At 52.6% G+C, this 71,873-nt stretch overlaps 2 long non-coding RNA genes, 1 other non-coding gene and 1 pseudogene across 6 annotated transcripts in view; 2 read left to right on the plus strand and 2 right to left on the minus strand.

Moving 5' to 3' along the window:
- Positions 1-2,617, minus strand: part of LOC138827378 (uncharacterized) — a 6,250-nt gene extending 3,633 nt beyond the window's left edge. Inside the window, exon 1 of one of the 2 annotated variants that reach the window (XR_011372065.1) lies at positions 2,519-2,617. This is a non-coding gene — a long non-coding RNA (uncharacterized lncRNA). Of the gene's footprint in view, positions 1-2,411 lie in introns of both variants that reach the window. The other variant, XR_011372064.1, reaches the window with a different exon arrangement.
- A 31,982-nt stretch (positions 2,618-34,599) lies between these two features.
- Positions 34,600-43,592, plus strand: LOC138827383 (arylsulfatase L-like; annotated as a pseudogene).
- Positions 43,593-46,295: 2,703 nt separating this feature from the next.
- On the minus strand, positions 46,296-50,912 carry LOC138827382 (uncharacterized). 3 transcript variants are annotated; one of them, XR_011372069.1, is made up of 8 exons: positions 50,512-50,912; positions 49,370-49,410; positions 49,145-49,168; positions 48,222-48,251; positions 47,822-47,862; positions 47,604-47,716; positions 46,511-46,654; positions 46,296-46,403 (listed from the first exon to the last, which is right to left on the minus strand). It is a non-coding gene; the product is annotated as an uncharacterized lncRNA (long non-coding RNA). The 3 variants fall into 3 exon arrangements; XR_011372068.1 differs by having other exon boundaries at positions 47,604-47,862; XR_011372070.1 differs by lacking the exon at positions 46,511-46,654 and having other exon boundaries at positions 47,604-47,862.
- A 15,316-nt stretch (positions 50,913-66,228) lies between these two features.
- LOC138827405 (U6 spliceosomal RNA) lies at positions 66,229-66,335 on the plus strand. The gene has a single exon (XR_011372081.1). It is a non-coding gene; the product is annotated as a U6 spliceosomal RNA (small nuclear RNA).
- The last annotated feature ends 5,538 nt before the right edge of the window (positions 66,336-71,873 follow it).

Raw genomic sequence — 71,873 nt, forward strand, 5'->3', positions numbered from 1 at the left:
TGGATAGATGGATAATAGATGGATAGATGGATGGATGGACAGACAGACAGACTGACAGATGGACAGATGGATGGATAGACAGATGGACAGAAGGATGGACAGACAGGCTGGTAGGTGGATAGACAGACAGACGGATGTATAGATGATAGATAGATACACAGATAAGATACATGAATAGATGGATAGATGGATGGATGGTTGGACAGACAGAGAGATGTATAGATAGACACACAGACAGACAGATAGGTGGATAGATATAGTAGATAGATAGACAGATAGACATGTGGATAGACAGATGGATGGATGGATCCATGAATGGACAGACAGACAGAGAGTAGATAGACAGACACCTGGATAGACAGAGGGATGGATGCATAGATGGACAGACAGACAGATAGACGGATGGGTGGATGGGTGGATAGAAGGGTGGATGGATGGATGGGGGATGGGTGGGTGGATGGATGGATGGATGGGTGGGTGGATGGATGTTGATTGAATATGGATGGGATTAACATTTACACACTTGAGTGACTTGGACCCAAGTCCTGATACAATATGGGTGGGATTAACGTTTGCACACTTCAGTGAGTTGGACCCAAGTCCTCATCTGGATGGAGGAGAGATGGAAGGGATTAACATTTGCACAATTGAGTGACGGACCCAACTCATCTCCATGGAGGAAGGAGGGAAGGGATTAACATTTGCACACTTGAATGAGTTGGACCCAAGTCCTGCTGTTGATGGAATATGGAAGGGATTAACATTTGCACAGTTGAGTGACTTGGACCCAAGTGTTCATCTCAATGGAGGATGGATGGATGGGTGGATGGATGGATGGATGGGTGGGTGGATGGATGAGTGGATGGATGGGAGGGTGGATGGATGGATGGATGGGTGGATGGATGGATGGGTGGATAGATGGGTGGATGGGTGGATGGATGGATGGATGGATAGATGGGTGGATGGGTGGATGGATGGATGGGTGGATAGATGGATGGGTGGATGGATGGATAGGTGGACGGATGGGTGGATGGATGGATGGGTGGATCAGAGGGTGGATGGGTGGATGGATGGATGGATGGATGGATGGGTGAATAGATGGGTGGATGGATAGGTGGATGGGTGGGTGGATGGATGGGTGGATGGATGTTGATTAAATATGGGTGGGATTAACATTTTCACACTTGAGTGACTTGGAACCAAGTCCTGACCTCAATGGAGTAGGTCAAGCTCTGTCTCTGTCTCTGTCTGTCTGTCTGTCTGTGTCTTCTTCTGTCTGTCTCTGTCTTTGTCTGTCTCCTCTGTCAGTCTGTCTGTTGGTCTGCGTGTCTCTACCTGTCCATGTCTGTGTCTGTCTGTCTTTGTCTCTCTGTCTCTGTCTGTCTCCTCTGTCAGTCTGTCTGTGTCTCGTTCTCTCTTTCTTTGTCTGTCTGTCTGTGTCTGTCAGTCTACTTCTGTCTCTGTCTTTCTGTCTGTCTGTCTCGTCTGTGTCTGCCTGTTGGTCTGCCTGTCCATGTCTGTCTCACTGTCTGTCTGTCTCTGTCTCATTCTGTCTTTGTCTGTCTCGGTCTGTCTGTCTGTCATCAGTGTACTTCTGACTTCTGTGTCTGTCTGTCTCTTTGTCTCTCTGTTTCTGTCTCCTGTGTTTGTCTGGGTCTCGTTCTGTCTTTCTTTGTCTGCCTGTGTCAGTATCTGTCTGTCTGTGTGTCTGTCTGTCTGTGTCTCTCTGTCATTCTCTGTCTGTCTTTCGTGTCTGTCTGTCATTCTCTGTGTCTGTCTGTCTTTCTCTGTGTCTGTGTCTGTCTCTGCCTATGTCTGTCCATCTGTCTGTGTCTCTCTCTGTGTCCATCTGTGTGTCTGTCTCTGTCTGTCTTTGTCCCAGTGTCTGTCTGTCTTGCTCTATGTCTGTCCGTCTCTGTCTGTCGGCCTGTGTCTGTCTCTCTCTGTCATTCCCTGTCTGTCTGGCTCTGCCTCTGTCTGTCTGTCTCTCTGTCTGTCATTCTGTGTCTGTCTGTCTATGCCTGCCCATGTCTCTGTCTTCTCTGTGTCTGTCTGTGTCCATCTATCTGTCTGTGTCTCTCTGTGTCCATCTGTGTGTCTGTCTCTGTCCCAGTGTCTGTCTGACTCTGTTTCACTGTCCCTGTGTCTGTCAGTCTGTCTCTGGGAACCGCGCATGCTTGTTGCAGGGCAGCGCAGCCCAATCCCGCGCATGCGCAGATCCGTACCTCACAGAGCCCGGGGAGCACACGCATGCGTGTTCCTGCTCGGCGGGGGGGGGGGGCGGGGGGGGGGAGGGACGGGGCGTGCTGGCTCATGCATGCGCGGTACAGCGCGGAGGACCTCCCCCCCCAGGTGGCACGCATGCGCAGTACCAACCAGACCAACCGAGGGAATCCCACGCATGCACGCACCACACGCTCGGCCCAGACGGTGCGGGACGACTCAACCAGTGCGCATGCGCAATGCGGACGGAACCTCGATCCTCCGGAGTCCCCTAGGCACCTCCCGGCGGACTCACGCTGTGCGCATGCGCAACTCGACCCTCCAGGGTCCGCTCTGCGCCTCCCTGCCGATTCAACCTGTGCGCATGCGCCGTGGGTCCACACGCGGGAGGGCAGTGGGAACAAGCAGCCAAGGGACACGCATGCGCAGCGGCGCTCCGCCGGGAGAGCTAGGCCCCTCCCTGCTGACGAACCCTGTGCGCATGCGCATTGGCGCAGGCTGGCTCAGCCCCTCCCAGCTGCCTAACCCTGTGCGTAAGCGCAATGACGCTCCGCCAGGCCGGCTCAGCCTGTCCCCGCTGAAGAACACTCTGAGCATGCGCAATGGCTCTCCACTGGGAGCGTTCGGCCCCTTCCCCGCTAACCCTATGTGCATGCGCAGTGGCGCTCCGCCGAGAGCGCGAGCATGCGCGCCCGCGTCTTGGCGCCGGCTGATGACATCGATGCGACGGCGCCGGCGGCCGCGCCCGGAAATACAGCCGTGGCGGGGCCGCGGAGCGTCGCCGCCGCCGCCGCCATGGCCACCACTATGCCGTCCGGATCCGGAAGCGGAAGCGGAAGCGCGCAGGAACCCCGAGGACGCCGACCCGGGCGGCCCCCGGGTCACCTTCGGTGCGTGGAGGCCTCCAGGACGAGGCGCCTTTAAGAGGCGGGGACGCTGGAGGGCGTGGCTTTCTGATGGGCGTGGCGTCGCGGTGGGCGTGGCCTGCAGGGCGTGGAGCTGACAGGAGAGTCAGTGGGGGGCGTGGCCTGGAACAGAGGCCATTGGGCCGCTGGGGTTTGGGGGCGTGGCCTGGAAAGACGCCATTGGGCAGCTGGACGTAATGCCATTGGTCGGCTGGGCTGGGGGGCGTGGCTTGGAAGTAAGGCCATTGGGCCGCTGGGCCTAGGGGGCATGGCCTGGCAGGAACTAGGCTATTGAGGGTCCTGGCTTTGGGGGTATGGCTTGGAAGTAAGGCCATTGGGCGGCTGGTCCTGGAGGGGCGTGGCCTGGCAACAGTGATGCTATTGTGTAGTCTGGCTTTGAGGGCGTGGCCTGGGCATGCTGCCATTGGATGGCTGGCCTGGGGGGCGTGGCCTGGCAGGAACCAGGCCGTTGGGTGCCCTGGCTTTGGGGACTTAGCACCCACCACCTCCCCATGGTGACTCAGGGACTGAGCACCCAGCACCTCTCCATGGTGACCCAGGGCAGGGACTGAGCACCCAGCACCTCCCCATGGTGACCCAAAGTGGGGACTCAGCACCCAGCACCTCACCATAGTGACTCAGGATGGGGACTGAGCACCCAGCACCTCCCCATGGTGACCCAGGATGGGCAATAAGCCCCCAGTACCTGCCCATGGTGACCCAGGACCAAGACTAAGCACCCAGCACCTCCCCATGGTGACCTAGGGCCAGGACTAAGCACCCAGCACCTCCCCATGGTAACCCAGGATGGGGGCTAAGCACCCAGCAACTCCCCATGGTGACCCAGGGCCAGGTCTAAGCACCCAGCACCTCCCCATGGTGACCCAGGGCCAGGACTAAGTACCCAGCACCTCCCCATGATGACTCAGGGGAGGGACTGAGCACCCAGCACCTCCCAATGATTACCCAGGGACTGAGCACCCAGCACCTCCCCATGGTGACCCAATGTGGGGACTAAGCACCCAGCACCTTCCCATAGTGACTCAGGATGGGGACTGAGCACCCAGCACCTCCCCATAGTGATTCAGGATGGGGACTGAGCACCTAGCACCTCCCTATGGTGCCCCAGATCCAGGAGTAAGTACCCAGCACTTCCCCATGGTGACCAAGGGCAGGGACTAAGCACCCAGCACCTCCCCATGGTGACCCAGGACCAGGACTAAGCACCCATCACCTCCCCATGGTGACCCAGGGCCAGGACTAAGCACCCAGCATTATCCCATGATGACCCAGGGCTGGGACTAAGCACCTAGCACTATCCCAGGGTGACCCGGGGCCAGGACTAAGCACCCAGCACCTCCCCATGGTGACCCAGAGTGGGGACTAAGCATCCAGCACCTTCCCATAGTGACTCACAATATCCCCCAAGCACCCAGCACCATCCCATAATGACCCAAGACAGGAACTAAGCACCCAGCACCTCCCCAGGATGATCCCCAAGCACCCAGCACCACCCCATAGTAACCCAGGGCTGGGACTAAGCACCCAACACCTCATCATAGTGACCTAGGATGATTCCCAAGCACCCAGCACCATCCCATGACAACCCAGGGCTGGGACTAAGCAACCAGCACCTCCTCAGAGTAACCCAGGACCAGGACTAAGCACCCAGCACCATCCTATGATGACCCAGGGCTGGGACTAAGCACCCAGCACCTCCCCATGGTGACCCAGGGGAGGTACTGAGAACCTAGCACCATCCCATGATGACCCAGGACAGGGACTAAGCAACCAGCACCTCCTCAGAGTAACCCAGAACTGGAACTAAGCACCCAGCACCACCACCTGGGGAACAAGGACTGAGCCTAAGCATTCAGCACCTCTCCATGGAGACCGAGGATAGGAACTAAGCACCCAGCACCTCCCCATGGTGACCCAGGAACGGGACTTCACACCCAGCACCTCCCTACTGTTTACATGAGTCAGGTACCAAGCACCCAGCACCTGCCTATTACTAACTCAGGACAGGTACCAAGCACCCAGCACTTCCCCACAGGGACTCTGGATAATCAGCAAGCACCTAGCACCTCACGTGTGTGTCCTTTCCCTCCCCCTGACCCCATCCCAGGTTCTCCACGTGGCGCGATGACCGCTGGTTGTACAGGATGATGGACTATGTGCCTGGTGGCCAACTCCTCAGCTACCTGTGCGCCCGCCAAGATCCTGTGCGCACTGGCCTACCTGCAGGTGAGCGGACCAGCAATGATGGGGGCCGCCCATCCATCCATCCATCCATCCATCCACCCATCCATCCACCCATCGATCCTCCATCCATCCACCCACCCATCCATCCATCCACTCATCCATCCATCCACCCATCCACCCATCCACTCATCCAGCCACCCATCCACCTATCCATCCATCCACCCATCCATCCACTCATCCACCCATCCACCCATCCATCCATCCATCCATCCACCCACCCATCCATCCACCCATCCATCCACCATCCATCCATCCAGAAAGTTCCAGAAAGTTCTCCCAAGGTTCCAGAAGGTCCCAGAAAGCTCCAGGTTTCAAAATAACTCAGCACATTCCCCAGGCAGGTGATCCCTCCACCCAGACACACCCCAACCCTCCCACCCCCCTTCCTTGGCCCAGGAATGATTTTGGAGGGGAGGGGTGAGGGAAGGAGGGTATTGATGATATTGGTATTGGTGTTGGTATTGATACTGATCCTCTCATGGTCTATTGATGATAGGTTTTCCCAGGGGATCTGTTTGATCTAAGGACTTGAGACGCTTCCAGGACAACCCATGGAAGGTTCTAGAAAGAAGCCAGGGCTGGGGCTGGTTTCTATTTCCTCCCCACCCCCCCATTCTCCCCAACATCTGGGACCCAGTTGCGTTCATCCCTTGGGATTCTCCTCCATGGGAGAAGTTGAGGATGGATGATGACATCACCCCTTCCCATGATCCTTTGCGGTGACTGGTCCAGGGTCCCTTGACTATTCTTGTTGTTGTTGTTGTTGTTGTTGATTTATTATGATGATTAGCTCATGTGCATGGTCTTGTCTTTCCCTTCCCCCCTCCCCAACCAAGCTTCTAGAAGCTTCTGGAACAAATTGCTGATGGATTTCCTGTGTGTGTGTCAGACTCAACCAGAAACCAGCCAATGGCTTCCTCTTCTCAACGCCTGGAAATCTGCCCAACACTTCCTGGAAGGGGGGAGGGGGAGGGGGAATGGAGGAAATGAATAATGAATGAATGAATTCCCTCCTTCCTTCCCTCCTTCCAATCCTTCCTTCCCTCCATCCTTTCTTCCTTCCTTCCCTCCTTCCTTCCTTCCTTCCTTCCTTCCTTCCCTCCTTCCTTCCTTCCTTCCTTCCTTCCTTCCTTCCTTCCTTCCTCCTTCCTTCCTCCTTCCTTCCCTTCTTCCTTCCTTCCTTCCCTCCTTCCTTCCTTCCTTCCTTCCCTCCTTCCTTTCTTCATTCCTTCCCTCCTTCCTTCCTTCCTTCCTTCGTTCCCTCCACTCCTTCCTTCCTTCCTTCCCTCCTTCCTTTATTCCCTCCACTTCTTCCCTCCTTCCTTCCTTCCTTCCCTCCTTCTCTCCTTCCTTCTTATGTCTTTCTGTCTGTCTCTGTGAGTCTCTGTATTTCTGTCTCTGTCTGTCTCTGTGTCTCTTTCTGTTTTGCAGTCTGTTTGTCACTCTGTCTCTGTCCATTTGTCTCTATGTCTCTGTGTGTCTGTCTCTGTATCTGTCTGTCTGTCTCTGTCTGTCTGTCTCTGCCTCTGTTCATCTGTCTGTCTGGCTAGCTATGTCTGTCTCTGTCTCTTTCTGTCTCTGTCTGTCTGTCTGTCTGTCTGTCTCTGACTCCATTTTTCTGTCTGTTTCTGTTTGTGTCTGTTCATCTGTCTCTGTGTGTCTGTCTGTCTGTCTCTGTGTTTCTCTGTATTTTTCTGTGTCTGTCTCTGTCTGTTCGTCTGTCGGTCTCTCTGTGTGTCTGTCTGTCTTCATCTGTCTGTCTCTGTGTGTCTCAATCTCTATCTGTCTCTGTCCGTTTGTCTCTCTGTCTATGTCTCACTCTGTATTTGTCTCTGTCTGTCTGTCCATCCGTCTGTCTGTCTCTGACTCCTTTTTTCTCTTTTACCGTTTCTCTGTCTCTATGGTTCTGTCTGTATGTCTGTCTGTCCCTGTCTGACTCTGTGTCTCTCTGTGTCTGTCCATTTGTCTGTCTCTCTGTCTGCCTCTGTCTGTCCATTTGTCTGTCCATCTGTCTCTGTCTGTTTCTCTGTCTATTTCTCTGTCTGTCTGTCTGTCTGTCTGTCTCTGTTCATCTGTCTCTCTGTGTCTGTCTGTCTGTCTGTCTGTCTATCTCTATTTCTGTCTGTCTCTATTTCTCTTTGTGACTTTCTGTCTGTCTGTTTCTCCGTCAGTCTGTTTATCTCTGTGTCTGTCTGTCTGTCTCTATGTCCATTTGTGTCTTTGTCTGTGTCTGTCTGTCTCTGGTTATCTGTCTGTGTCTGTCTGTCTCTCTGTCCATTTGTCTGTCTCTGTCTGTGTCTGTCTGTCTCTCTCTCTGTCTCTTTCTGGGTCTGTCTGTCTGTCTCTGACTCCATTTTTCTGTGTTTGTGTCTGTGTCTCTGTCTGTTTGTCCCTGTATCTGTGTGTTTGTCTGTCTGTCTCTGTCTTTCTCTATCTGTGTGTCATTCTCTCTCTGTGTCTGACTGTCTCTGTTCATCTGTCTCTCTGTGTTTCTCTCTATATATTTGTCTCTGTCTCTTTGTCTATCTGTCTGTCCCTGTCTGTGTGTCTCTCGGTCTCTATTTGTCTCTTTGTCTATCTCTATGTCCATGTCTGTCTCTGTATGTCTGTCTCTGTTCATCTGTCTCTCTGTGTCTGTCTGTCTGTATCTCTCTGCCTATCGCTCTGTGTCTATTTTTCTGTTTCTGTCTGTGTGTCTGTCCGTGTTCATCTACCTCTCTGTGTGTCTGTCTGTGTCTTGTGTTTCTCTGTATTTGTCTCTGTCTCTCTGTGTCCATCTGTCTGTCTATGTCTGTGAGACTGTCTGTCTGTGTTCATCTGTCTCTCTCTGTCTGTTTGTCTCTGTCTCTGTCTGTCCATCTGTCATTCTCTGTGTCCGTCTGTCTCTGTATCTGTTTGTCTCTATCTGTGTCTGTCTGTCTCTGTGTCTGTCTCTCTGTCCATGTCTGTCTCTGTTCATCTCTCTCTCTCTGTCTCTGTGTCTGTCTGTCTCTCTCTCTGTCTCTGTCTGTCTGTCTCTATATTTATCTGTCTGTATCTCTGTGTGTCTCTGTCTGTCTGTCTCTATATTTGTCTGTATCTCTCTGTCTGTCTGTCTGTGTCTGTCTGTCTATTTTTCTCTCTCTGTCTGTGTCTGTCCCTGTTCATCTGCCTCCCTGTGTGTCTGTCTGTCTCTTGTGTTTCTCTGTATTTGTGTCTGTCTCTCCATCTCTGTCTGTGTGTCTCTCTGTGTCTCTGTCTCTCTCTGTTTATCTGTTTCTGTCTGTGTTTTGTCTCTCTGTCTCTGTCTGTCCATCTGTCATTCTCTCTGTCTGTCTCTGTCTCTCTGAGTCTGTCTGTCTGTTCATCTCTCTCTGTGTCTGTCTGTCTGTCTCTCTGTCTCTGTCTGTCTGTCTATATTTGTATGTCTGTATCTCTCTGTCTGTCTCTCTGTGTCTGTCTATTTTTCCCTCTCTGTCTGTCTGTGTGTCTGTCCCTGTTTATCTGCCTGTCTGTGTGTCTGTCTGTCTCTGTCTCTCTGTCTCTCTCTGTCTATCTGTGTGTCTGTCTGTGTGTCTGTCTCTGACTCCATTCCTCTGTCTTTCTGGCTGCGTTTCCTCTCTGTCTGTCTGTCTGTCTATCCCCCCTCCTCCCCCGCCCCCCCACACCCCCTCTTTCTCAGCTCTGTGCCCCCCAGCCCACAGGTCTGGCCTTTTCCCCTTCCTCTCCCCTCCTCCTCCTCCTCCTCCTCCTCCTCCTCCTCCTCCTCTTCCTCCTCCTCCTCCTCCTCCTCCTCCTCCTCTCTCTTTCCTTCCAGAACTTTCTCTTCGGCCATTTCTCCCTCCCCCTCCCCAGCATCCCCCCCTTCCCCGCCTGGCCTGGTGGGGGGATTCATGGTCTCCCCATCCCCCTCTCATTGACCCCCACCCCCTCTTTTTCTTCCCTGATTCCCCTCCCTCCTTTTCCCACTGACACCCCCCCTCAGCCCAGGCTGTGTGGGGCGGAGCTGAGGCTCAGGCCACAGCGTGGCGGGGTGGGGACATCTGGGCCTGGGCGGATAAAAGAGGAGCCCGCAAGCTGTGCTGTGCTGTCTGGAGATACAGGACAGAGAGACAGACAGACAGACAGACCAGGTGAGGGGGCCTGGACGAGGGGTGGAGGGGGGTGAGGGGATCTTGGGGTACAGGGGATCCTGGGAGGGGGGAAAGGGGGAGGTGTAGGGATTTGGGGGTTCTGGGGGTCAAGGAGGAGAGGTTAGGGGTCAGGGAGATGCAGGGGGAAACATGGTCAATCCTGGGGTTCCCAGGACCCCAAAGTTCATTGGGGGGAAAGCACAAGGATTCCTGGGAAGAGGGGGTCAAAGGCCCAGAGAGCAAAGGTCCTGGGGTGCAGCCAGCAAAGGAGTTCAAAGGTCAAGGAGGGGGGAGACAGGTCAGGGGAGGGCGGACACCTGGGACATGGGCAAGATCAGGGAGCCAAGGTCCTGGGGTGCAAAGTTCAGGGGTGAGGGAGTCAGGAAGAGGGGGAATGGGAAGTTCAGGGGTGCAGGGATCAGAGGTCACCAATCTGGGGGGTGAGGGAGGGCATCTGTCACGGGGGTCCTGGGTCCTAGGTTCCCCCAAGTTCAGAGGGGAAAAGCCCAGGGAGCAAAGGTCCTGGGGTGCAGAGTTCAGGGGGTGCAGGGGTCACAGGTCACAGGAATCTGGGGTACCAGGGTCCCAGGTCCCAGAGGTAATGGAAAACCCACCTTAGGGGTGCAGGGTGTCATGGTCCTCCTCTTCCTCCTCCTCCTCTTTCTCCTGTCCTCCTCCTCTTTCTCTTCTTCCTTCTCCTCTTCCTCTCTTCCTCCTCCTCTTCCTCCTCCTCCTCTTCCTCCCCATCCATCCATCCATCCACCCATCCATCCATCTACCCATCCATCCACCCATCCATCCATCCACCCATCCTCCCATCCATCCATCCATCCATCCACCCACCCATCCACCCATCCATCCATCCATCCACCCACCCACCCACCCATCCACCCATCCACCCACCCATCCACCCATCCACCCATCCACCCATCCATCCACCCATCCATCCATCCACCACCCATCCATCCATCCATCCATCTGCCCCTCCACCCATCCATCCACCCATCCATCCATCCACCCATCCATCCACCCATCCATCCATCCACCCATTCATCCATCCATGAAGCCACGCCCCCTGTGGCTGGTCCAACCCATTCTCTTCCTCCTCCTTTTCCTCCTCTTCTTCCTCCTCCTCCTCCTTTTCTTCCTCCTCATTGTTATTACTATTATTCTCATCATAGTTATTATTATTACTGTTATTGACATTGTTGTTTTTACTATCATGGTTGTTACTGTTATTGTTAATATGATGGTTATGATCATCATTATTGTCATGGTTATTACTATTATGGGTATTGTGGTTATTATTGTTATTGTTGTCATGATGTTTGGGTTATTGTTATGATTGTTATTGTTGTTATTGTTACTATGGTGATGGTTATTATTATGGTTACTGCTATTGTTGTCATGATGGTTATTATTGTTATTGTTGTTGTCATTGTTATTATTATAGTTATTATTGTTGCCATGGTTATTACTATTATGGGTATTATGGTTATTATTGTTATCGTTGTTATTATTGTCATTGTTATTGATATTATAGTTGTTATTGTTGTCATGGTTATTATTGTCATTGCTATTGTTATTATAGTTATTATTATTGTCACAATGGTTATTGTTATTGTTGTTCTTGTTACTGTGGTGGTGACGGTCATTGGCATATTCTTCGCCAAGCCTTCCTTGTTGCTCAGGAGGCTGAGATCTGGAGGATCGTGGTTCAAAGCCACCTCCACCCCCTCTCCCCACCCCCCCCAGGACCAACCGAGAGACCCGGATCTCCAGTGAACCCCCCAACCTGGAAAGGTAGGTGAGGAGCTCCGGCCCCGCGTTCGCGTCCCGGGGAGGGGGGGCTGATGGAGGTGGGAGGAAGAGGAGGAGGAGGAGGAGGAGGGTGATGGGTGATAGGAAGCCAGGGGGAAATGGGGTGCTGAGTACTTAGTACTTAGTCCTGGGGAGGGGGGAGGGGGGATGGACAATGACAGAAACAGACAGACAGACAGAAGAGACACACAGACAGATGTAGACACACAGACAGACAGACAGACACAGACATGACACAGAGAGAGAGAGAGACACAGACAAACAGACAGACCAAGATGTGCAGACAGACAGGGAGAGACAGAGACAGGACAGACAGACACACAGACAACCATACAGACATACAGAGACACAGAGACTGAGAGAGAGACAGAGACAGAAGAGACAGACAGGCACAGACAGTCAAACTGAGCCAGGACAGATAGACAGAGACACAGAGACAGGAAGAGACAGATGGACACAGGCACAGACAGAGACAGAGACAGAGAGACAGAGATGGACGTGAGAGAAACTGGCACAGACAGACACAGAGAGACAGACAGACAGACAGACAAAGAGACAGAAGAGAGACAGACAGGGAGAGACAGATGCACCGAGACAGATAGACATAGAGACAGACATACAGAGGCACAGAGAGACGGGCAGACAGACACAGACAGACAGACAAATGACAGATGGAGAGAGGCAAAAGAGACAGACAGAGACAGGAAGATAGAGACAGACAGACAGACAGACACAGACAGACTAATATGAGACAGACAGATGTAGACATGGAGACAGGGAGAGACCGACAGAGGTAAATGGACAGACACAAGAGACAGACAGATGTTAACAGAGACAGACAGGAAGACACAGAGACAGAACAGACAGACAGAAGAGACACACAGACAGATGTAGACACAGAGACGGACAGACAGAGAGAGACACACACAGACAGACGAAGATGTGCAGACAGACAGGGAGAGACAGACAGAGACAGGACAGACAGACAGAGACACACAGACAGAGACACAGACAGACAGAGACACAGACAGACAGACAGGGAAAGACAGATGGCAGAAACAGAAGAGACAGACAGGCACAGACAGACAAACTGAGCCAGGACAGATAGACAGAGACACAGAGACAGGAAGAGACAGACAGACACAGGCACAGACAGAGACAGCACAGACAGACAGAGATGGACATGAGAGAAACCGGCACAGACAGACACAGAGAGACAGACAGACAGAAAAGACAGAGAGAAGTGACAGATGGAGAGAGGTAGAAGAGACAGACAGACAGAGACAAGAAACAGACAGACAGCTGTAGACACAGAGACAGGAAGGGAGATGAACAGACATGGAGAGACAGCAATAGACAGAGATAGACACAAGCACAGAGAGACAGACAGAGACAAGAGACAGACACAGAGACGGACACAGACAGAGACAAACAGACAGAGACAGAACAGACTGACAGACAGACAGATGGAGACAGGGAGAGACCGACAGAGGTAGACAGACAGACAGACTGAGACACAGATGTGAACACAGAGACTGACAGGAAGAGACAGAGACAGGACAGACACAAGAGACAGAACAGACACAGACAGACAGACAGACAGACAGAGATAAGAGACAGACAGACTCAGAGACAGACAGAGAGAGACAGATGGACAGACACAGAACAGATAGACACAGGGGCAGACTGACTGACAGAAGAGTCAGACACAGACTGAGACAGACAGACATCAACATACAGACAGACATGAGACAGAGACAGACAGACAGACAGAGACAGAGACAAGTGACAGATGGAGAGAGACAGAAGAGACAGAACCAAGAAGACAGAGACAGACAGACAGAGAGACCAATGGACAGATAACAGACAGAGACAGAGAGGCAGACAGACAGAGACAGACAGAGAGAGACATGGAGACAGGGGGAGACCAACAGAGATAGACGGACAGACAGACAGACAGATAGGGAGAGACAGATGGATAGAGACAGACAGACACAGACAGAGACAGAGAGACAGAGACAGAGAAAAGACAGATGGACAGAGACAGGAAGACAGACACAGACAGAACAGACAGACAGACAGAGGCGGATGTGACAGAAACAGGCACAGACGGATTGAAAGACACAAGAGACAGACATATGAATACAGAGACATACAGGAAGAGATAGAGATAGAACAGACAGACAGACAACAGAAGAGCAGACTGATGTAGTTACAGAGACGGAAAGACAGACACAGACATGAGACAGAGAGAGACACACAGACAAACGAAGATGTACAGACAGACAGAGACACACAGAACACACACACACAGAGACACAGAGACAGACAGATGGACAGAGACAGAAGAGACACAGACAGAGAGACACAGACAGACATGAGCCAGAGACACAGACATGACTGACAGACAGACGGAGACAGTTAGACAGAATCAGAAGAGACAGACAGGCACAGACAGACAAACTGAGCCAGGACAGATAGACAGACATAGACACAGAGACAGGAAGAGACAGACAGACACAGGTACAGACAGACAGAGAGACAGACAAAGAGAAGAGACAAAAGACAGACAGACAGACAAACAGATGTACACAAAGAGACATACAGGGAGAGACAGATGCACCGAGACAGACAGACAAAGAGAACAGACAGACACAGGCACAGAGAGACGGACAGACAGAGAGAGACAAGTGACAGATGGAGAGAGACAGATGAGACAGACAGACAGACAGAGAACACAGACAGATGTAGACACAGAGACAGACAGGAAGAGACAGAGAGACAGAGACAGACATGTAGACACAGAGAGAAGAAACAGACTCAGACAGACAGACAGACAGACAGAGGACACAGATGTAGACACAGAGACAGACAAGAAGAGACAGACAGTCAGAGACAGACATGTAGACACAGAGATAGAGAAGAAACAGACAGACGCAGGCACAGACAGACAGATGGGCAGACACAGAGGAGACAGATGGACAAACAGACACAGATAGAGACAAGTGACAGATGGACAGAGACAAGAGTCACACAGACAGACAGAGACAAAAGACAGACAAGTACAGACAGAAGAGAAAAGAGACAAACAGACACAGACAGGAAGACAGAAGGGGACAGACAGACAGACTGAGACAGAAGAAACCGACACAGGTACAGAAAGACAGACTGAGAAGAGACAGACAGACACAGAGAGACAGAGGCATGAGAGCCAATGGACAGACAAGAGACAGAAGAGACACAGACAGACAGACATATACACAGAGACAAAGACATGAGACAGGCAGACAGATGGAGACACAGAGACAGACGGACAGAGGGAACAGACACAGACTGACAGACATGAGACTGATGGACAGACAAGAGACAGACACAGAGATGAGAGCCAGAGCCAGACGGAGACACAGACACAGACAGGGAGAGATAGATGGACAGACAGAACAGACAGACAGACAGATGGAGACAGGGAGAGACCGACAGAGGTAGACGGACAGACAGACAGACTGAGACAGACAGGAAGAGACAGAGATAGAATAGACAGACAGACACAAGAGACAGACAGAGACAGAACAGAAACAAACAGAGATAAGAGACAGACAGACACAGGCAGACACAGAGACAGAGAGACAGATGGACAGACACAGAACAGATAGACGCAGGGGCAGACAGACCGACAGAGAGAAGAGTCAGATACAGACAGACAGACAGACAGACGTCAACACAGAAACAGACATGAGACAGAGACAGACAGACACAAGTGACAGATGGAGAGAGGCAGAAGAGACAGACAGACGAGCCAGGAAGACAGAAACAGACAGACAGACAGACAGACAGACAGACAGACAGACAGAGGACACAGATGTAGACACAGAGACAGACAGACAGACACAGATTGAGACAGAAGAGACCCAGACAGACAGACAGACAGATGTACACACAGAGACACACAGGAAGAGAAACGGATAGAGACAGACACAGGCATAGACAGACAGACATAGAGACAAGAGACAGATGGACAGAGACAGAAGAGACAAAGAGACAGACAGGCACAGTCACAGACAGACAAACTCAGCCAGGACAGATAGACAGACATAGACACAGAGACAGGAAGAGACGGACGGACACAGGCACAGACAGACAGAGACAGAACAGACAGACAGACAGACAGACAGAGATGGATGTGAGAGAAACTGGCACAGACAGACACAGAGAGACAGACAGACAAAGAGAAGAGACAGAAGAGACAGACAGGGACAGACAGACAGATGTACACACAGAGACAGACAGGGAGAGACAGATGCACAGAGACAGATAGACAAAGACAAGAGACAGACAGACAGACACAGACAAAGACAAGTGACAGATGGAGAGAGACAGACGAGACAGACAGATGGAGCCAGGAAGACAAAGACAGACAGACAGAGGACACAGACAGATGTAGAGACAGTGACAGGAAGAGACAGACGGACACAGGGACAGACAGACAGAGACAGGTACAGACAGACAGATAGAAGAGACAGACATGTAGACACAGAGACAGAGAAGAAACAGACTCAGACAGACAGACGCAGGCACAGACAGACAGATGGGCAGACAGAGGAGACAGATGGACAGACAGACAGACACAGAGACAGGCAGGAAGGGAGATGGACAGACACGGAGAGACAGACAGACAGAGACAGAGACAGACAGGAAGAGACACAGACAGATAGACAGAGACAGGAAGACAGACAGACAGACAGAACAGACCAACAGAGATAGACACAGGCACAGAGAGACAGACAGACAGAGACAAGAGACAGACTGGGACAGACAGACTGAGACAGAAGAGACACCAAGACAGATAGACAGAGACAGACGGACAGACAGAAACAAAAGACACACAGAGACAGACTGAGACAGAAGAGATCCAGACAGACAGATGTACAAACACAGACAGACAGGAAGAGAGTCGGACAGAGACAGAGACAAGAGACAGATGGACAGAGACAGACAGACATGAGACTGGTAGACAGACACAGGGAGAGACAGAGATAACAGACAGACAGACGTCAACACAGACAGACAGAGACAAAAGACAGAGACAAACAGAGATGTGGAGACAGACAGATGTCAACACAGACAGTGATGGAACAGACAGACAGACAAGATCGATGGACAGACAAGAGACAGAGATAGAGAAACCCAGACAGACAGACGGAGATGTACAGACAGATGGAGAAACAGAGATAGACAGGGAAAGACAGAACAGACAGACAGAGTGACATGAGACCAATGGACAGATAACAGACAGAGACAGAGAGACACAGACAGAGACAGACAGACAGACAGAAACACAGAGACAGGGAGAGACTGACAGAGGTAGATGGACAGAGACAGGCAGATGTCAACACAGACAGAACAGACAGACAGAGATAAGAGACAGAGACAGACACAGAGACAGACAGAGACACAGACAGACAGACACAGACAGACAGGGACACAGACAGACAGATACAGACAGACAGAGATAAGAGACAGACAGAGGGAGACAGACATAAGAGACAGACACAGACAGACAGACACAGAGGCAGACAGGGAGTGACAGACCAGACAGACAGACATGAGACCAATGGACAGATAACAGACAGAGACAGAAAGGCAGACAGACAGACAGATAAGAGACAGACAGACAGATGTCAACACAGAGACAGACAGACACAGACAAAGACAGAGAGATAGACATGGAGAGACAGATGGACAGAGACAGACAGACAGAGCAGGTCTTCCCGGTCTCTTTTTCCTTGTGTCTCTCGACTTCCTGATCATATTCCTGTTGGTTGGTGTTTTCCTTCTTCCTCTTCTGTCTCCTCTTCCTATTCCATCTTCTCTTCCATCTCCTCTTCTTCTTCCATTTCCTCTTCCTCTTCCATCTCCTCTTCCGTCTCCTCTTCCATCTCCTCTTCCATCTCCTCTTCCGTCTCCTCTTCCCTCTTCTCTTCCTCTTCCGTCTCCTCTTCCATCTTCTCTTCTGTCTCCTCTTTCTCTTCCATCTCCTCTTCCTCTTCCGTCTCCTCTTCTGTCTCCTCTTCTGTCTCCTCTTCCATCTCCTCTTCCGTCTCCTCTTCCGTCTCCTCTTCCATCTCCTCTTCCATCTCCTCTTCCTCTTCCATCTCCTCTTCCTCTCCTCTTCCATCTCCTCTTCCTCTCCTCTTCCTCTTCCATCTCCTCTTCCTCTCCTCTTCCTCTTCCATCTCCTCTTCGATCTCCTCTTCCTCTTCCATCTCCTCTTCCTCTCCTCTTCCTCTTCCATCTCCTCTTCCATCTCCTCTTCCTCTTCCGTCTCCTCTTCCTCTTCCGTCTCCCCTTCTGTCTCCTCTTCCTCTTCCATCTCCTCTTCCGTTTCCTCTTCCATCTGCCCTTCCGTCTCCTCTTCCTCTTCCATCTCCTCTTCTGTCTCCTCTTCCTCTTCTGTCTCCTCTTCCATCTCCTCTTCCATCTTCTCTTCCATCTCCTCTTCCGTCTCCTCTTCCATCTCCTCTTCCATCTCCTTTTCCTCTTCCATCTCCTCTTCTGTGTCTTCTTCCATGTCCTCTTCCTCTTCCATCTCCTCTTCTATCTCCTCTCCGGTCTCCTCTTCCATCTCCTTTTCCTCTTCCATCTCCTCTTCTTCTTCCATCTCCTCTTCCTCTTCCATCTCCTTTTCCTCTTCCATCTCCTCTTCCTTCTCCTCTTCCATCTCCTCTTCCTCTCCCATCTCCTCTTCCATCTCCTCTTCCATCTCTTCCGTCTCCTCTTCCATCTCCTCTTCCTCTCCTGTCTCCTCTTCCATCTCCTCTTCCGTCTCTTCTTCCGTCTCCTCTTCCGTCTCCTCTTCCATCTCCTCTTCCATCTCCTCTTCCGTCTCCTCTTCCGTCTCCTCTTCCTCTCCCATCTCCTCTTCCATCTCCTCTTCCTCTTCCGTCTCCTCTTCCTTTTCCATCTCCTCTTCCGTCTCCTCTTCCATCTCCTTTTCCTCTTCCATCCCTCTTCTGTCTCCTTTTCCATCTCCTCTTCCTCTTCCATCTCCTCTTTCATCTCCTCTTCCTCTCCCATCTCCTCTTCCTCTTCCCCTTCCTCTTCCTCGTGTCCATGTCCTTCTTCCTCTTCCTGTTCTTCTGATACATCTCCTTCCTCTTCCCATTCTCCTTCCTCTTCCTCCCCATTGTCTCCCTGACCCCCACAGGTCGCCTCACATCCTTGAACCTCCATCCCCGGGCCTCCAACTTCCAGCCTCCATCCCTGGCCTCCATCCTTGGGCCTCCATCCCCTTGGACCTCCATCTCCAGCCTCCACTCCTGGCCTCCATCCCCAGCCTCCACCCCATTTGGCCTACTTTCCTCTATCCACAGGGCCTCCATCCCTAGCCTCCACCCTCCTGGGCCTCCTTCCCTGGGCCTCCAACTTCCAGTCTCCATCCCCAGCCTCCACCCCATTAGGCCTCCATCCCTGGGCCTCCATCCCCAGCCTCCAATACCTCTGGGCCTTCTTCTCTGGCCTCCAACTTCCAGTCCCCATCCTCAGCATCTACCTCTGGCCTCCACCTTCCTGGACCTCCATCCCCAGTCTCCATACCTGGCCTCTAACCCTGAGGCCCCCATCCCTGGACCTCCACTTTCCTTAGGCCTCCATCCCTGGGCCTCCAGCCCCTGGGCCTCCAACTTCCAGTCTCCTTCCTCAGCCTCCACCCCTATCCTCCACCCTGTTGGACCTCCATCCCCAGTCTCCACCCTGGCCTCTAATCCCTAGGCCTCCTTCCCTGGGCCTCCAACTTCCAGCCTCCATTTCCCTGGGCCTCCACCCCTGGGCCTCCATCCCCAGCCTCCCCCCCTCCATCCCAGCCCCAGGATGGGGGGCCCCCGCCCCTGGGCCTCGCTGCTGCTGCTGCTCCTGTGTGGCCCCCACCCAGCCCCTGCCACCCGCTGCCCCAGGACCTGCGCCTGCTACGTCCCCACCGAGCTCTACTGCACTTTCCGCAGCCTCAGGGCCGTGCCCCATGTGCTGGACCCCAAGATAGAGCGCGTGAACCTGGGGTGAGGCCTGGGGGGGGAAGGGGGGAAGGAAGGGAAGGAAGAGGAAGGAAGGAAGGAAGGAAGGAAGGAAGGAAGGAAGGAAGGAAGGAAAGAAGGAGGGAAGGAGGGAAAGAAGGAAGGAGAGAAGGAGGGAAGGAAGGAAGATGGAGGGAAGGAAGGGAGGATAGAAGGAAGGAAGGAAGGAGGGAAGGAAAGAAGGAAGGAGGGAAGGAAGGAGGGAGGGAAGGAAGGAGGGAGGGAGGGAAGGAAGGAAGGAAGGAGGGAAGGATGGAAGGAAGGAAGGAGGGAGAGAAGGAAGGAAGGAAGGAAGGAAGGAAGGAAGGAGGGAAGGAGGGAAGGAAAGAAGGAAGGAAGGAAGGAAGGAGGGAAGGAGGGAGGGAAGGAAGGAAGGAGGGAGGGAAGGAAGGAAGGAAGCGAGGGAGGAAAGGAAGGAAAGAAGGAAGGAAGGAAGATGATGATGAGTAATGATTCATTATTCTTGACCCTGACCCGGAAACAAAAGTCCTGCCCTCCCAGCGCTGGTTTTCAGGCTGGTTTCCTGATTTCCTCTTCCTGTCCTCTCATCTGTTGAATTAGGTTCAACCACATCTGGGTCCTGACGCACGCTTCCTTCTCCGGTCTCGCGAGACTTCAGCTGCTGCTGCTGCACGGAAACGAGATCGCGGACATCACCGAGGGCGCCCTGAGCGACCTGGGTGCACTGCAGGTGCGCAGGGAGCGGGCAGAATTGGAAGGAAGTGGAAGGAAGTTTGGCAGGAAGTGGGGCAGAAATACGCAGTGAAGTGGGACAAAGTAGGGAAGGAAGTGGGGTGGAAGTTTGGGGAAATAGATACGGAAGTGGGAGGAAGTAGGGCTGGAAGTGGGAAGGAAGTTGGAGGAAGAAGGAAGTGGGAAAAGAATAGGGAGGAAGGAGGGGGGAAATGCGGAGGAAGACAGGGAGAAATGGGGATCAAATAGCAAAGGAAGTGGGGAGGAAGTAGGGAATCAATGGAGGAAGTAGAGACGGACATGGAAGGAAGTCGAGGCAGAAGGGAGGCGGAAGTGGGGCAGAAGTGAGACGGAAATGGATAAGGACCTGGGAAGAAGTAGGGCCGGAAGTGTAGCCGGATGTTGAGTGGAAATAGGGAAGGAAGTGGAGCAGAAGTGGGTCGGAAGTAGTGAGGATATGGATCTGGAAGTGGAAGTAGGGCCAGAAGTGGGGTGGAAATCGGGAAGTAGGGAGGAAGTGTGAGGAAGTAGGGACGAAAATAAGCCGGAAGTGGGGAGGAAGTGGGAGGAACTAGGGGTGGAAGTGGGTCGGAAGTGGTTAGGATAGGGTTCCGGAAGTGAGAAGTGGGTTGGAAATAGGGAAGGAAGTGGGGAGGAAGCAGGACGAAGTAGGGGCGGAAGTAAGGCGGAAGTGGGACGGAAGTGGTGAGGATATGGATCCGGAAGTGGAGTGAAAATAGGGAAGGAAGTGGGGAGGAAGTGGGGGCGGAAGTGACCCAGAAGTGGGGAATGATATATAGCCGGAAGAGTGGAAGAAAGTGGAAATAGGACCATGGGTAGGATCGGAAGTGGGGCAGAAATAAGGAAGGAAATGGATAGGAAGTGGGAGGAAGTCGGGGCTGAAGTGAGGCGGAAGTGAGCCAGAAGTGGGGCAGAAGTGGTGAGGATATGGATCCAGAAGTGACAGGAAGTAGGGCCATAACTTGGAGGAAGTAGAGGCGGAAGTCAGCCGGCAGTGGGGAGGAAGTGACCCGGAACTGGGGCGGAAGTAAGTCGGAAGTAGGGAGGAAGTGAGACTGGGGCAGAAGTGGGAATGGAAGAAGTGAGGAAATGTACTCGGAAGTGGGAGGAAGTAGAGGCAGAATTCGGCAGAAGCCGGATGTGGAGCAGAAGTGTGACAGGAAGTGGTACGGAAATAGGGCAGAAGTGAGACCGGAAGGGGGTGAAAGAGACCGGAAGTGGGGCGGAAGTGACCCCGAAGTGGCCCTTCGGATCCCAGAAATGCCCTCTTTGACCCACGCAGGTGCTGAAGCTGAGCTACAACCAGCTTCGAGCACTGCACACGGGCTCCCTGCGGGGCCTGCGGCGCCTGCCCGGCTGTACCTGGACCACAACCGGCTGGAGTCGGTGCACCCATGGGCACTGCTGGGGCTGGCATCGTTGCGGCTGCTGCGTCTGGATGGGAACCGGCTGGCGGCGCTGGCGCCTGAGGGGCTGGCCACGCTGCATGTGCGCAGGGTCCCGGCCTGCACGCTGGGCATGCTGCACCTGGCTGGGAACCGCCTGGCAGCGCTGCCTGCCGGCACCCTGGCCCGCGCACCCGCGCTGCGCGCGCTGCATCTGCAGGATAACCCCTGGGCCTCCGGCTGCCGCGCGCGCTGGATGGAGGGCCTGCAGGGGCGGGGCCGAGGTGAGCAGAGGGGGCGTGGTCATGCGCAGGCCAATGAGAGGGCGGGGCGGGGCTGAGGCGATGCAGAGAGGGAGCGTGACCAAGATACAGTCGTGGCTGGGCGTAAGTGAGTAGCCGAGCTCCCCGAGTCACGTGGGGCAGAGGCGTGGCTGAGGTGCCCAGGGGGGCGTGGCCGAGCTCCAGCCAGTAAAAAACGGCAGCAGTGTGGCTGGGCATGGCTGGGCATTAGTGAGGAGCTGCAGGGGGCGTGGCCAAGGTCTAGCCACTAAGGCGGGGCGGGGACGATGCTGAGGCTCCACAGGGAGGGTGTGGCCCAGCTTCAGCCACTCAGGCAGGGCGAGGGTGTGGCTAAGACTCCATGGGGGCGTGGCTGAGCTCCAGCCAGTCAGGTGAGATGAGGACGTGGCTGAGGTGACACTGGGGCATGGCTGAGCTCCAGCCAGTCAGGCAGGGCAGGGGTGTGGCTGAGGCTCGGCAGGGGGTGTGGCCAATCTCCAGCCAGTCAGGCATGGCGGGGGCGTGGCTGAGAACCCCCAGGAAGGGCGTGGCTGAGCTCCAGCCAGTCAGGCGCGGCGGGAGCGTGGCCGAGGCTCCCCAGGGAGGCGTGTCCCATGTCAGCCCGCCCCTCTCCCGTCCCCCCCTGCAGGCCTGCTGCGCTGTGGGAAGGAACAGGCGTGCGCGGCCTACGCCAGCCCCACTGACCGCCGCGGCCTGGACCTGCGTCGCCTGCCGCCACGCATGCGCTGTCGGTCGCCGCGCATCCTCACTGACCCGGCGGATGGCGAGGAGCCGCCAGAAGCGGAAGTGGAGGCAGAGGAAGAGGAAGTGGAGGACGGGGAGGATGTGGGCGAGGTGCGGCTGAGGCTGACAGACGCCCGTGGCCGCACTGCCCACCTTGCCTGCCGCCTGTGGCGCGCGCCCGTCGTGCGCGACCTCAACGTGCGGCCCGGCCTCGTCCCCGACACCCCTGCGCACGTGCGCCTGATGCTCAGTGCCGCCCTCGTCTGCTATGCCGACCCTGCCCACCTCGCACATGCCCGCCGCCTGGTGGGAGGCGATGACACTGATGACGTCGCGCTGATGCTGCGCTTGGACCCGGAGGCGCCGCGCCATGCCCACCTGGATGGGGACCTGGGAGATGGATCCGGGGAAGGCCACTCCCAACCCTCGGGCAGAGACCCTGATGGGGATGAGCTGTATCAGGACAGGCACCCGGATGTAGGCCACGCCCACCGTCAGGGCGGAAACCCGGATGTGGACCATATGTATCAGGCCACAGACTCAGATGTAGGCCAGGCCCACCATCGAACCAGGAACCCTGATATAGGCCACGTCCACCAGGGAGCCAGAGACCCTGATGTAGGCCCTGCCCACGCTCAGGACAGAGACCCGGTTGTAGGCCACACCCATCTGCAGGACAAATACCCGGATGTAGGCTATATGTATCAAGCCCGAGACCCGGATGTAGGGCCCTCCCGCCAGCAGGACAGACACCCGGATGTAGGCCATGAATATGATCAGGACATAGGCCCCGCCCACCCTCAGGACAGAGACCCTGATGTCAATGACCCGGATGAGGGCCCCGCCCACTCTGAGGACAGAGACCCGGATGTAGGCCCCGGGTATGACCAGGATGGAGGCCACGCCCACCCTGAGGCCAGTTTCCTGGATGTCCATGACCCGGATGTGGGCAAGGCCTACCGCCTGGTTCGCGGCCCTGGTGCGTCGTCATCGTCGCCGATGTCACTTCCGGGCGTGGTGGCCCGGCTGTGGGCGCGGCCTGCCTGACTTCTGCAGCCCGAGCTGACGCTGTGCTGGGCCGGGCTGCGCGGGCCACACATACATCTGACGTGGACGGTGTGCGTGCGTGGCCCCGAGGACCCGGAGGACGCACCCTGGGTGACCCTCGACCCCCGTGATGACCCCGATGACGTGCACGTGGTGACCCCGGGGCAGACTCTGCGGCTGCACTGTGCGGCGCAGGGCTCGGAAACACCATGCGTGGCCTGGACGCGGCCCGACGGCTCCGTCCTGCTGGGCGATGAGGACGGCGGCCATGACGGGGGGACAACGCTGGAGATCCGCGGGGTGCACCAGGCTGATGCTGGATGGTACCGCTGCGAGGCCCGAGTGGGGCGCCGCGGGGAAACCGAGGCATGGCACGTGGCCTACGGCGGGGACGGAGCCACGGGGTCCGGGGCCTACGTGGAGGAGGAAGCCATGGAATCTGAGGCCTATGGTGTGAATGAAGCCATAGGATCCAAGGCCTACGCTGAGGAGAAAGCCACGAGATCTGAGGCCTATGCTGAGGAAAAAGCCACAAGATCCGAGGCCTACCCTGAGGAGAAAGCCATAGGATCCTAGGCCTATGCTGAGGAGATAGCCATCAAATCTAAGGCCTATGACATGAATGAAGCCATAGGATCTGAGGCCTACACTGAGGAGAAAGCCAAAGGATCCAGTGCCTATGGCTCAGATGAAGCCATGAGATCCGAGGCCTACACTGAGGAAAAAGCCACAAAATCTCAGACTTATGGTGAAGAAAAAGCCATAGAGTCCGAGGCTTACGCTGTGAATGAAGCCATAGAATCCGAGGCCTATGGTGCAAATGAAGCCATAGAATTCGAGGCTTTCACTGAGGAAAAAGCCATAGGATCTGAGGCCTACACAGAGGAGAAAGCCATAGGCCCCGCAGCCTACACCGTGTCTGAAGCCACAGGCCATGCAGCCTTTGACACCTCTGAAGCCACAGGCCCCGCAGCCCCGTCTGCAGCCCCAGGCCCCGCCGCCTTTGATGCCTCTGAAGCCACAGCCCCCTCGGCCTACGCTCTGTCTGCAGCCCCAGGCCCCGCAGCCTTTGATGCCTCTGAAGCCACAGCCCCCGCGGCCTATGCCCCATCTGCAGCCCCGGGCCCTGTGGCCTACGGTGGCTTTGAGGCCGCCATGGCAGGCCGGGCGCAGCATGTGTTCGTGGTGGCGTCGCGGGCGCCAGCGGCCACGGCTCTGGCGCTGCCTGTGGGCGCCGCGCTGCAGCTGGGCTGCCGGGCAGAGGCGGAGCCGGCGGCGCGCGTTGGCTGGCTGCTGCCAGGCGGGCGCTGGGCCTGGGCGGGGACAGAGCTGGGGACGGACGGCGTCGGGGATGGGGCGGACGGGACACTGACGCTGCCCGCGCTGGGTCCGCAGCACAGTGGACGCTATGTGTGCGTGGCCGCCAACGCGCTGGGGATGGCGCGCTGGGATGCGGACGTCAGTGTGGGCGGGGCAGCGGGGGACAAGATGGCGGAAGCCAAGATGGCGGAAGCCAAGATGGCGGAATCAAAGATGGAAGAATCCAAGATGACGGAAAGCAAGATGGCCAAAAACAAGATGGCGGAAACAAAGATGAAAGGCAACAAGATGGCGGAAAACAAGATGGAGGGAATTAAGATGGCGGATTCCAAGATGGTGGAAACCAAGATGGCGGAATCGAAAATGGAGGGGAGCAAGATGACCGAAAACATGACAGAATCTAACATGCCCGACGCCAACATGGCGGATTCCAAGATGGCCAAAAACAAGATGGTGGACACCAAGATGGCAGAATCAAACATGGAGAGAAACAAGATGGAGGAATCCAAGATGGAGGGAACCAAGATGGCCGAATCCAACATGGCCGACACGAAGATGGCGGATTCCAAGATGGTGGACGCCAAGATGGCTAAATCCAAAATGGATGGAAACAAGATCGTGGAAAGCAACATGGCGGAATCCAAGATGGAAGGAATCAAGATGGCAGAAAACAAGATGGAAGGAATAAAGATGGCCGAAAACAAGGTGGTGGAATCAAAGATGGAGGGAACCAACATGGCGGAATCCCAGATGGAGGAATCCAAGATGGAGGGAATTAAGATGGCGGATTCCAAGATGGTGGAAGCCAAGATGGCGGATTCAAAAATGGTGGATTCCATGATGGTGGGCGCCGCTGCGGAAGCGGCCGCGGGGGCGTCGCGCGGCGCTGACGTCATTGTTGATGCACCAAGCTCGGGCCCGGGCACCGGGGAAGCACGGCTGTGGCGTCGGCGTCTTGCGGGCGCCCCTGGGCGTGGGCGGCAGCGGCGTCCGACGCCTCCGCCTCCCCCTCCCGCCCCACGCGCCGCCCCCGCCAGCCGCAGGTTCCAGCCCGCCTTACCGCGCCGCCCACGCCCACCAGTGGCTGCCGAGCACATCCGGGCCCCGCCCACCCTGCTTCCGGTCTCCATGGAGACCTCCCCGCTTCCGGCGTCCACACTTCCGGTTTCCACACTTCCGGTTTCGACGCAAATATCCCCACTTCCGGTCTCTGTGTCTTCTGTCGACCCACTTCCAGTCTCTACTCGGACCTCACCACTTCCGGTCTCCACTCAGACCACCCCACTTCCAGTCTCCACACTGCCGGTTTCCACTCGAACATCACCACTTCCTGTCTTCACTACTTCCGCCTACCCACTTCCGCTCTCCCCATGGACCTCCCCACTTCCAGTCTCCACTCGGACCCCTGCACTTCCTGCTTCCACACTTCCAGTTTCCACTTGAAAATTCCTACTTCCGGTCTCCTCTCGGACCACCCCACTTCCGGCTTCCACACTTCCGGTTTTGTCTCGAACATCCCCACTTTTGGGCTCCACTCGCAAATCTACACTTCCGTTCTCCACGCGGAGATCCCCACTTCCGATCTCCATTCGGACCACCCCACTTCCTGTTTCCCCACTTCCGGTTTCCACTCGGAAATCCCCACTTCCGGCCTCCACTACTTCGGCCTACCCACTTCTGTTTTCGACTGAGAGATCCCCACTTCCGGCTTCCACACCTCCGGTTTCCCCACGGACCTCCCCACTTCCGGTCTCCAGTCGGACCACCCGTCTTCCGGTTACCACTCGGAGATCCCCACTTCCGACTTCCACACTTCCGGTCTCCCCACGGACCTCTCCACTTCTGGTTTTGACACTGACATCCCCACTTCCGGCCTCCACCCCTAGAGCATCCGCTGCTCTGACCTCTGCACTCCCGTCCTCCTCACTTCTGTCCTCCTCACTTCCGGCCTCCTTACTTCCGGCCCCCAGGAGTCCTGGCGGCGGCCGCAGGCGGGGACGACAGCACAAAGCCCACCGCGCCTGGCTGGGCCCCACGGCGAACCCCCGTGACCCCGTGGTTACAACCCTGCACGGCCGTGGCCCGGATGCCCTCCCTTCCTGTCCTGCGACTTCCCCTGACAGTGACCCTGGGACCTTTGACCTGCGACCCCTGGCCCCGCCCGCTGTGACCCCGCCTCGTGGCACCTGGAACGAGCTGGACACGGGTGAGCCTCAGTTTACCCATCTGTTTCCTGCAGGCTCTTGGCGTGGGGGCAGGGGACTGAGGGGAGCCAGATAGGAGGTGGAGGTTAGCGGTCACAGGGAGGATACAAGACAGTCAGAGGTCACGGGGAGGTTAGGGGTCATGGGGGGTCAGAGGTCACAGGGAAGTCAGGGGTCACAGTCGGGTCAGTGGTTGCAGAGAGGTCAGAGGTCATGAAGAGGTCACGGGGAGGTGAGAGGCCATGGGCAGGTGAGAAGTGGATGGGAGGTCAAAGGTCATGGGGAACTCAGGGGTCATGGAGAGGTCACGGGGAGGTCTCGGGATGGTCACTGGGAGGTCAGAGGTCATGGGCAAGCCAGGAGTCACAGGAGGTCAGAGGTCACAGAGTACTCAGAGGTCATGGAGAGGTCACAGGGAGGTCAGGGGTCACTGGGAGGGCAGAGGGCATGGACAGGTCAGAGGGCATGGGGCGAAGTCCTTCACTGTCTGTCTGTTGTCTGTGTTCCTGGCCGTGTGCGGCACAGGATGACTGGGGAGACAAACACACACGCACGGACAGACAGGCAGACATAGAGCAGACAGATAGAGGGACGCATGGAATGGATGCGATCAGGTCTCTTCTGCATAGCCCTGATACTCTTGGACCGCACATGCATGGATCTGACACGCGTGTAAATGTCACGCATGAATCTGACACTCACACAATGGTCACACGTGGAAATATCACTCGTGAAAGGGACACGATCACATCCCTTCCACACTCACCTGATACACATGAAGCGCGCATGCGTGGCTCTGACACACGTGGAAATGTCATGCACGCCTCCCCCGCTCCCCCCGTGCTGCGTGAGGCGCCCACGGAGTTGGTGTCGGCCCACGCGGGCCTCACCCTGCACCTGCCCTGCACAGCCCAGGCCTGGCCCCCTGCGGCCCTACACTGGCGTCTGCCTGACGGGACCCACGCGAAACCCGTGCATGTGCACACGAACCCTCGACTCAGCGACATCTACGTCCTCCCCAATGGCACGCTGGTGCTGCGCTGCCTGCAGGCCCCGCGCCATGCTGGTGAGTACGAGTGCGTGGCCGTCAACACGCTGAGCATCGCGAAATGCACTGTGCACGTCGAAGTCACGCCCGCGCACGCGCGTCTCCCTCCCAGCGTCCGACCCCGAGGCCCGCTCGCCACGCTCATGCCCCACGGCGCTGACCTCACGCTGCACTGCCATGCGTGCGGGGACCCCGCCCCACGCGTGTTCTGGAGGCAGCCAGATGGGCGACTGGTGGATGCTGGGAGCAGGTGAGTGTGGGAAGTGGGGGGCATCCATCCATCCACCCGTGCATCTACCCATCCACACATCCATCCATCCACTCATCCATCCACCCATCCATCCACCCATCGATCCATCCATCCACCCACCCATCCATCCATCCACCCATCCATCCATTCATCCATCTACCCATTCATCCATCCACCCATCCACCCTTCTATCCATCCATCCACCCACCCATCCATCCATCCATCTACCCATCCATCCACCCATCCATCTACCCATCTATCCACCCATCCATCCATCCACCCATCCATCCACTCATCCATCCACCCACCCATCCACCCACCCATCCATCCACCCATCCATCCATCCATCTACCCATCCATCCACCCATCCATCCACCCATCCATCCACCCATCCATCTACCCATCCATCCACCCATCCATCCACCCATCCATCCACCCACCTATCCATCCACTCATCCATCCACCCATCCATCTATCCACCCATAGTTGGGATAAAGATGATACCCCTTGATAGATAGTTAATTGATAGAGGATGGATTAGACAGATGACATAGACCCAGTAGACCATAGATAACAAATCGATTATCGATTAAATATTGATAGAGATGAGGTGGGGATGGTAGATCCATTAGCAGTGAATAGGTAATTGATAGGTCCTGGCTTGCTAGATCGCAAGGTAGAACCCTAGTGATCGATCATAGATGATCGATCAGGGATCGATACAAGATGAGTATTGGATGCATATGTCACATGTGCGAATAACTAACATTGGCTTCAAATTTGTCTTCCCTTCCTTATGGTCTTTCCTCCTATTACTTTCTTCCCTCCTTCCTTCCCTCCTTCCCTCCTTCCTTCCCTCCTTCCCTCCTTCCTTCCCTCCTTCCCTCCCTCCTTTCTTCCTTCCCTTCTTCCTTCCTTCCTTCCCTCCTTCCCTTCTTCCTTCCTTCCCTCCGATCCTTCCGTCCTTCCCTCCAATCCTTCCTTCCTTCTCTCCAATCCTTCCTTCCTTCCCTCCAATCCTTCCTTCCTTCCATCCTTCCTTCCCTACATTCCTTCCTTCCTTCCCTCCAATCCTTCTATACTTCCTTCCCTCCAATCCTTCCTTCCTTCCCTCCAATCCTTCCATCCTTCCTTCCCTCCAATCCTTCCTTCCCTCCAATCCTTCCTTCCTTCCTTTCTTCCTTCCCTCCAATCCTTCCTTCCTTCCCTCCAATCCTTCCTTCCTTCCTTCCCTCCAATCCTTCCTTACTTCCCTCCAATCCTTCCATCTTTCCTTCCGTCCAATCCTTCCTTCCTTCCGTCCAATCCTTCCTTCCTTCCCTCCGATCCTTCCATCCTTCCATCCTTCCTACCCTCCAATCCTTCCTTCCAATCCTTCCCTCCAATCCTTCCTTCCCTCCTTCCTTCCCTAAATTCTCTCCTTCCTTCCCTCCAATCCTTCCTTCACCCTTCCCTCCTTCCTTCCTTCCTGCCCTCCCTCCCTCTCCCCTCCCCAGCTCTGACATCCGGGTCCGCGCCTTTCCCAACGGCACGCTCTCCGTGCGTCCGGTGACGTCACGCGACGTGGGGGAGTATGTGTGCGTGGCGCGCAACGCGGCAGGCGACGCGCCTGCACGGCTGCGCGTGGAGTTGGCGGCTGGGTCAGGCGCCTCCTATCTGCAACCCCAGCTTCCCGTGACCCCCGTGACCCCCGTGACCCAGGACGCCGACCCCAGGGAGGACTGCACTGCCCACCACTGCCTCCATGTCCCATCCGGTGTCCTGGGAGACCCGGATGTTCGGGTCGCGAGGCCTGATGGGAGTGTGGGGATCTGGGACCTGGGGCCTGGGTTAGACCTTGGATGTGTGACCACGGATGGGGGGGCGGAGCCTGGGGCGGGTTCTTCCTCTTCCTCTCAGTCACTTCCTTCTTCCTCTTCCTCTTCATTTCCTGTTTCCTCTTCCTTTCCTTCCTCTTCCTCTCAATCACTTCCTTCTTCTTCCTCTTCCTCTCAACATCATTCAACTTCTTCCTCTTCCTTTCCCTCTTCCTCTTCCTTTCCTGTTTCCTCTTCCTTTCCATCTCTTTCTTCCTCTTCCTCTCACCATCCTTCATCTTCTTCCTCTTCCTCTGCTTCCTCCTCTGCTTCTTTTCCTTCTTCCTCTTCCTTTCCTTCTTCCTCTTCCTCTCATCCCTTCCTGTTCTCTTCCTCTCAATCTCTTCCTTCTTCCTCTTCTTCCTTTCCTTCCTCTTCCTCTTCTCAGTCTCTTCCTTCTCCCTCTTCTTCCTTTCCTTCCTCTTCCTCTTCTCAGTCTCTTCCTTCTTCCTCTTCTTCCTTTCCTTCCTCTTCCTCTTCTCAGTCTCTTCCTTCTTCTTCACATTCTTTTCCTGCTTCCTCTTCTTTTCCTTCTTCTTCCTCTTCTCCATCTCTTCCTGCTTCCTCTTCTTCCTCTTCCTTTCCTCCTTCTTCTTCTTCCTCTTCCTCTCAGACTCTTCCTTCTTCCTCTTCATTTCCTGTTTCCTCTTCCTCTTCACTTCCTGGTTCCTCTTCACTTCCTGCTTCCCCTTCGCTTCCTGCTTCACTTCAGGCTTCCCCTTCACTTCCTGCTTCCTCTTCGTCTCCCACTTCCGCCCCGCTACCCCCCGAACTCTCTGTCCCCTAAGGCGCCCCCGTGACCCTCACGTGCCCCGTGACCCAAGGGTCGCGCGCAGTGACCTGGCTGACGCCGGCCTCGCAGCCCGTGGCCTTCAGTTCCGGCCTGGAGGACGCCCACTTCCGGGTGCTGCCAGATGGGCGTCTGCGCCTGCGGGGAGCACGGCGGGCCGACGCAGGCACGTACACGTGCGTGGCGGGGCGGGGCCGGCGCGCCACCGTGCGCCTACACGTGCAGCTGCGGGCGCCGCACATCCGGGTCACGCCTGACGTCCATGACGACGTGAACGACGACATCCGGGTCTCCCCCGTGGTGCGTCTGCGCATGCACTGCCAGGCGGATGGCGTCCCCGAGCCCCACCTGCTGTGGGAACTTCCGGGCGGGCTGGTACTTCCAGTCCCCTATCGCAGTCGCATGGGGGGGAGGGATCAGCGTGGATGCGCGCGGGACATTGGAAATCCCGGATGTGCATGTGCTGCGCAGCGGTGGCAGCGACGCCGTGGCGTGTGTGGCGCGCAACCCGGCGGGCGAAGCCCGGATGTGGGTGCGGCTGCCGCCATGGTGGGCGCGGACTCTGCCCACTGTGGCGTCGGCTCCACCCTCTGAGGCATTTACTCCGCCCCCTGGCACGCCAGCTCCGCCCCATCACACGCCTGCCCTGCCATCTTGGGCGCTGGCTCCGCCCCCTGGTGTGCTGGCTCCGCCCTCTGAGGCAGCTCCGCCCCCTGGCCCGCCTGCCCCGCCAACTTGGGGAAGTGTCGGGAGCGGCGCTGCGTGTGGCGCTGGGCGGCAGCTTCCGGCTGCGCTGCCCCACCTCCATGCTTCCGGTGTCCTGGCGCCTGCCTGGCGGGCTGGTGCTGCATGGGCTGCAGAGGCGAGGCCGCTTCACGCTGGGCGCCGACGGCAGCCTGGAGGTGCGCGCCGCCTCCGAGCGCGACCGCGGCGCCTACGTCTGCCACTCCCACCCCGGGGCGCCACCCGGACACGCCCCCCGCGTGCTGGAGACCCGGATATTCAGCTTCATTCCCGCCACTAGGCCGCTGGGTGCCATGGCAGGGCAACGGACTGAGGAGACCCGGATGTGGGGCTTCATTCCCGCCGCTAGGCCGCGGCGTTCGGTTGCCGGGCAACCAAGTGAAGATACCAGGACGTTGGGCTCCACCGCATCTGCGTTCGGTTGCCGGGCAACAGACCGAGAAGACCCGGATGTGGGGCTTCATTCCTGCCTTTAGGCCGCTGGGTTCGGTTGCCAGGAAAGCGCGTGAGAACCAGATGTCCAGCTCCAGCAAGACTCCTGGGCCCCAGCCGGAAGATGCCTGGATGTGGGGTTCCGAACCTGCGCGCGCTGTACAGAAGCTGCGGTCCGACCAGAGGCCATGGAGAGGCTAGGACCCGGATGTGGACTGGGAGGGACCCAGATGTGGACTGGGAAAGACCCGGATGTCACCTATCTCTGGGTCCACTGAGGGGCCAGGACCCAGATGTGGACTAGAAGGGACCCGGATGTCACTTTCTTCCATGTCCACTGACCCGGATGTGGCATGGAGGAACCGGATGTCACTTTCCTCCAGATGCACTGATGGGTCAGGACCCGGATGTGGACTAGGAGGGACCCGGATCTCACCTTCCTTCATGTCCACTGAGGGGCCAGTACACGGATGTGGACTGGGAGGGGCCCGGATGTCATCCTCATTTGCGTCCACTGACCCAGATGTGGCCTGGGGAACCCAGATGTCACTTATCTCCAGGTCCACTGAAGGGCCAGGACCCGGATGTGGACTGGGGGACCCGGATGTCACCCTCCTCCATGTCCACTCACCTGAAGGTGGCGTCAGGGACCCAGATGTCACTTATGTCCAGGTCCACTGAGGGGCCAGGACCCGGATGTGGAGGGGAAGACCCGGATGTCACCTATCTCCAGTTCCACTGAGGAGCCAGGACCCGGATGTGGACTGGGGGACCGGATATAACCTATCTGCAGGTCCACTCAGGGGCCAGGACCCGGATGTTGCGTGGGGAACCCGGATGTTATGTAAGTCCACGTCCATTAACCCGGATGTGGACTGTGGCACGGACCCGGATATATGCTGGATGGGACCCGGATATCACATCCATGGGCCTAGCTGTGGCGTGTGGAGTCCCAGATGTCACGCTCCTCTCCTTCTACTGACAGGGTCTAGGACCCGGATGTGGTGTGGGGATCCCGGATGTCAGGTCCCACCACATCCACTGATGGTCCAGGAACGAGATGTGGAATGGGAACTACCCGGATGTTAGGGACCTCCAGGTCCATGAACCCGGATGTGGGCTGGGTACCCAGATGTTAGGGACCTCCAGGTCCGTGAACCCAGATATGGGGTGGGTACCCGGATGTTAGGGATCTCCAGGTCCGGGAACCCAGACGTGGAGGCGAGTACCAGGATGTCACTTATCTCCAGGCCCACTGGGAGGTGCCAGGACCTGGATGTGAGGGGTTTGGACCCGGATGTGAGGGTTGGGACCCACATGTGAGGGGTTGAGACCCAGATGTGAGAGGTGGAACCCAGATGTGGGCGGAGCAGGCGCTCCACACCTTGGCTCCGGGCTCCAGCTGCGCTTTGGGCCGTTGGGGTCCTTTCCCAGAATCGGAGGCAATAAAGCAGCCGTGCTGCTTCTGGATGGAATTCTTCCTCACTTCCGTCCCAGCGCAGGCCACGCCCTCCTGAAACCCTCACTTCTGCCCCAGCACAGGCCACACCCTCCTGAGACCCCTCATTTCTGCCCAGCACAGGCCACACTCTCATTTCCGCTCCTAGCACAGGCCACGCCCTCCTGGGGCCCTCATACATTCCCAGCACAGGCCACGCCCTCCAGAGACCCTCACTTCCTTCCCAGCACAGGCCACGCCCTCCTGAGACCCTCACTTCCGCCCCAGCGCAGGCCACGCCCACATAGGTCCCTCACTTCCACCTCATTGCAGGCCACACCCTCCTGAGACCCTCACTTCTGCCTCATTGCAGGCCACGCCCTCCTGAGACCCTCAGTTTAGCTCCAGCACAGGCCACGCCCTCCTGAGTCCCTCACTTCCTCCCCAGCACAGGCCACGCCCTCCTGAGCACAGGCCACGCCCTCCTGAGACCCTCATTTTCTCCTCAGCATAGGCCACGCCCTCCTGACCACAGGCCACGCCCCCTGAGACCCTCACTACATTCCCAGCACAGGCCAAGCCCTCCTGAGTCCCTCACTTCCTCCCCAGCCCAGGCCACGCCCTCCTCAGCTCTGGCCACGGCCTACTGAGCGCAGGCCACGCCCCCTGGGCACAGGCCACCCTCCCTGACGGTCCTGACTATTATTGCAGCCTTCCATGTAGTTCTCGAGGTTTCCCGCCTCCCCTTCCTCCTGCCTCTGCCAGGCCTGGCAATTTCTTGGCGCCCAGCCCAGCAACTCCGGGCTTTTCCCTTCCTTCCCCGCCTTCCCCTTCAGCACCACATCCTGTTCCTTTCTAAGGAACAAAGGGGACTTTTATTTTGGAGGGGGGGGAATGTTGTGCTTTCCAAGGAACAAGGGGACTTTTATTTTGGAGGGATGTTGTGGAGTTCTGGCTGCTGGAGTGACATGGACATTTGAGCCCTGCGAGCTTCCTGGCTGGCAGGGAGAGCAGCAGGCCCAGGCGCTGATGGCAGAGAACTATGGATGTGAGTTCGTCCTCTGGGGAACACGGGGAGAGGTGTGGGGACCCGGGGTGGGAGGGCTTCGATTGTTCTATGAAGCCCCCCCCCGGATGTCCCACCGGGGTGGGGGTTGCAGGGCCCCGCCACAGGCCTGGAAAGACGAGGTGAGGGGCTGATGTACTGGTGGGGGCAACAGCAGCCTGGCCCTGGGATGGCCGGATGTTACTCAGCTCTTCCCCACTTCCTGCTTCCAGCATTCTCTTCCATGAAACGGGGAGCATCATGGGAAGGACGGGATCCTGGATGCCAAGTTGGTCAGGAGAGGGCCTGGAGGGAGGGGGAGTCCTTCCATCCCTCTTCCCATTCACCCATCCATCCATCCACCCATCCATCCATCCACCCATCCATCCATCCATCCACCCAACCATCCATCCACTCACCCACCCATCCATTCATCCATCCATCCATCCATCCATCCACCCATCCATCCATCAATCCATATCCCCATCCATCCACCCACCCACCTATTCATCCACCCATCCACCTATTCATCCACCCATCTATCCATCCACCCATCCACCTATTCATCCATCCACCTATTCATCCATCCATCCACCCACCCATCCATCCACCCACCCATCCATCCATCCATCCATCCATCCAAACATTCATCCATCCACCCACCCATCCATCCACCCATCCATCCATACACCCAACCACCCATCCATCCACCCATCCACCCACCCATCCATCCATCCACCCATCCATCCATCCACTGTGCATCCATCCATCCACCCATCCATCCATCCACCCATCCACCTATCCATCCATCCATCCATCCATCCATCCATACATACATACATACATACATCCACCCATCCACCCATCCATCCACCCATCCATCCATCCATCCACCCATCCATTCATCCACCCATTCCCCATCCATTCATCCCTCCAACCATCCATCCATCCACCCATCCATTCACCCATCCATCCATCCATCCACCCATCCACCTATCCATCCATCCATCCACCCATCCATCCACCCATCCATCCCTCCTCCTCCTCTCTCTCCTCCTCAGGTTGCACAGCGGCTGCGCAGCCCCACCCCTCGCCTTCCTCCTCCTCCTCCTCCTCCCCCCTGGCCCTTGCGCAGGCCCCACCCCCTCGCGCCCCAACTTCCTGCTGCTCTTGGCCGATGACCTGGGCCTGGGCGACCTGGACAGCTTTGGGAACCGCAGCCTGTGGTGAGCAGAGGGGGAGGCCCGGATGTGGGGCCTTAGTTACCCGGATGTGGGAGCTCAGATCCCTGGATGTTCCACCAGGAGAACTGTATAGACATCTAGTAACTCAGTTCCCCAGATGTTGGATGTTAGTGCCCCGGATGTTGGAGGACAGGTCCAAGGATGTTAGATCTTAATGCCCCAGATGTGGGAAATCAGGTTCTCGGATGTTAGATTTTAGTGCTCCGGATGTTGGAGATCAGGTCCCTAGATGTTAGATGTTAGTACCCCGGATGTTAGATGTCAGGTGCTCGGATGTTGAAGATCAGGTCCCCGGATGTTGGAGATCAGGTCCCCGGATGTTGAATCTTACTGCCCCGATGTTGGATATCAGGTCCCCGGATGTTACATGTTAGTATCCCGGATGTTCGAGCTCAGTTCCCCGGATGTTCCACCAGGAGATCTGTATAGACATCTAGTGGACCTCACGTCCCCGGATGTTGGATGGTAGGTCTCCGGATGTTGGAGTTCAATTCCCAGGATGTTGGATCTCAGTTCCCTGGATGTTGAAGATCAGGTCCCCGGATGTTGGATATCAGATCCCTGGATGTGGGATGTTAGTGCCCCGGATGTTGGAGATCAGGTCCTCGGATGTTAAATCTTAGTATACCCCAGATGTGGGAAATCAGGTTCCCGGATGTTACATGTTAGTACCCCAGATGTTGGAGATCAGGCCCCCGGATGTTGGACCTCAGATCCCTGGATGTTGGATGTTAGGTCCCCGGATGTTGGAATTCAATTCCCCGGATCTTGGATCTTAGTACCTCGGATGTTGGATGTCAGGTCCCTGGATGTTTGAGATCAGATACCCAGATGTTTGGCCCTCAGGTCCCCGGATGTTGGGCCTTAGACCCCGGATGTAGGAGCCCAGTCCACAGATATAGATCTTAGTACCCTGGATGTGGGATCTCAGGGCCCCAGATGTTGGATCTTAGATCTCCAGATGTTGGCCCTCAGGTTCCCAGATGTTGGATGCCAGGTCCCCAGATGTTGGACCTCAGGTCCCCAGATGTTGGATCTTAGTACCCCGGATGTGGGATCTCAGGTCCCCGGATGTTGGATCTTAGATCCCCGGATGTGGGATCTCAGGGCCCCAGATGTTGGAGTTTAGCTCCTGGGATTTTGGGCATTAGATCCCCGGATGTTAGACCCCAGGTCCCCTATGTTCTTGGCTGTGACTCAGTTTCCCTCTCCCCACACAGCATCCCGCACCTGGACGGCCTGGCCCGCGATGGCGTGCGGCTGACCCAGCACCTGGCAGCAGCGTCCGTCTGCAGCCCAAGCCACGCAACCTTCCTGACGGGACGCTACCCTGTGCGCCTGGGTCAGTATGGGGGGGTGGGACATCCGGGGAACGGAAGGAGCGGTGGGGGGGGAGGCGGGGGCGGGACATCCGGGGATCTGAGAGCCAACATCCAGGGTACTAAGATCCAACATCCGTGGACCTGATATCCAACATCTGGGGATCTGAGACCCAACATCCGGGGATCTAAAGCCCAACATCCGGGGAACTGAGCACCAACATCGGGGTACTGAGCTTTAACATCCAGGGACTTCATCTCTAACATCCGGGTTACTAAGATCCAACATCCGGGGATCTGAGCACCAACATCCAGGGCACTGAACTCTAACATCCGGGGACCTTATCTCTAACATCCATTGTACTAAGATCCAACATCCGGGGATCTGAGGCCTAACATTCTGGGAATTGAACTCCAACATCCGAGGATCTGACATCCACCATCCGGGATACTAAGATCCAACAACCGGGAACCTGAGCCCCAACATCCGGGGAACTGAGCTCCAACATCTGGGGATCTGAGGGCCAACATACCCGAATCTGAGCTCCAATATACGGGGTAGTAAGATCCAACATCCAGGGAACTGAGCTACAACATTCGGGTAACTGAAGTCCAACATCTGGGGTCCTGATATCCACCATACAGGGCACTGAACTCCATCATCCGGGGATGAGGGCCAACATCCGGGATACTAACATCCAACATCCGGGGAACTGAGGCCCAACATCTAGGGCACGGAGGTCAACCAGAGGGAGGGGAGGACTTCTCTGAGGATCTCAGGTTCAAATCCCTGAGACTCTGGGACTTCCCCCCTGAACCACCAGGAAACCGGAAGTGATGCCATATTGGTTTCCCCCGAGGGCTCCCAGGGCTGGGGTCCTTTCCACCCCGGGTGGGCAGGTCCCAGGCTATCCCAGACACAGCAGGCCTTCCCCCTGAAGGTGCTAGATGCCCCCTCCTTACCCAGGACGCCATCATCACTGACCTAGGGTCCTTCTCTCTCTTGGAAGGCATGGTGACCACCAACGGGGCGCGCGTGCTGCAGTGGGCAGCCGTGTCTGGCGGGCTGCCCACTTCCGAGATCACCTTCGCCAAGATCCTGCAGCAGCAGGGATATGCCACCGGCCTCATAGGAAAGAGAGAAGTCATCCATCCACCCATCCATCTATCCACCCATCCCCCATCCATCCATCCATCCATCCATCCATCCATCCATCCATCCATCCACCCATCCATCCATCCATCCACCCCTCCATCCATCCATCCATCCACCCATCCACCCATCCATCCATCCATCCACTCATCCATCCATCCATCCACCCATCCACCCATCCACCTATTCATCCATCCATCCATCCACCCACCCATCCATCCATCCATCCATCCATCCATCCATCCACCCATCCATCCACCCACCCATCCATCCACCCATCCATCCACCCATCCACCCATCCACCCATCCATCCACCCATCCACCCATCCATTCACTCATCCATCCATCTCTTCCCCTCCAGGCAAATGGCACCTGGGCCTCAACTGTGAGTCCCCCACTCACCACTGCCACCACCCTTGAACCATAGGTTCGACTCCTTCTTCGGGGTCCCCTTCACCCTGATGGGGGACTGCCTGCAAGCGGAGCCCTCGCAGAAGCGAGTGCGTCTGCAAGGGCCCCTGGACCTGGGGGCGCAGCTGCTGCTGCTTTCCCTGCTCTGCCTGGCCGCTGGGAAGCTCACGGGCCTGCTGGGCCTGAGCTGGGTGCCCAGGGTGCTGGGCCCCGGATGTGGGGCCTTGCTCCTGGCCTGCACCTCCTGCCTCCTAGGTGTCTTCATCGTCCACGCCGACTGCTTCCTGATGAGGGATCACCAGGTCGTCCAGCAGCCTCTGAGGTTCGAGGCCAGCGTGGGGCTGTTCTTGCGGGAGGCTGAGGCCTTCATCCACAGGTCAGCCTGGGGCCGGGGAGGGGGACAGATGCCATCTACTAGTTCTCTATAGTCAACTGGTAGACCTTAGATCCCCGGATGTACATCCAGTAGATCTCTATAGTCAACTGTCAACCTCAAATCCCCGAATGTTCCACTAGGAGATCTCTATAGGCATCTGGTAGACCTCAGATCCCCGGATGTACAACCAGTAGATCTCTGTAGTCAACTGGTCAATCTCAAATCCCTGGATGTTCCATCAATAGATCTCTATAGACATCTGGTAGACCTCAGATCCCCTGATGTACATCTACTAGATCTCTATAGTCAACTGGTAGACCTCAGGTGCCCAGATGTATATCCAGTAGATCTCTATAGTCAACTGTCAACCTCAAATCCCCGGATGTTCCATCAATGGATCTCTATAGACATCTGGTAGTCCTCAAATCCCTGAATGTTACATCTAGTACATCTCTATAGACATCTGGTAGACCTCAGGTTCCCGGATGTTCCATCAGTAGATCTGCAGAGACATCTGGTAGACGTCAAATCCCAGGATGTTACATCCAGTAGATCTCTATAGACATCTGGTAGACCTCAGGTCCTTGGATGTTCCATCTAGTAGATCTGTAGAGACATCTGGTAGACCTCAGATCAGACCACGATCAATCATTGGTAGTATTGATCAGATCATGATCGATTATTGGTAATAACTGTTCAGATGATGTTCGATTATTGGTAATAACTGATCAGCTCATGTTCAATTATTGGTATTATCGATCAGATGATGTTCGATTATTGGTATTATCGATCACATCACAATCGAATATTGGTATTATTGATCAGATCCTGTTCGATTATTAGTAATATCTGATCAGCTCATGTTCTATTATTGGTCATATCGATCAGATGATGTTTGATTATTGGTAATAACTGATCAGATCTGTTCGATTATTGGTAATAACTGATCAGATCACGATCGATTATTGGTATTTTCAATCAGATCACTATTGATTATTGGTATTATTGATCAGATCATGATCGATTATTGGTATTATCGATCACATCACGATCGATTATTGGTATTTTCGATCAGATCAGGATCGATTATTGGTATTTTCGATCAGATCAGGATCGATTATCAATCATCTGATCGATTATTGGCAATACCTGATCAGGTCGGTTATTGGTGAGGTTATTGATGATGGGGGCGGGGTCTGACGTGGGTCCGCAGGCACCAGGCCCGCCCCTTCCTCCTCCTTGTCTCCTTCCTCCACGTCCATGTCCCGCTGGTCACCTCACCCGCCTTCTGGGGCTGCAGCTCGCACAGCGCCTACGGCGACAACGTGGAGGAGCTTGACTGGATGGTGGGTGAGTGCAGGGGGGGAACTGAGGCACGGTGCGTGGGATGGGGGAAACTGAGCACGGGGGTGGGGTGAGCGGGATGGGGAAACTGAGGCACAGGTTCGGGGTGAGCGGGATGGGGAAACTGAGGCGCGGGGGTGGGGTGAGTGGGTTGGGGGAAACTGAGGCATGGAGATGGGGTGAGTGGGATGGGGGAAACTGAGGCACGGTGCACTTGGATAAACTGAGTCACTGGGCATGTTGGGCGTAAACTGAGGCATGGTGCACTTGGGTAAACTGAGGCACGGTGCATGTTGGGTAAACTGAAGCACGGTGCATGTTCAGGGTGAACTGATGCACGGTGCATTTGGGTAAACTGAGTCACTGGGTATTGGGGTAAACTGAGGCACGGTGTATTTGGGTAAACTGAGTCACTGGGCATGTTGGGTAAACTGAGGCATGGTGCATGTTGGGTAAACTGAGGCACTGGGCATATTGTGTAAACTGAGGCATGGTGCATGTTGGGTAAACTGAGGCACGGGGACAAGGTGAGTGGGTTGAGTAAACTGAGGCACTGGGATGGGGGTAAACTGAGGCCCGGTGAGCATTGGGTGTAAACTGAGGCACGGTGCCTGTTGGGTAAACTGAGTCACTGGGCAATGGGGATAAACTGAAGCACGATGGAAATTTGTAAACTGAGTCACGATGCATGTTGGGTAAACTGAGGCATGGTGCATGTTGGGGGTAAACCGAGGCACGGTGGACGCTGGGGGTAAACTGAGGCACGGATCCATTGCCCCCCCCACAGGGCGACTGCTGGCGGCGCTGGACGGTGCAGGGCTGGGGCGCCGCACCCTTGTCTACTTCACGTCGGATCACGGTGCCTCGCTGGAGGCCCGGGCCTGGGGCGCCCGCCTCGGGGGTTCCAACGGCGTGCACCAAGGCGAGGGGGAAACTGAGGCAGGATGGGCGGGGCCTCCCACGCGGCCCGACCCCGCCATTGACCTTTGCCCTTCGCTCCCCCCTTGCAGGTGGCAAAGGCATGGGTGGCTGGGAGGGTGGCATCCGGGTTCCCGGGCTGGCGTGCTGGCCTGGGACGCTGCCTGCAGGGCGCCTGGTGCCTGAGCCCACCAGCCTCATGGACCTGTTCCCCACCGTGGTGCGCCTGGCCGGGGGCTGGGTTCCATCGGACAGGTAGTCGTTCGCCGGCCTGGGTCCCCACGGGGTGGGGGGGAAGGGGGGTTATCCGGGGCCTCAGGGATCCTGAGGGGGGGAGGCTGAGGCCTGCACATCCGGGTCTCTGGGGGCTCAGAAGCCTACACATCCGGGTCTCTGAGGGCTCAGACCTGCACATCCGGGTCTCTGGGGGCTCAGGAGCCTGCACATCCGGGTCTCTAAGACCCAAGACCCGGGGCTCAGGCATGGACATCCGGGTCTCTGGGGGCTCAGAAGCCTTTACATCCGGGTAACTAAGGGCTCAGGCCTGCAAATCCGGGCCTCTGAGCACTCAGAAGCCTGGACATCTGGGTCTCTGAGGACTCAGGCCTTCATATCGGGGTCTCTAAGGCATCAGGGCTGCACATCCAGGTCTCTGAGTACCTAGGCCCAGGTCTCAGTCCTGGACATCCGGGTCTCTGAGGGCTCAGGACTGCACATCTGGGTCTCTGAGGGCTCAGAAGCCTGCACATCCGGGTCTCTGGGATCTCAGGCCTGCACATCCGGGTCTCTGGGGGCTCAGAAGCATGGACATCCGGGTCTCTGAGCGCTCAGAAGGTTGGATATTCGGCTCTCTGAGGCCTCAGGCCTACACATCCAGGTCTCTAAGACCAGAGGCCTGGGTCTTAGACCTGCACATCTGGGTCTCTACAGGCTCAAGCCTTGACATCCGGGTCTCTGGGGGCTCTGGCCTGCACATCCGAGTCTCTGAGGGCTCAGAAGCCTGCACATCCGGGTCCCGCAGGGAGGTGGACGGCCAGGACCTGATGCCCGCGCTGCTGAGGACAGCGCAGGCCGCAGGCCACAACTTCCTGCTGCACTACTGCGAGGCCCGGCTGCACGCCGTGCGCTGGTTCAACCGCCCAAGTGAGTGCCTCAACCTCCGCCGGGCCCCAGGGCGGGGGAGGGGGCTGCATGCGAGCGCGCAGGGACCCGGATGCAAGGCCTGGGGTGGGAGACCTGGATGTGGGAATCCTCGGATGTGGGAATCCCGGGATGTGAGGACCTGGATGGAAGGCATGAGATGGCAATCCCCGGATGTAAGGTCCCGGATGTGAAGTCCCCGATGGGAATTCCCAGATGTGAGGCTCCAGATGTGAGGTAGTGGATGAGAAGCCCTGGATGTGAGGCCCCGGATGTGAGATCCCGGATGTGAGGCCTCGGATGGGAATCCCCAGATGTGAGGCCCCGGATGTGAGGTCCCAGATGGGAATCCCTGGCTGTGAGGTCCCGGATGTGAGGCCCCGCATGTGAATCCCCGGATGTGAAGTACCGCATGTGAATCCCCGGATGTGAGGGCCTGGATGTGAATCCCTGGATGTGAGGTCCTAGATGGGAATCCCCGGATGTGAATACCCAGATGTGAGGTCCTGGATGGGAATCCCGGATGTAAGGTCTTGCGTGTGAATGCCCTGATGTGAATCCCCGGATGTGATGTCCTGGATGTGAATTCCCGGATGGGAATCCCGGATGTGAGGCCCCGGATGTTACTCCTTTCTCCCCACCCCCCGCAGGCTGCACGGTGTGGAAGCTGCACTTCGCCACTCCGTGCTTCGACCCGCCGGGCTCGGGCGCCTGCCTCGGTTTCCCTGCCTGCGCCTGCTCCGGGCGGCGCATGACCCGCCACCGGCGGCCACTGCTCTTTGACCTGACGGCGGACCCGGGGGAGACCCGTCCGCTGCGGGGCCCGATGGCGACGCGCAGGCGCGTGGAGGCCGCAGTGGCCTGGATGCTGCGCACGCGCCACCCCCGCGCGGCCCCGCCCCTCGCCCCTGCACACAACACCTGGAGCCTGCGCCTGCAGCCCTGCTGCGTGCCCGGACCGCTCTGCGCCTGCCACCACCTGATCCCCGACCTCTGACCCCGACCCGACCCCCAACCCCCAACTGCCCGGGGCTATGGCAGATCCTGGCCTGCGCCTCTCACATCCAGGGACTCACATCCGAGTATTAAACATCCGGGTATACTCAAATACAGAGATTCCCACATCCGGGGATTCCCACATACAGACTCTCCACATCCGGGGATTCCTACATCTGGGGATTCTCACATCCGGGGATTCTCACTTCTGGGGACTCACATCCGGGGATTCCCGGGGATGTATTCACACATCCGGAGAATCCTACATCCGGGGACTTTTACACCCGGAGAGTCTCACATCCAGAGACTCTCACATCCGGGGATTCCCACATACAGACTCTCACATACGGTGATTCTCACATCCGGAGATTCTCACATCCAGAGATTCTCACATCCAGAGATTTCCACATCCGGGGATTCTCATATCCGGGGATTCCCACTTCCAGGGATGCTCAGACCAGGGAATTCCCACATCTGGGGAAATCTCACATCCAGGGACTCTCACATCCGGGGATTCTCACATTTTTGGATTTTCACATCCGGGAATTCTCAGATCCAGGGATTCTCACATCCGGGGATTCCCACAGCCAGGGATTCTCACATCCAGGGATTCCCACAACTAGAGATTCCTACATCCCGGGATTGTCACATCCGGGGACTTTTACATCCAGAGACTCTCACATGTGGGGACTCTCACATCTGGGAACTCCTACATCTGGGGATTCCCACATCCGGGGATTTTCACATTCAGAGAGTCTCACATCATGGGATTCTCAGACCCAGGGCTTCACATATCCTGGGACTCTCACATCCTGAGCCTCTCATCCTTGAACTCCACCTCGGGCCTCCCATCCAGGGCCTTTCCCCAACCTCCCATCCGGAGCCCTGTCACATCCGGGCCTCTCTCCTCTAGCTTCCCACACAATAAAACCTCATGAGCACCGTACCGCACGGCAGGGTCAGCGGTCACGGGGGTCAGAGGCCGGGCACTGGTCCTGCCTTCCATTTCAGGTCATTTCCAGTTGTTGCTAGCATACAGGGCTGGTCCTGCCTTCCATTTGAGGCCATTTCCGGTCATTGCTATGGTATAGGACTGGTCCCGCCTTCCATTTCAAGCCACTTCCAGTCGTTGCTAGGGTATAGGACTAGTCCCACCTTCCATTTCAGGTCATTTCCGGTCGTTGCTAGGGTATAGGACTGCTCCCACCTTCCATTTCAGGCCACTTCCGGTCATTGCTAGGGTATAGGACTAGACCCACCTTCCATTTCAGGTCACTTCCAGTCGTTGCTAGGGTATAGGACTAGTCCCACCTTCCATTTCAGATCATTTCTGGTGGTTGCTAGGGTATAGAACTAGTCCTGCCTTCCATTTCAGGCCATTTCCGGTGGGTTGCTAGGATACAAGCTTGGTCCCGCCCTCCTCCAGGACGTCCCACCACCTAGATTCACACCTGATTGGCTTATTCCATGAAAGGCCCTCCCTCACTTTCCTAATTCCCTTGTCATTGATCCAGCTGTAAGACACACCCCTTAGCCCCCCCACAAATCCAACTCGCTGCTGATTGGACCTCACACCACAGTCCTGCTCCTAACTACGTGAACTCGGATTCAGATTGGCCCAGCGGGATTGGAGATGTGGGGTACCTGGATGTTGGACCACTCTGGGGGGGGTGGTTGGGTGGATGGATGGGTGGATGACCAGGCCTGCAAACTCTTCCCCTTCTGTGCCTGTCCCAGGGGACCCCAATGACCTCTCCAGGGATTGACCCAGGTGGGCCTATAGCTCCTTATTGCAGTAGGATAAGTCGAGGTCGGAGGTCTGTGTCTCCCTAGGCCTAGGATGCATTGCACCTGCATGATATCCAGGTCTTCTCTGGAGGGAGGGCCCCATTGGCTTCCCCGGGGACTCCTCCAGCCGCACCCCCTGCTCTGATTGGCTGACACGCCTGTCTCCCACCCAGGGAAGCTGCGGGTCCAGTTCGGCCTCTTCCTTGGGTGAGGTTAAAAGGCAGGGGGTGCTGTCCATCATCTCTGGGCCCCATCCCCTGCCAAGCCAATAGCTGGAGACTCGATCTGTGTGAAGCCACGCCCCTTCGTGGCTAGTTCTGTGGACTCTGTTTATGCCCATCACCCAGAGGTCCCGCCCACTAGTGAATGTATGGGCGTAGGGGCTGTCCTTCACTTCCAGGTCCCGCCTCCTGGCTGTTGGAAGGCCACAGGGGCTGTCTGTCTCTTCCAGGTCCTGCCCCTGGCTGTTGGAAGGCCATAGGGGCTGTCTGTCACCTCCAGGCCCCGCCCCCTGGCTGTTGAAAGACCACAGGGGCTGTTTGTCTCCTCCAGGTCCCACCCTCTGGTTGTTGTGTGGACATTTGTCCTGTCTGTAACCTTCAGGCCACGCCCCCTTGCAATTAGATGGCCACACGGGCTGTCATTCACCTCCAGGCCACGCCTCCTACGCCATCTTACGTCATGTCAAGCCGAGGCCCCGCCCACAAGTGACTGACGGGACGCTCTAGCTGTCCATCACAATCCTGTCCCACCCAGCGCCTGTCTCCACACTGCACAGACGCCAGAGGGGAAGGAAACGCTGCCTGGGCGTGCGCACCGCGCATGTGCAGGGAGTGGCTCCAAAGGGGCGGAGCCTACGCATGCACAATGGAAAGATGGGTTGGGCAGACAGGCCTGACAGCGCGCATGCACACTTTATGTTGATTTTATTCGTCCTTCCCCCTCCAGGCTCCTTCGTCCACTTCTGATTCCACCTGCTGCTTGAGGCCCCAGGTTCGAATCCAGCCTCACACCGGGGAGGGGCCTGGTGGGGGAGGGGAGGCACAAGCTGCAGCCACCCGCGGGGGATCATGTGAGGCCCCGCCCCGCGCCTCTCCTCATCCGAGCACCCTGGGAGGGGGCGGTTCCCACCTGCATCCTGGCCCGCGCCCCGGAAGCAGCATCTGCGACCTCCAGACTAGAAGTAGGTGATGGCAGCACCCACCAGGGCCACGACCACCACGGACACGATGGGGGACACGACATGGGCCAGTGCGCTGCCTGGAGGGGGCGGGACTGGATCCGGAAGTGCGGGGGTGAACACACCCGGGAAGGGCGGTGGGGCGTCTCCCTGCAACTTCCGGTCGGGAAGTGCCCAGAAACAGGAAGCGAGCCAAGGTGAAGGGGGGGGACAAGGGTGCCTGACCGGAAGTGCTATCACAGCCTTGACTGGAAGTGTCCATGAACAGGGACCGGAAGTGCCCATAGTCAAGACCAGAAGTTGTTATATACTAGGGACCGGAATTCTCCACAGTCAAGACCGGAAGTTCCTACACACTAGGGACTGGAAGTGCCCTTCCAATCAGGACCGGAAGTGCCTTTCCCATCAGGACCGGAAGTTTCTATACACTAGGGACCGGAAATCACCAGTCAGGATGGGAAGTTCCTATGTACTAGGGACTGGAAATCTCCACAGTCTAAGCCGGAAGTTCCTATACACTAGGGACCAGAAGTTCCCATAGTCAATACCAGAAGTTCTTATACACTAGGGACCGGAAGTTCCTCTACACTAGGGACTGGAAGTGCCCTTCCAATCAGGACCAGAAGTTCCTATACACTAGGGACCGGAAGTGCCCTTCCAATCAGGACTGGAAGTTCCTGTACACTTGGACCAGAAGTCCCCATAGTCAAGAACAGAAGTTGTTATATACTAGGGACCGGAAGTCTCCACAGTGAAGACTGGAAGTTCTTATACACTAGGGACTGGAACTCCCCATCGTCAGGGCCGGAAGTGCCCATAGTCAGGACCGGAAGTTCCTATATACTAGGGACCAGAAGTGCCCAGTCAAGACCGGAAGTTCGTATATACTAGGGACCGGAAGTGCCTTTCCAATCAGGACCGCAAGTTCCTATACACTAGGGACTAGAAGTCCCTAGTCGGAACTGGAAGTTGTTATATACTAGGGACCGGAAGTTCCCAATCAGGACTGGAGGTTCCAATACTCTGGACCGGAAGTTCACATACTGTCAGGAGTGGAAGTTCTCATGCAGGCTGGAAGTCCCAAGACAATCTGTACTGGAAGTCCCCAGGAACTCAGAGACCGGAAGTTCCTTTTCTCTCCGGACCGGAAGTTCGCACTGAGACCGGAAGTGGAGGCGGCAGCGGTCCGGAAGGCTGTGGGTCACACCCGGGCCCAGATCACGAGGGAACGGAAGTGGGGCGGTCGAGGGGGCGGGACTTACCTTGGGGGGGTCTCCGTGGATCACATGTTCATTGCCAGCACCTGGGGGAGAGGGGGAGGAGAGACGCGGCCCTGGGAGCTCGGCCTCCACATCTGGGTCCCTACATCCGGGTTCCCTACATCCAGGTTCCCTACATCCGGGTCCCCACATCTGAATTCCTACATCCGGGTCCCTCCATGCAGGTCCTTACATCTGGGTCCTTACATCCGGTCTCTACATCCAGGTCCCTACATCCGGGTTCCTTACATCCGGGTCCCTACTTCTGGGTCCCTACATCCGGGTCCTTACATCCAGGTTCCCTACATCCAAGTCCCTACATCCAGGTCCCTACATCCCTTCCTCCTCATTCGCATCTTCTACATCCGAGTCTCCTCCCCCTGCCTTGGTTTCCCCGTCTTACCGTGTGAGCCTCCATAGCCTCCACCGCCACCTGTGAACAGAGGGGGCGGGGTCAGCCCGGGTTCCCTACATCTGGGTCCTTACATCGGGGTACTCACATCCCGGTCCCTACATCCGTGATCCCATGTCTGGGTCCCTACATCTGGGCCTCTACATCCGGGTCTCCACACTGGGGTCTCCACATCCGGGTCTCTACATCCGGGTCTCCACACTGGGGTCTCCACATCCGGGTCTCCTCATCCAGGTCTCCACACTGGGGTCCCTACATCCGGGTCTCTACATCCAGGCTTCCACATCCGGGTCCCTACATCCGGATCTCTACATCTGGGCCTCCTCACTGGGGTCTCTACATCCGCGTCTCTACACTGGAGTCTGCACATCCGGGTCTCCATACTAGGGTCTCTACATCCGGGTCTCCACACTGGGGTCCCTACATCCGGGCCTCTACATCTGGGTCTCCACACTGGGGTCTCTACATCCAGGCTTTCATATCCGGGTCCCTACATCTGGGTTTCCATGTCTGGGTCCCTACATCCGGGTCCCTAAATCCGGGCCTCCACACTGGGGTCCCTAAATCTGGGCCTCTACATCCGGGCCGCTCCATCCCCAGCCTCCACATCCGGGCCTCCCCCCCTTCCATGTCCTCATCTCCTGCGCCTGGCGGGGGTCGGGGCTTGGGTGGAGGCCGGCATCGGGGTGGGAGGTGACGTCTGCGGGGAGAGAGCAAGGGAAGATGGAGGCCGGCCTCCCCCCCTTACTCCCTTCCTTCCCCTGATCCCTGACTCCCCTGACTCCTCCTGGGGGTCGCGACCTGGGCGGGTTGAGCAGCTGCGGGTACAGCCCTGTGTGCCAGGAGTGGGCCATGCCTCAGCTTCCCCACCCTGAGTGGGCCTGGTGTGGGGAAGGGGGGAGGACCCCACTCACCTGAGCTGGGCTTCGGGGTGGGATCTGCGGGCAAAGAGAGAGAGGGTGGTGACCCGTGACCTCCCCTGACCCCTCCCTGACCCCCCCTGACCCCTGAACCCAAGGCCTCAGTGGGTGGCAAAGGGTCACATGGGATTCAGGCCCACACCTGGATCAAGGCCCCACATGAGGCCTAGCGGCCAGGGTGAAGCCATGGGGGGGGAAAGGTGAGAGGTCAGGACTCACTGGGTCATCCAGGGCGTCGGCGAGGTCAAAGTCAGCCTGGCCTGAGGGGGGAAGAGGATGGGTGCTGGGGACGGACGGACGGATGGGGAGACAGACAGACACAGAGACGAACAGACAGACAGACCGAGAGGATGACACACGGACAGACAGACAAGGGATGGACAGATGATCAAGACAGGACAGACAGATGACAGACAGAAGAAGCAGATGGACAGCCAGGTGGACAGAACAAGAGGCAGACAGACAGAGAGGAAGACATGGACAGAGAGGAGACAGACAGACAGACACAGGACAGATAGACCCAGACAGAGAGACTGAGAGGCAGGCAGACAGACAGACAGACAGACACAGAGATGGACAGACAGACAGACCAAGAGGATGACACATGGACAGACAGACAGACAGAGCCAGAGGCAGATGGACAGACAGACAGACAATGAGACAGACAGAGAGGAGACGGACAGACACATGGACAGATAGGGGCCCAGACACAGATGGACCTGCAGACAGACGGAGACAGACAGATGCAGAGACCGAGGGACAGACAGACAGACAGACAGACAGACAGAGAAGGGATGGATGACCAAGACAGAACGAATAGATGGACGGACAGACAGACAGGAGAAGCAGATGGGCAGCCAGGTGGACAGAAAGACCAAGAGGCAGACAGACAGACTGCGAGGAGACAGACAGCCAGACAGACCGAGAGGAGATGGACAGACTGACAGAAGCAGATGGACAGAGACACAGACAGACAGACTGAGACACAGATGGACAGACAGACAGACAAACAGACACAGAGACAGACAGGCCAACAGGACCAGGCCCTGGCCTCCAACAACCTGGCCCGACCTGAAAATCCACTGCCACCTCCCCACCCCACAACCCCAGCCCAGCCCCACGCCCTGAGGGGGGGGACCCGAAACCACCAGGAGAGGGGGGGAAACTAGAAACCACCAAAGAGGGACAACTGGAAACCACCAAACTGGGGAGGGAACTAGAAACCACCAAGGTGGGGGAACTAGAAACCACCAAAAAGGAGAGAACTAGAAATCACCAAGGGAAGAACTAGAAACCACCAAGGGGGGAGAACAAGAAACCACCAAAGAGAGTGGGGGAACTAGAAACCACCAAGGCCTCACCCCGGCCTCCTGGGCCCAGGCCGCAGAGCAGGGCGGCCAGCAGCAGCAGCAGCAGCAGCACAGGTCCTCCTTGAAACTTACAAGGCTATGGTCAAAGTCACCCTAAGCAGGAAAGTCCTTGAAACCCCTGTCCAAATTCAGTGCCAACAAAGCCAGAAGTAGAGCCGTGTGGCTTCACTAGTTGAGGCTAGCCTTGAGAAAAGCAGTTCATGGACTGTGCCCAGATCCTGAGTTCAAGGTCTGGGACTGCCAACAAACAGACATACACAACAATCTGTGCAGCCATCCAGCTAAAGCACGTCACCCTCTTGTCCCCAACTGAATTGGACAGAGTTCCCTGGGAAAGGGGCTGGGGGAGCCACTGTCATCTTGACTCTGCCCATTCTGCATGCATCACAGGATTCCGGCCACACCCCCATTATTTCATGGTTCTTTTTGACCAATGGGATACAAGAATAGTGGTCATGCCCACATTCCATGCTGCCTGGTAGATGGACTAGGCTCTATTAGAACACTCGGAGGCTGAGATCCACAGGGGGAAAATCCTGCCACAGGAGCATGGGCCCGCTGCAGGCACCCGGGCCACCAGGCAGCTCAGTGACAGACTGAGCTGGAGCCACAGGCCCTCTGCCCCATGAGCTGCCACCACAGCATGCATGGGGATGGGAAGAGGGACACATGGGCATCTGAAAAGAAAATCTGCTTCCTCCATGACCTACCTGATGAGGTGGACTTCCAGAGTCCAACAGGTGAGCTCCACCATTGATGCAGCCAGCTTTCGGCACACATCCGAACCATCGAGGAGTCCCTCATGGTGTGTAAAGAGTAGAGGTTGGTCTTGAGTGAGCTGTGTTGGGAGAAAGCCCAGTGCATGCACTGGCTGTCCCAGGAGAAGATGGAGAAGAGGACAGTGCTGTGGGAGCTGCTGTTGCTCCTCACAGGGGAAGGCACAGACAGCAGTCTCCAGATGCCAGCACAGGCTGAGCTCCCCACCACCAGCACTGCTTCAGATGCCTCAGGGCCTGTGGTAGGTGAAATGAGGGAGGAGCAGAAAGGTTTTGAAGAATTGCAACTTGAAGACAGCATGGAAACTGCCAGAGGAGAGGTCAGGGTTCCCAACCCCATAGTGGACTCCCCCAAGGAGTATGTCCTGCCCCAGATGCCCCACATCCAGATCTGCCCACAGCTCCCAGGCTCAGAGAAGGAGTGCTCCCCCACTTTCTCCTGTAATCTGATGTGGATGATGACTCTCTATGTGACATACTGACTCTCATAAGCCTTGGCAGCCACCAGAAGTAGGTGGCCAGGTGGCTTTCTCTCAGGCCTCCATCAGCCGGGTGATGGGAAGGTTAAACTGGGGGTCGGGTAGGGCAGAGGCTGCCAGGAGGTGGCCCAAACTCAAGGGTTATCTAATGGCCCATTGGTGGCCAGGAAAGAGGCCCATGTTATGCTTATCACAAAGAATAAATTGTTTTCAAAGCAAAATAAAAAGCCTCCAACAAAGATTTGTTCTTCCAGTCCTGGGGCTTGAACTCAGGGCTTGGCCATTGTCCTGAGCTCTTTTTGATCAAGACTGGCACTCTACCAGTTGAGCCCCACCTCCCTTTCCAGCCTTTTCTGTGTGGAATAGAACCCAGGGCTTCAGGCATGCTAGGTGACCACTCTACCACTGAGCCACATTCTCAGCTAGGATGATTCTCCCCCCTCCCAAACCCATATGGCCATTCCTCAGATAAATAGGAAGTAGGTGGTGGTGTATGCATCAAATACCTAGGCCAGCAGCCATCAGGCTTAGTGGGAAAAGATTGTAGTGTAGAAATCTCTGATTTTGCATGCACGTGGTGTGTGTGTGTGTGTGTGTGTGTGTGTGTGTGTGTGTGTGTGTGTGAACTCAGGGCATAGGCTCTATCCCAGAGTTTTCTTGCTCAAGGCTAGTGCTCTACCACTTGAACCACAGCCCCACTTGCTTTTGGATGGTTACCTACAGGTAAGAGTCTCAAGGGCTTTCCTGTCCAGGGTGGCTTTGAATCATGATGGGGGCCCCAAGGAAGCAAGAGTAAACACAACTCTCAAGTACTATCCCTATGGTGGGCTACTCCTGCACCCTGGGGGCCAGATGTGAAACATGCAGCCCTGTGCCATCATCCTCTAGAGTTCAATTTGGGGAAGTGACCAGAGCCAAGCTGACTTTTGCTCACCCTGATTGCTGATGCCAGAGCAGGTCTGTTCCACCCTAGGCCAAGAGAGCTCCTGGAAGCCTGGCTTACCACGGGCACAAAAAAGGGAGAGGTCAGCTCCAGGCTGAGCTAAGAGCCTTTGCCCATGGATACCCCAACTTGGCCTTACTTATCACCATAAGACCTGCCAAAGAACAACCCAAAAAAAACAAAATTGGAGCTGTGCCTCCAAGTGGTAGAGCTCTAGCATTGAACCAAAGAGCTCAGGGACAGGGCCCCCAAGCTTTGAGTTCAAGACCCCAGCTGACCTTCCCCCATAAAACACAGGTTGTCTAAATGTGAATTAGTATGATTTGTGCAGTATTTCTGAAGAATGGTGATACTGAAGAAAGCACCCTAATTCTAATGACAGCTGAACTTGTGACATACAGCTATGTGCTGAGTCCTTCACAGGGCACTATTTGCTGGGTCCTTCCCACATGGGGGTTTTGTGCGGAGTCCTCAAAAAGGTGCTGTTTGGTGAGTCATCCCAAAGGGTGCTATGTGCTGAGTCCCTGAGAAGAGTGGGCCATCCTGGGTTTTTCAAAGGGTGCTGTGTGCTGAGTCCATTACACAACGTACTGTATGCTGAGTCCCTCAAAAGGTGTGGTGAGCTACTGCATCCCAAAGGGTCCTGCTATGTGCTGAGCCCTTGCGAAGAGAGGGATGAGGTGAGTTTTTTGAGTGCTGTGCGCCGAGTCCTTTACACAGAGGGCTGTGTACTGTACTTCAAATGGTGCTGTTTGCTGATTGCTTCCACAGTATGGTATGTGCTGAGCCCTTCAAAATTGTTCTATGTGCTGATTTTTTCGAAGGGTGCTGTGCACTGGATGTTTTACACAGGGTGCTTTATACTCAGCCCTTCAAAGGGTGCTGTTTGCCGAGTACTCTACCCAGCATACTACATGCTGAGTCCTCAAAGGGAGCTGTGTGCTGAGTCCTTTACACAGGGTGCTTTGTGCTGTTTTTGGAAGTGTGCTGTGTGTTGAGTCATCCCAAAGGGTGCTATGTTCTGAGTCCTTGAGAGGTAGTTATCCCCAACACTCACACACACACACACAAACACACATACACACACAAGTTTCACTATGCACCTGCTTGGTGTGTGGAGTGGAGGGGGATGGAGGAGAGTCTCCTCCAGGGGTGGGGCTGAGGGGAGATTCGATCTCCCGGACCAGTACTGGGGGTGGGGTGTAGTGCTGAGCTGAGGTAAGGCTGCAATTGCCATGGTCTGGAAGCCTCAGGGCCCAGTCAGGGCTGCACTTGTGGCCAGGGCTGGGGGGCTGGGCCCAGGGGAGGAGGGGCAGGGCCCAGGGGCACACTTTGGTGGCAGCAATGGCCAGGGGCCCAAGGGGGTAGGGGTGTGTGCGCAGTAGGGGCGGGTTGGCCCAGGAGAGGAGTGTGGGGCAGAAACAGAGCTGAGAGAAGAGCGAGCATGAGCACAAGCACCAGTGGAAACGGCTTCAGTGGCTGGCGGCTGCTCCGATCATAGCGTGGGTCCTGGCTGGTTGCATAGAGCGTGCAGAGCCTGCATGGCAGGCTATGGCCGCGTGTAGCCCCTCGGAGACATAGCAGCCATGGCGGCCTTGAGTCTGAGGTCCCGGTTAGGGGAGCACGGGAGAGTGAGCAGCTGCTGAGGCAGAGACGGCGGCCACAGGGGAGGAGGCCATTGAGGGGGCGACAGCGGCTGAGGAGAAGGAGAAGAGGCTGAGCGCTGCCCGGCCATGCACCAGCGGACACCCCCGCTCCTTCCCAACAGCGCTGCCTTTCAAACATGGTGCTGCAGGCTCGGACTGGTGGAGCCTCTTGCAGTCACCTGGTGGAGATGGCGCACCCCTGTGGGGCTTGTGGCCTTGACTTGGTCCCCGCCCCGGGTCCTCAGACTCAGGTCGCGCACCCAGAGTCGCAGCCTACAGCTTCTCCCAGCAGCTCACGTGAGTGGCCGCCCTGCAGGCCAGCACCTGGCGTGACCCCTGCACCTTGTGACTCCACCACTCTACCCCTTCCACCCCACCCCCGCGGACCCTGAACCTTACCTCTCGCCTCCCCTCTCCTGTCCTACCTGCATCTCCCCAGCACCCCACAGTCCGCCCTGGCTCTGCCACAAATGCACCCCAGGGGTGGGGGTTGGAGCTGGGTGTTGACCTGGGGATCCCAACCCCATCCCTAGCATCCAGTGTCCCAGGAAAATGGGAGCTGCAGGGATGGGTGAGGAGCACCCATCCAGGGGCACCACAGAGCCCCTGGTCTGGAGCAGTGGGAGCCACACAGCCATGCATCTGCACCCTTCCTCTCCCTGGTGGGAACCTGCTGCCTTTAGTCAGAGATGGGGAGTAGCACCTCCACACCTGCCTTCTTAGATCTTTTCCTTTTTGCTGGGGAGGGGGGTGTTGGATACAGAAGATAGGCCCCCTTGCTGTGTGAGCCCTTGTTTTCTGTGCTCAGTCACCCTTTCACCTGAGGACATTCCCAGAAGAGCCCACTAGAGAGGTGAGGGCACTGGGGTCAGATAGAAAGTGGATATTTGGGAGAAACACACACCCCCTCTGAGAGACATACACCAGCCTGTACCCCCAACCCCAGCTGTCAACAGTTCTGACTGGGTGATCACATTTCCCAGCTCTGCCAGCTTCTGGTAGTGCTCCCAGTCCATCTGGTCTCCTTGTCCTCCCCAAGAATCTGCCAAGTCGCCCCAAAGTATGTAGGCTGAAAGTAGGGACTCTATCCATGTATATAGACTTTAGGACCCCATCAAAGTCCCCAACAACGCCCCCACCCCAGGTCATACACCACTCTGGAGGCACCATGACCCCCTGCTTTGTATTCTGTCCAGGCTCTGAGGAGCCATGTGTCTCGGGACTCCTTCACCCAGCGTCCTGGCCTAGGGTTTTGGTGAATGAGGAGTCAAAGCTGGATGTTCCCAAGAGGAAGGGTCTGGCAATGGAGAAAGGGGGAGGCAGGATGGTTCTGCATAATTAGAGCATTGTTCCCCTTGGGTGGTTGCCCCTGGTTCTGACAACGGAACCCCTCTGCTCAAGCTGGTACATTGCTCAGATGAGAAAGTAACAAACTCCAGAAAGGCACTGCTCTGAGTCTGTTTATGTGTTTGTGTGTGTGTGTGTGTGTGTGTGTGTGTGTGTGTGTGTGTGTGTGTAAGAGAGAGAGATGAGTCTTCTGTCACTGATTTAGATTTGTGTTTGTGTTTCTGTGTGTGTGTGTGTGTGTGAGTGTGTGTGTGTGTGTGTGTGTGTGTGTGTGTGTGTGTGTGTGTGTGTGTGTGTTTGTTGGGAGAGCAGGGAGGATGAGAACAATGAAAATATATTTAAGTCACTGGGTCTAGAAAGAGCAAAAGCATTTTATTTGTTGTTCTTTTTTCATTAATGCCCATTAGGAGACCAGCCACAATTTTTGTTTTCTCTTTCACCGTTTCATGGCTCCTTTAGGGAAGGTTTCAGTAGATGTTCCTTTCCACCTCTTTCTTCCCCTTTCCTGCAGCCCACAGTAACTCCTGGGCCTGAATGGGTCTCCCCTAGGAGGCCTGTGTGAACCACAGACCAGTGTGGACACCTGCTCTTCTGTCTTTAGCCAGAAGGCTCATGAGGCTACTGTGACCACAGCCGCACTCATCCAGCCAGACAGTCTGCTCTGGTGTGTATAGTTGGAGCTAATTCAAGGTTGGGAATGAGTCTGCCAAACATAAATAGGGAACGAGATGGGGGTAGTAGGGCAGGGGCTGTGAATCTAGGAGGGTCTGGGAAGTGACGATCGGTGTGACATGGCAGATGGTTCACCACGACCAAGGATGAGAGGGGAATCTTACCCAGGGTATTGGCGGTGTACATCTTGGCAGGGGGCTCCAGGCCCCCAATGGTGGCATGGATTCCCTCCAGGGGCAGTGCACTGGTGGGCAGTCCTCCCTGGAGTTCTGCAGACTCCAATCTGTGTCCCTCCTGGGCTGTTTCCAGCTGCGCAATGGTAGGCAAGTGTGTTCCCTCTGCTGGAGCCTACTTGGGATCAGGACATGGCAGTTACCTGAGGCTCTCTGAATGCCATTTTCTATAACCTGCTGTAGGCTGTCTGGAAGGAAAAGGGGACCACTGACTTTGGAAACCTTTAAGTTTGATTGGGACATGTGAAATGCCAGGTTTTCCAGGGTTTTTCCTTGAAGCTGGCAATTTCTACTAATGCTTGGGATTCTGGGTCAAATTAGATGGACCATTTCAGCCACCAAACAATGACGTTCAAAGCAGCACAAGCAGAGTTCCCAAGCCAGATGGTCTCCTGCTATGAACGTCGTGCCTTGACTGCCTTTCTCTGACAGCTGCCGATACTTCTCAACCTCTCTCTAGGGTGATCACTACAGTCGAGGATGTCATGGGGAGCAGAGATTGTGACCTTGTTATCTGCAGCCTACTAGCTGTGAGTAGAGACAATTCCCAGGAACTGTACTGGACTCTGGGAGATTCAGAGACCTGGGATGCCTCAGGGGTCCTATCTCTGGAACATGAAACTTGGGGGCCAGATATGGTGGACCATCCTGTCTGGCCCCAGGGAGTGGAGAGGAGGCCCCTTGAGCCAGGCTTTCACCTCAGGGCAACCTTGTTCACAGCTGAGTGGGGAATTGAGTACCACACAGCTGGTCAGTGGCCGGACAGAGATCTTTGAGAAGATAGGCATCCCAGAGGCCCCAAAATACAGTGAGTACATCATGGCTCACATCCTTGGAACCAAAACAGTTAAGTGCGTTGGCACCAGGAGGGTGGGAAGAGGGAGGAGGTAGAACTGTTGGACAGCTACATCAGGCTTTGCCCTCACCCAGGATGCTTACCTGAATTGGATGGGACTTTTCTGTAGTATTGTCATAGACAGATGCTCATTCGTTTATCCAACAAACCGTTACAGTGTGTGCCAGGTCTTGGTGGGGGAAGAGGAGGGGGTCATACACGATGAAAGGTTCCAGTGCTGGTTCCACAGCACATGAAGAAATCGTGCAACAAGTGTAGGATTATGAAACAAAACATGGCTTTCTTTCATCATTAACCTATCCCCATGAGGAAGGGGATCCTTCACTGTATTCAGTCTTGCAGCTGGGGAAAATGAGGCATTGAGAAGCCAAGTGACCTACTCTTGACTTCCAGCTGACAGGAAGCTAAGCCTGACTTCTCTGCCATACTTCCTAGGACAGTGGGTGTTATTCAGTCCACTTCTTGTGGTGGGACTTCCACTTTTTCATTTTTGAGGCTTGAATTTGAGGCCTGGATGCTGTGCCTGAGCTCCTTAGATCAAGGCTAGCGCTCTACCACATGAGCCACAGCATCACTTCCGGTTTTCTGTTGGTTCTTTGAGTATAAGAGTCTCACAGACATTCCGGTCTGGGCTAGCTGTGAACCATGATCTTCATATCTCAGCCTCCTGTGTAGTTACGATTATAGGTCTGAGCCACCAGCACCTGGCTTAAGTGTAATTCTGGCCCTCTCTTCCTCTTTCTTTCTCTCTCACCCCCTCCTCCCCCTCTCCTCTCTCCCTCTCTTTTTCTCTCCCCACTCTTTCCCTCTCTCTCTATCCCTCTCTCTTTCTCTTTCAGGAACTGGTTGAATAGGTGCTGGAGGAGGTGGCCCAGCATCCCCATGTGGCTGGAACCCAAGGTGTCCCTCTCATTCTGGAGGTGGGCTGAGGGTCAGGAGCTGTTTTGCTCAGCCTGTTGAACTAGCTTCATGAGGTAAGCCCCTCTGTACCCTGGCTAGACTTTGATGGCTATTCATTGTCCATCCCTTGATTCCTTCCTCACATCCCTCTGCTACACCGTTGAAGGAAAGTGGATGAGGAGATGTTGCCTTGTCCCCCTGCCCAGCATGATCCCGGGACTCTGACCCATACCCCCACCTATCTGGTCAGGGCCTGGCTATAAGACAATGAAAACACTCCTTGTCTACTACCCTTTGCTGGCGAGTGTAGTTTTGGTTAGGGGGGTGGGGTGCAGAGGAAAGTGCCCAGACCTGACACCTCCCGGAGGACATTTGTTCTTGTGACAGAGCCAAGTCATTGCTATGGATAAGGAGGAAGCCGCATGGTGGTGGTCAGAAGCTCATGGCTCCCACCCATCATCCTGGCTGTTCGGGAGGCTGAGGTTTGATGGTCATGACTCAGAGCCAGGCCGGGCAGGAAAGTCCAGGAGATTCTTATCTCCCATAAACTACCTCCCTCCCCAAACCCACACACAAGCCAGATGTGCTGTGGCTCAAGTGGTAGAGCCACAGCCTTGAAAAAAGAATCTCAGGGATAACACCCAGACCCTGAATCCAAGTCCTAAGACTAACACAATCATAAAATAAATGAACAGTGTACAACTTTTATCTGACTACCAAGAAAGATGGATACAGTTTTCTTCTGTACTTGTAGCCAAAGGTAAGGGGCTCCCCTTGATGTTCCCCTAAACCTCTCCTCTCCTTTATCTGTCCAGGCTTAGGTTGCAGGACAGAATTCGGATCATCCCCCTGGATGTGACCTTAGCTACCCTCCCCCAAACACCTTCCTTGGGGTCAGGATCCTGGATACACTCCCTGCTGGGAGGATGAGGCACAGCAGAGATGAGGGTAGGTATCCCCAACACTCTCTCTCTCTCTCTCTCTCTCTCTCTCTCTCTCTCTCTCTCTCTCTCTCACACACACACACACACACACACACACACACACACACAAACACAAATACCCCTAAGCCAACTCAGACTAGCCTTTTCCAAAGACACTTTATCTCCTTGGATTAACTGACTTAAGAGAGAATTTTGATCCCCTGTAATTGATTATTTTAACTTGGGCTTGCTAGATGACAGGAGATAAACAGGAGCAAAAAAAAAAAAAAACAACCTTTGGTGCCCATCACCTGGTGCTCAGGCTCATGCCTGTCATACTGGCTACTCCAGATGCTGAGATCTGAGGATCACAGTTTGAAGCCAGCTATAAGCTGGACAGCCCGTAAGGAGACTACTCTCCATGGAACCACCAAAAAGCTAGAAGTGGAGCTGTGGCTCAAGTGGTAGAGCACCAGCCTTGAGCAATAAAACTCAGAGAGCAGCTCCCAGATCCTCAGTTCAAGCCCACACAAAGAAATGGCCCCATCTTGTTGCCCACACATTGCCAGGGCCTCAAGCCCCCTCTCATGGGGTGTGATACAACACCTGTCCCTGGGTGGTGTATCAGGGCCTCCAGAGATCTGGTGGTGGAATCCAGGCCTTTCGCTTCATGCACTCTCAACCCACACTGGCTGGAATGCAGAGCCTGACAAGCCGGCAGCCTGCAGAGTGGAGAGGCTCCTGCTCTGCCAAGGTGATCGGAATGGTCTTCTTGGAGGCAGCACTTGAAAAGGGGGTCTTGCTTAACAAGGAGTATCTGACAGGAAGCACAGAGTACAAAGGTGCTGAATATGATGGGCAACACAGCAGAGTATGTTCATTTCTAGCCAGGGCTGCTGTTGAGAGACTCGGTATAGATGTGTGACTTGGTATAGATGTTGGAGACTGTCCTGAGACAGCCTGAGGGGTCATAGAAGAACAGCTATCCAGGGCTGAGATTGTGTCTTAGAGGTAGAGGGCTCACCTAGCATGCAAGAAAGCATGGGTTGGATTCCTAGGTCCTGCATACACAGAAAAAGGTGGAAGTGGCACCATGGCTCAGGTGAAAGAGTGCTCCCCTAGAGACAAAGAAAGTCGGGGACAGCGCTGGGGCCCTGATGTCAGGCCCTAGGGCTGTCACCATAAAACAGTTCTCCCAGGGACCTTTGTGACATTTGGATGGCTATGCCCTGAAGCTCTCAGTAGATCCATCCATGCTTTGTGTCTCCTTTGACAGAGGGGAGCTGGATACTCCTTCTGCCATGGGCACCCCTGGGCCCGGTTATCAGCAACCCTCCCAACGTCTTCCACCGGGACATGGAGCAGCTGGCCCCAGCAAAAAGTATATGCCTATAGGGTAATATTTTGAAGAGTGCATTGGAAATATTCTAAATATAATAATTAAGTTGAGCAATTTCACATTGACAGTAATTAACTAGAATAATTTAATGCTAATTGGACGTTTGTCTTTCTAAATAAACAAAACCTATTTCTCCTTTTACTTTATCAGGGAAATATCTGAGCAAAAAATGGAAATAAACATATGACTCTATAACAACTGGAATGAATTTTTGCCTTTTTATTAGCAAACATTAACTTTACACAGTATTTTATTGTGTTATACACATATGTCCATATAATGTAGCTTGCTAAATTTTATTCCTTTTATTAATTTCATTAGCCTATTTTTATACTTATGTTTTATTATGTCATACCAACATATTGAATATTTGAACATATTTACTGCACAGTATTTCTCTTCATCTCCTCTCTTACTTTTTTCCAAATTAAATCAGCTCTATCTTTTACACCTGGGTTATTCATTTTATTTTCTGGGTTATTCATATTTTCATATGAGAAATCTAGTATTTGTTTTTTACAGTATGGATAATTTCTTTAATATGAATGTTTCCAGTTCTATTTTTTTATTTTGAAAATACTGTACAGAGGGGTTAAATTTACATGGACAAGATAATGAGTATATTTCTTATCAAGCATTGTACCCTCCTCCTTTGTTTCCCCTTCCCATCCCTTCCCATCCTTCCCCCACCCCCCCACCCAATCCTCCCCGCCCCCCTTTCCCGCACGAAAGTTGTAAAGTTCGTTTTCGACATAACGACTTGTACATCTCATTGTTGCAATGGGTCCCCCTGTATCCCTATTTAAACGATTTGTTTTTCCCCTTCCCCTCCACAAATTATACCGACATCAGATACAGTGAAAGCAGGGGTTATACTGTGGGGGAGGGACATACAAAGCAACAAAGAAATAATCTTATAAATGTGTAAGAAACAATCGCATGAAAGAAAAAAAACATTTGAATACATATCTTAGGGTTCATTTCCCTAACATCACCTTATCTGACCTTTTCTGCTTGACTCAGACATATACTAGATATTGCATGGGACCTATGTTTCTTTGGGCCTGGCTTACTTCACTTAATATAATTTTTTCCAAGACTTTCCATTTCCTAACAAATGGGGCAATGTCATTCTTTCTGATGGATGCATAGAATTTCATTGTGTATATATACCACATTTTCTTGATGCATTCATCTACTGAGGGGCACCTGGGTTAGTTCCATATCTTAGCTATAGTAATTAATGCTGCAATAAATATAATCGTGCTGGTAGCTTTAATGTGGTCTTATTGGTAAACATTTGGGTAAATACCCAAAAGTGGGATTGCTGTGTCATAGGGGAGCTCTATGTGGAGTCTTTTGAGGAACTTCCATACTACTTTCCAAAGTTCTATCTATTTTCTTGAAGATGATATTATTTCATAATTATGTGTGGCTAAATAGTATATCATTGTGTATATGCATATATGTATTACAATTTCTTTCTTCAATGAGTGATTAGGGAAAATGTAGGTTGATTCTGTAGTTACTTATTTTTTTATGTGAGAGAAGGAAGGATGCATATAATGATGCTTGGAATGAGAAACATTCTCTTTAAGCAGGCACTCTCATATTTGAAACATCCTCTCAGCTACTCTTTCATCAGTATTTTAATAGTGAATTGAATTAAAAGAATAAAATTTATCTACTTTTGCAAAGATGTTTTTTTCAGTACCTATAATATTTTTATTATAATGTTATGTTTACTATGTCATGTGAGTATGGGGATGTATGTGAAGATGAAAATCTAGGAATGTTTGTATACGTAGCTGACTCAAAGGAAACAATGTATGTGAGATACAGGATTCAAATAAAAGTTTGAGACCTGTAAGTTGCTAAATTGATGTATATGTCCAGTTTGTGGTGTGTGATTTCAAGATTACATTTTGGTAGATTTCTTACCAAGTAAGTAGATGTTTCGAACCCCAAATCTTAAGGAATAAAATAATCATTGTCTTAGTATTCCAGACATTGTCATAAGTGGAAAAAATGATTGAAAGTATGATGGGTCAATAGTAAGCCTTTAGACACTCTACATTTTCCCCCAAATCTTCAGATGTACTCTTTGGATATTAATTACAAATGTATTTATAAACATTGATATAATATGATCTTATACATAAATATATGTATATATTATAAATATATCATATATAGTTATATTTTAAATGTGTACCATAAATATTGACTTATATTTAAATGTAATTCATCTCATCATTTATACATATATATATATATTTATATATATATATATATATGCATACTTTTTTTTTTGGTCAGTTGTGGGTCTTGAACTCTGGGCTTGAGTGCTGTCCCTGTGCTCTTCAGCTCAAGGCAAGAGCTCTACCACTTGAGACATTTTGCCAGTTACAGTTTTCTGGTGGTTTATTGGAGATAAGAATCTTTGGAATTTCCTGCCTGGGCTGGCATTGAACTGTGACCCTCAGATCTCAGCCTCCTGAGTAGCTAGGATTATAGGCATGAGCCAAGAGCTCCGGGCTATATTTACATCCGAGATTTGTTAGTGGAATAAAGGGTACAGAAACTATTATTCTTATCACAAAATGACTTCACACTTACAGGTATAATTATAAGAAGAAAAACGATAAATATTCACAGTGGCACAAAAATCCCTTAGGTGCCTAACAAGACAGCACGTTTTTCCAGACACTGCATGTGGTGTGAGCTCTTTGCAACCCAAGCGACTGTAGAAGATATTGCACCCTAAACAAAACTGACAATTGCATGAACCCAGTCCTCTATGACAGATTTAGCCAGGCCTATCTTAGAGATTCTTGTTAGGGACATGATGAAAAATTTATAGTTTAATTGTGATTATAGAACTCTTTTATACATGTCACTCAGCCATTAACTATATTTAACATAGTTCCTTTTGCTCTAACTTATATTTTCATGGCTTAGGAAACTGTTTTTTGTTTGTGAAAACTTAGCTGTTCACTATATAGACATGAGTTTTTAATCCTTGAAATTACTGTCTGCATAGTGTTCTATGAGATGAGCTTCTCTTTACCATATCATAGGAATAAACTTACTCTGATTCAAACTTGGACAACAGCTACCTTGTTCTCTCTCCTAGAAAACCATCTGCATAGACTTCTTTACATGTAAACAGACCCTCATTTACTTGCAAAAGTCTGTCAGTGAGTCAAACCTAACTCACCCAAGTGAGGTGAATTCCTCTGTCATGCTTCCTTTACTTTAAAAATGGTAAGAACTGTACAGCAATGTGCATACTTTTTAATGTGAAGTGTGACTCCTATTTTCCATAATGTGAATCAAGCAGAGGAATCAATTTAAGATGTGAAAGAACCTTACAAAGAGTCTTGGACCTTGAAAATTGCCCTGGGTATGAATTTTTGGAGAAATATCCCTTCTAAGACAAAGGACTCAGTTTTTTTTTTTTTTTATATTGTGCTGGTACTGGGGTTTGAACTCCTGGCCTTGAGCTCTATCTGGGCTTTAATTCTCAATGTTTGCTCTATACCACCTGAGCCACACCTTCACTTCTTCCTTTTACCACAAGTGCAGAAAAGAATCTCTTAGGTTTATCTACTTAAAATAGCTTGGAGTTGCAATTGTCAAATTTGAACCTACTGAGTATCTAGGTGTAAGCCACTGGTGCTGTGCTAGAACTCACTTCTTAAGAATAAATAATCACAAAAAGAGGTGCAATAAATATTTGTTCAATTATGTATGTGTTGACTGATAAGCCAAATCACTTGCTACTGGAAAAGAAAAAGAGAGAAGATAGAGATTAATATGGAGGAGAGAGACACAAAGAAAGAAGGGATGGGAGGGTAAATGAGTGGAGGGGAGTGAAAGGGAGGATATGAGAGGAGAGGGTAGCTGGGTAGAATTGTCTACTGCTCACTAAGGTATTGTTGGACAATCAATGCCGTTGCATTTATGTAGCCAAAGCTTTATATTTTTGGTAGTAAGTTGATATATAAAATACCAATTTACAGGTAGTAACCTGTTAGTGTGCTTCCTCCTGCACCAAGGAAGCCACAGTTAGGTTACTGTTACAGATAAGGCAAGAGTAAGCAGTTTAAGTTATTCTGAGAAACAATAATTGACATACTAAGAATGTTCCCTTGTATGGTGAAGTCAAGCATCACTCTTTTCCCTGCTACAGTCTTCCTCTCAACAAGAATAGCAAAACCAGAAGAGGAAGGAGATATCTGAGTAATGATCATCTCTCTGTTTAACCGCATCCCTTGGCCTCTCAAACAATAAAGCCAATGGAGACTTAACCTGAACTAATGGGGAAAATGGGGGGAAAAGTTCAGTCTAACTTATTGTGAAACTTTTAAAATAATTGGGGCAGTATTTCAAATACTGAAATAAAACTTTTTAAATTATTAATAAAAAGTTACTCGAAACTTATTGAAAATTTAAGACTACAGGGCTCACTACATAGTGGAATCTGCATAGGTAAAACTGACTCGTGCTCCTATCATCAGAAATTGAAGATTGTCCCTAAACATAGACTGCTGAAGTGATAAGCGATGGAAATTCATGATGGATAGCATAATGCTGAGAGCATGGAAATTATTTCCTTTCCATCTTCAGTGTGTAGAGAAGAAAAAAGCTCTATAGGATGGTCCTGAAGGTGCAATTCTAAATTTAGGACAGAAGGTGAATAGTAAAATAGACCTATCTCAGCCATTCAGAGATTAGAAATGTGGAGAAATATATTCATTTATGTGGTCAAACATGGAAGAGAGGATGTGGCAAGCCCATAGCCAAATGCCAAAGGTAGAGATATTTAACAAAACACCATAAATTTGAAACAAGTCTTAAAAGGGGAGCTAGGCTTAGAGGAAATAGGGCAGAAGGATGGAGAGGGAAATGGTGGACTAATACAGTCATAACACTCAATGTACATATGTGAGAATATAAGTAGGAAACTTGAAGGGATAGGTGGGGTTGGGGTAAGGGAAGGAAGAAAAAAGGAAAATTTGACAATGATCCAGATGCACTGAACATTGAAATGCACGTACACTCTATTCAACACTGACATGATGAAGCAAAACCCCTTTGCACAACTTGCTAAAGATAATTTTTTTTGAAGTTTTAATATTAAAAGACCAGAAGCATAAACCTTTAGAGATAAATAAGAGGATAGTATTGACATATTGTTGAGGCTTGTGTTCCCAAAATTGAAACAATTCCCAAAATTGAATATATTTAAAACATTAAAACTTTGAACGAACCTTAACACTTGCTGCAGTGTTCATTATGACAGGTGCCTTGTATAGAATAATTGAATTCCTCCTCCTACACATTTCTTGAACAACAAATATCTGGAATTATTTTGTTTTTGACATGTCAATCTTGACTTTATTCTTAAATGTGTGCTTATGTAAGAAATATATGGTTGTAAAATTTCATGACAATTCTTTTGAACTTCCTTTTTGTTGAATCGTCTAGTTTAATAAAATCCAATTGCACTTTTGATATAAAAATATTTTGTGCTCAATTCAGAATCACATACACTAACATTGGAACGATACAGAGAAGATTAGCATGGCACCTGTGCAAGGACGACATGCAAATTCGTGGAGCGTTCCATATTTTTACAACAACAGATGCTGGAGGGGATGTGGCCACAAGGGAACCATACAGCATTCTTGGTGGGAGTGTAAACTTGTTCAACCACTTTGTAAAGCATTATGGAGGTTCCTCAAACGATTCCACATAAAGCTCCCCTTTGACCCAGCAACCCCACTTTTGGGGATTTACTAAATGATCACAAAAAGACCATACTAAAACTACCAGCTCAACTATGTTTATTGCAGCATTATTTACCATAGCTAAGATATGGAACCAACCCAGCTATCCCCACTACATGAATGGATCAAGAAAATGTGGTGTATATACACAAGGGAATTCTATGCCTCCATCAGAAAGAATGACATCACCCAATTTGTTAGGAAATGGAAAGACTTGGGAAAAAATTTATTATGTGAAGTAAGCCAAGTCCAAAGAAACAGGTCCCATGGTTTCCCTTATTTTCAATAACGAATATATGTCTAGGGCAAGCAGACAATGTCAAAAACTATGTTCATATGAACAGATATGATGATGTTAAGGGAATTGAACTCCAAGATAGGGAAACAAGTATTTTTTTTGTTTGTTTCTTGCTATTGTTTCTAACGTACTTATAATGTGCGATGTGAATTTTTGTTTCTTTGTATGTTCCTCCCCCATGCTATAACCCTTGTTTTCACTGTATTTGAAGTTGGTGCATGTGCCTCTTGTATTTACGCTTCTCTAATTTGGGGAGGGGAAGGGAAAAGATGCATGCGTGCAAACGCATGTGCATGCATGTGTGTTGGCGTGCTCAGAGTTTGAAATCAGGGCTTAAAGGCCATGCTAGGTCGTTCCTCTCTAGGTTGGTGAGGTACTATATGAACTACATTTTCTTTCCTGGGTCTTTGCTAGTTCATTAAAAATTTTGAAAAATAATTTCATGAATTTTTTTGTTTGTTTTGGAAGCCCTGATTGGCTTCCAATGGTTATCCACAGATCTCAGGCTCCTGAGTAGATATCCCAAGTAGATAGGATTATAAGTGTGACTAACCAATACAAGGCTTTCAGAATAATTTTAAAAGTAGAAGAAAATTTACTTCATGGGGGCCTGTTTTATTGTCTCCTACTTTTAAAGTATTTTGCATTGATTAAATGTGAATTTATTTCATTTTTGGATTCTTAAAAGAGAGTAAGTGATATTTAAAAGTTTTGGTACTTTTTAAAAAAACTGGAACTGTGGGACAGAAGAAATTTGCCTCTCTTTGGACCTCAATTTAGAAGCTCAGCTCTGTGCATGATAACCCACTGTCACCAACACAGTCTGTGTTGAAGACAAAATGTGACAGAAAACAATCACCATGGGCAATATTTGCTATGCTATTATTTCTTGGAAAATATGAATATTGAATTGAGAGTGTAAGAGAATGGAGAGAATTTACCTACCTTTTGTGTATTCCAGAAAGACTTTTGGAAACTTTGACTCATTTCCTTCCTCACTGTGTGTCTTTGGGCCATGCACTTAGTGCCTTTAATTACAATTTTTCCCAACACTAAAATGGTAATAACATTAGCATTATTGCAAATGTTATCTTAAGAATTAAGAGAAATAAAACTTGTAAAATACTTAACATAAACTTCCATGAATGAGCTTTGAGTTTAGCCAGAAGTTTTTTTTAAAATACTAAATAGAATGTCATAAGTATTACGGAAACCATTACATGTAGTGAGCAACCAGAAGTAATGTTATCTATTGATCATGCTCTGCTTCCAGGGAAGCCAGGTGGATAACTTCTCATGCTGTAAATCAAACTGGTTATCTTCAGTCTTGTTAGTGTAAAAATATCAGGGACATAATAATGAAGGAATGTTGTAGACTGAGATGAAGTCCAAAAGAAAATGTACAGGGCTGGGAAGGTAGCTCAGTGGTAGACCGCTTGCCTTGCATGTCTGAGGCCCTGGGTTCTATTCCCCAGTACCACATAAGCAAAAAGAAAAAAAAGCCGGAAGTGGTGCTGTGGCTCAAGTGGTAGAGCACTAGCCTTGAGCTGAAGAGCTGAGGGACAGCGCCCAGGCCCAGAGTTCAGGCCCCTTGACCGGATCCCCCCCCCCAAAAAAAGAAAATGTACAAAACTGAGAAAACATAAAAGTATCTGAGCAGTATAGTGTGTTTTACATCATTTAAGTTAAATAACAAAGATAATGAAAACCCAGAAGAATAAATTGTCTTTTTGATATTTTATCATAGGTCTTTCCTCATTCTTGTAGAGGCATCATCAGATGAGAGGAAATGTATTTTTTTTTGTTCGCTTCCTTCCATTTATTCTTTTGTTTGAAATCTGAACTACATGAGACAGAAAGAAACGAAGGGAAATTAGTCACACAGGCTTTGGAAAGAAAAATCAACGTAAAATAAAATACATATAGTCTTGTATAAGGTCTAACTAAATTGAGTTATATAGTCTCAAGCATTAACAGAAAATGATTTAATCAATATCATGTTATTGAAAACTAAAAAATGTTAGGAGTTGCTTAATTTTTTCCTTTCTACTACCTTGAATAAATTATTGCTTTTGTATAGAGAGATTAAAGATGAGATTAACAAGAAACTTGATTAAAAATGGACAAAATTTCTGAATAGACATGTTTTCCAAAAAGCCCTGAAAATTGCCAGTGGGTTTACAAAGTTGTGTTTAATACAACTTCTATACTGGTTTAATGTTTTGTAAGAAAAAGTCATTAGAGAAATGCAATTCAAAATTACTATGATACTACTTCATAACTACTAAAACTCTTATCAAAAAAATCAAAGGAACCAGGTGTGATGGTAAAGGCTTGTAATTCGAAGCTTTTAGGAGGTTGGAGTAAAAGGATTTGGGTCTGAGGTCATCTTGGGTATTGCACACAGTAAAAAACTGCCCTTTAAAAAAACTTAAAAAAAAAGTAATAATGTTGGCTGGTGAGAGTGTGGAGAAAAGGAAAATTTCTTCACTCTTGGTCAAAATACAGGTTAGTACTCTCATTGTAGAAAGTAGTATGCAGTTTTCTAAAGAAATTCAAAGATGAAATCAACTGACCCACCAATCATGTGATTATTTCTCTCTGAGTAACTCATAAATATATCTGTAGTTCATTGTTATTCACATTATTCACAACAACAGCCAAGATATAAATCGAAGTTCAGTGTTCAACTACAGACTATTAAACAACTGTGGTGCATGCACAAATATATTTTTCTGTTTCATCCTTAAAATAGCAAGAGATTTCTCCCATTAGCCACAACTTACAATCACCTGAAAGATGTATTCGAAATGAGGAAAAATGTTGTCTTCTGATATTTGTAAACACATACACACACACACACACACACACACACACACACACACACACACACACACACCAACCTCAAACATTAAGAGTGAAATTTTTTGAAAAGTAAAGCAAAGTGGAATTGCTGGGGCATTTAGGTCACAATGTAGAAGATAGTAGATATACAGGATGAACTGGTATAGAGTTACAATGTACAACATGAGGATACAGGGGACAACACTGGCCTTACATAGGAATGAAGCTAAATAAGTAGGAGTTGTTCTTCCTAGTAAATGTTGCTCTTTTGGATGCTCTTCCTCCAGTAATGGATAAGATGAACATAATTCTTTAAATATATCTGCCTGTTAGCAGAAATAATAACAAACAATAAAGCAAAGCAATAATATTGTATGCTCAACATAGGACAAAATATCAAATTAAAATACATGAGATTATCCTTGGTGTGAACTAATTATTACAAATAAGGGAAACCATGGGAGCTATGTTTCTTTAAGTCCCACCAACAGTGTAATAGAGTTCCCAATTGGCTACATCCATGTCAGCATTTGCTATTGTTAGTCTTCTTGATAATGACCATTCTAACTGGGATGAGGTAGAATCAGTCTTGTTTACTTGTAGATTTGTGGGCACCTTCTAGCTACCATAAATGAATGAATCCATGAAACTTATATTGCTCTGAGTCTGCATTCTGTTCTCTTTGCTCTTAGTATAATTTTACCAAGCCTTTCATTTTCATTAATACTGGTGAAAAGTCATCCTCTCTGATGGGTGAATAGAATTCCACTGTGTTTGTTTGTGTGTGTGTGTGTGTGTGTGTAAGATCATGATAGGCCCATAAGCCTTCTGTTTCATCTGTAATTTTGTAATTCCATATTAAATTTGGATTGCTTTCTCTACTGCATTGAAAAATATAGTTGGGATTTTGATGAGTATTGCATTGTCAATTTTTTGTCGGCCATATTGCAGTTTCATCATGTAAATTCTTCCAACCAGGAGCATTAAAATATTTTCCATTTTCTTGAGTCTCCTTCAATTTCCCTTTTTAGATTTTTAAAGTTTTCACAGTAGAGGTCCTTCACATTTTTTAGTTACATTAATTCCTAGTTTTGTTGTTGTTGTTTAGTTTAGATTTGATTTGGTTTAGAGGCTAATCCATATGAAGTTGTTTTCTGAATTTCAGCCTGGATATTTCCATTCTTGGTAACACAAAAACTACTGATTCTTGTGGTTTTTATACCCTGCTACATTGCTGAAAGTTAGCATCACCTTTAGTAACTTGAAGGAGGAAGCTATAGGGTCCTTTAAATACAGGATCATTTCATCTGTAAAAAGGGATAGTTTTATGTCTTCCCTATTTGGATCCCCTTTATGTTTTTCTCTTGCTTATTGCTCTTGCTAGAAAGTCCACTACCTTATTGAAGAGTAGTAGAGAGAGTGAACATCATTGTCTCATTCCTGATTTTAATGTCTTCATGCTTCCACTGGGTAAATGCTAATTATCTGTCATATATATACTCTGAATTATATTGAGGTATGTTCCATGCATTTCTAGCTTCTCAGACAATCATAAAGGGGTATTGGAGCTTGTTAAAAGCTATTATTACATCCCTATAGACAATCATGTTTTTCTTTTACCTGCTTCTGCTGATGTTTTGTATTATGATTATTGACAAGAATATTGAATCCAATTGTATCCTAAGATGAATCCTATTTGATCATACAATATTATTTTTTGTTGCTGAAATTAGTTGGTGAGAATTTTATTAAGAAGTTCTGCATCATTGCTTATCAAAGAATTGGGTTCATAGTTCTCTTTCTTTGGTGAGTCCCTATATAATTTGGGGAAGAGTCTAATTCTGCATCATACAATGTGTTCGACAATTCCATTTCCCTTTCTATTCCATTGAAGAGTTACATCTATGTATTGTAAGTTCTTTGCAGGCCTTAATTTCATGGTAAATTTATTGAGTCATAGATTTTTCTGAAATGGGAAGTGGTTTATTGACATTTCATTTTCATTTCTTCTTATGTGTTACTTCTTGCTTCAGATCCAGTATAGGAACGCATCAATTTCTCCAGGATTCTTCAGGTGATTGGCATCAGATTTTCAAAGTGCTGTCTTATAACATTCTCAATTTTGCTTATATCTGTTGTGGTCTCATTTTTGTCTCTAATTTTCTGTATTTGCATGAGTTCTCTTATTGTTTTGTCTTTTTTATTATGAGGTGATATACAGAGAGGTGGGTTACAGTTACAT

Source organism: Dipodomys merriami, unplaced genomic scaffold (assembly GCF_024711535.1).
Source record: "Dipodomys merriami isolate MVZ:Mamm:240054 unplaced genomic scaffold, mDipMer1.0.p SCAF_155, whole genome shotgun sequence".
Lineage (NCBI taxonomy): Eukaryota > Metazoa > Chordata > Mammalia > Rodentia > Heteromyidae > Dipodomys > Dipodomys merriami.